This window comes from Carcharodon carcharias, chromosome 9 (assembly GCF_017639515.1).
Source record: "Carcharodon carcharias isolate sCarCar2 chromosome 9, sCarCar2.pri, whole genome shotgun sequence".
Taxonomy (NCBI): Eukaryota; Metazoa; Chordata; class Chondrichthyes; order Lamniformes; family Lamnidae; genus Carcharodon; species Carcharodon carcharias.
The window spans coordinates 152,285,761-152,357,849 of record NC_054475.1 but is presented as its reverse complement, the minus strand read 5'-3'; the positions used below and the strand labels follow the sequence as shown (position 1 = coordinate 152,357,849).

Below are 72,089 nucleotides of genomic sequence, written 5' to 3'. Positions count from 1 at the left end.
AACAGCCTTTGCAGTTAATATAGTTCACCATGTGTTGTGATGGAGATCTGAGCGCCATGTGAGAGCAGCCAATCGCACCCTGAACCTGTGGGAAACTCGAGATCTGGGCGAATCCAATCGCTCTTGCATCCTGACTGTCCAGGTCCTAGGCTAAATGCACAAAGTTGTGTGCCCTCGCAAAGATGGCATCTGTGACCTCATGGATGTATTTGTGGGTGGAAGCTTGCGATACCTCACAGGGGTCACTTGTGGAGCCCTGAAAGGAGCCACTGGCGTAGAAATTGAGCACAGCGGTCACTTTCACAGCCACTGGCAGTGGATGCCCTCCATGTCCCCATGGTGCCAAGTCCTGCAGTAAGTGGCAGATGTGACTGACCATTCCCTAGACATGCGCAGTCTTTGGTGACACTGGTTCTCAGTCATCTGCAGGAATGACAGGCAGTATCTATAGACCCTGAATGTCGCTAAGCGCCGACCAGCGATGTCTCGCTGTGGGTTCCTGAGGTTGCTGCTCCTCCCTCTGTGCAGCCAGGACCCTCAGTCACTCTCTCCTCCATCTTCTTTGCTCTCTGTGCGCCATGAGGCATACAGCTAGTTCACCAGGCTCCATGATCCTGATGTACTCCTCCTGCAGGATGAAAGAGAGAGAGGCACGTGCTTAGCATGGGTGTACTAAGGACCCGTCCAGGTTAAGTGTGAAGCCCCCTTAACACATCCCGGAGAGTGCTGGCCACCACCTTGATGGCCAGAGTTTAGTGCGCTGCATGGCTGCTTGAAACCCCACCCACCTCCGCCCCACTCCACCTGACCGATTGGCGGCAGCTTTGCCCATTGGACTGCATGAGCGCTTTCAGCTCAGGCGCAGGCATTCTCCTAACCCGCACTGCAAGGCTGCACTGTTAGTTTGAACATTGGGGGAGACTGGTCCGAACCGAGATATAATCATTGGGACTGTGAGCGCCTCCAGCAGTGACTGTTCCATGGCCAGCTTTAGCAAGGACATTGTACAATGTGTGCAGTCATCCAACTGTTCAGCAGCCCATTAAATGCTCACGACTCTTCAGTCTGTGCCCAAGGCGGGGGTTGGGGGGCAGGGTGCAGGATGGGGGTTGAAGAGGTGAAAAGCTTTGGAGCACTTGCTGGCACTTTGATGCCTCTGCTTTGCTTGAGTGGGCAGAGAAGCTAGAGGCCCGACTCCAATCATATCAATGTGGCTGTGCCTGAACTGTCTCAGTTGCAAAGGAATGGTCACATTATACAGGTTTTCCTAATGCATGGCCATTTCCCTTGCCCACCAACACCCCCCCACCCCACCCTTGCCAACAGGTTGCCTCAATGGCTCAGCTGCTCTTAACTCCGACCACCCAACACCCCTCAAGCTTAAAGTTCAGCAGGCGACCCTGGCGAGCGATGCACAATGTTACTGCTCACTCACCTCTGAATCCCCTTCAAAGTGCGGGCGCCATATTGTCCACTCATGCCACCGATCACGCCCGCGCCAGTGGGCATGGAAAATTCCACCCCTTGTGTTTAAATCCCTTTATGGCCTTGCTCCTCAATGTCACTGTAACAGCATTAACTCCCCAAACTCACAAAATGTGAGTCTGCATTCCTCCAACTCTCATTTCTTAATCATCCCACATTTCCTTCACATTGGTGGCCATGCCTTTTAGTCACTTTGGCCTGAAGTTTCCTTTACCTTCCTTGTTTTAAGACCTTTGATTCTTTTCTTATGATTGTGCACGTTTGAAGCTTTCTGTAGAGTTCGATACAGCAAAGACATTTTCCTGCTGTCGTAACTGAACTATTTACTTTATATCTAAGCTTCTGTTCAATAGTACAACTGTTTGCCATACTGTTTATCGCTGAAATTCCAGGTGCATACCATAATACAGAAGCATTTATTTTCCCCAATTCAAATGCTGCTGGCTCTGTTCATGCATTCTAGACTTGGGGTAGTTGCTAATGTATACAGGATAATGTGTGATCGCAAGGCTTTCCATTATGAGGGGAAGTGGAAGTGAAAGTTTGGCAGCTTTGTCTTCAATGCCGCTCTTAAATACAATACCTCACCCTGAATAACGCAAATTGCTCTTCATTATAAAACCAAAAAAGATTTGTACTGCAAAACATTATCAATGTCAAAAAGTGTAGAAGGAAGTGTGGAATGAATCAAAGGGTAATGCGCATGTGACACCAAGATTAGGCTTTAAAAGCCTGTAATCATTATCCATCTTCTTAATCTGAAATAAAATTGTTATTATATTGTTAGCTTGATCTCTGGGAGAATTTGTTTCATTGTTTCTGGTGAAGGGGAGGCAATTTATTACACCTAGGAGAGGTCCTGTGGGATTTTTTAAAGGATTTATTTTCTCTTGAAAATTATGAACAGGTTTTTTTTCCTGTCTAGAAGTGGATGAGTCCCCGAACTGGTCTCCTTGCCCAAGTGGCCATGATTCACTTGTGAGACTCAGGAGTGAGAGTGAAGAACTCCTTTTAAGTTCAGATATCCTTGCCCACCAAAGTGAGAGACTGTGAGCAGTTTAGAAGCAATTGCTTTTATTTTAAGTGCAGTCTATGCGTTGAGTCTGATTCAGTTCTGAGAGAAAGGGATGGCTGTAGCAATGCTGCCCTCTCCTGGTGTAACTCTATTGCCTCGTCTCCCCATCTCTCTGTTAAGCCAGCAGGTCTGGCAGCATCGGCGGAGAAGAAAAAAGTTAACGTTTCGAGTCCTCATGACCCTTCAGCAGAACTGAGTAAAATAAGGAGAGGGGTGAAATATAAGCTGGTTTAAGGTTGGGGGGTGGGGGTGGTTGGGGAGAGAAGTTGGGGGGTGTGTGGTTGTAGGGACAAGCAAGCAGTGATAGCAGCAAATAATCAAAAGATGTCACAGACAAAAGAACAAAGAGGTGTTGAAGGTGGTGATATTATCTAAACGAATGTGCTAATTAAGAATGGATGGCAGGACGCACAAGGTACAGCTCCAGTTGGGGGGGTGGGGGGGGGGCTGGAATAAGAATAACAGGACATAAAAGGTATAGATTTAAAAATAATGGAAATAGATGGGAAAAGAAAAATCTATATAAATTATTGGAAAAAACAAAAGGGAGGGGGAAGAAACAGAAAGGGGGTGGGGATGGAGGAGGGAGTTCAAGATCTAAAGTTGTTGAATTCAATATTCAGTCCGGAAGGCTGTAAAGTGCCTAGTCGGAAGATGAGGTGCTGTTCCTTCAGTTTGCGTTGAGCTTCACTGGAACAATGCAGCAAACCAAGGACGCCTTTTCCTCCCTCCCAGAAATATGATAGGGTGCCCCTTGTCCTCACTTATCACCCCACCAGCCCCTGCATTCAAAGGATCATCCTCCGCCATTTCCGCCAACTCCAGCATGATGCCACCACCAAACACATCTTCCCTTCACCCCCCTGTCGGCATTCCATAAGGATCGTTCCCTCCGGGACACCCTGGTCCACTCCTCCATCACCCCCTATGCCTCAACCCTCACCTACGGCACCTCCCCATGCAAACGCAAAAGATACAACACCTGCCCCTTCACTTCCTCTCTCCTCACCGTCCAAGGGCCCAAACACTCCTTTCAAGTAAAGCAGCCTTTCACTTGCATTTCCCCCAACTTAGTCTATTGCAATTGTTGCTCCCAATACAGTCTCCTCTACATTGGAGAGACCAAACGCAAACTGGGCGAACGCTTTGCAGAACACCTGTGGTCTATCCACAAGAATGACCCAAACCTCCCTGTCGCTTGCCATTTTAACACTCCACCCTGCTCTCTTGCCCACATGTCTGTACTTGGCTTGCTGCAACCTACAACCACACCAGCCCCCCACTTCTCTACCAACACCACCCCCCCCCTCCCCCCACCTTAAACCAGCTTATATTTCACCCCTCTCCTAATTTTATTCAGTTCTGTTGAAGGGTCATGAGGACTTGAAACGTCAACTCTTTTCTTCTCCGCCGATGCTGCCAGACCTGCTGAGTTTTTCCAGGTAATTCTGTTTTTGTCCCTGTTAAGCCTGTTGTTTCCCCTGTCGCTCGTTCGTCCTTGCCATCAGATTTTTTGATCCCGCCAGTCTGCCTCAATTGTTTGCGTTTCCTGTCCATCTCTGGTCCATGTCCCGTCTTTATCATTTCCCCTCGGGCGGCTCTGCTTACTTCTCCTCTCTGGTACAGAGAGCTCAACAGCAGCAACAATGACTTATATTTATATAGCTCCTTTAATGTAATAAAATACCCCATGGCACTTCACAGAGTCATTAGAAAACTAAATGTGACACTGAGCCACATAGTGGGGAGATAGTGGGGCATGTTCAAAGTCGGATAATATTCAGGTCCTGATGAATCAAGTGATTGTCAGATCTTGATGTGATGCATTTCCCTCTGCAAATCCTTCCCATTTAATATCCCTTTATCCCCCTCCTTCCTTTGACAGCAACAGCATCACTCCTATTTCAGTCACAGTGACACTTAGGAGGTAAGGTTTAGGAATTGCTTAAAGGAGAAAAGCAAGACAGAGAGGTGGAGAGGGAATTTCAAAGCTTAGGACCCAGGCAGCTGTAGTCACAGCCACCAATGCAGAGCAATTCAAATCGAGGGCACTCAAGAATTCGAATTAGAGGAGCGCAGATATCTCGGAGAGTTGTAAGGAAGGAGGAGATTATAAAGATAGGGAGGAGCAAGGCCGTGGAGGGATTTTAAAACAAGGATTTCAATTATAAAATCAAAGTGTTGCTTAGCCAGGAATCAGTGTAGGTCAGCGAGTATAGGGGTATTGGGTGAATAGGACTTGGTGCAAGCTAAGTCATGGGTACCAGAGTTTTTGATGACCTCAAGTTTATGAAGGATAAAATGTGTGAAGCTGGCCAGGAGTAGGCTAGAATAGTCAAGAGTTAGCAAAGACTTGGATGAAGCTTTCAGGCAGCAGAACAGCTTTGGCAGGGGCACTGTTGTGCAATGTTACGGAGGTGGAAATAGGCAGCCTTACTAACCCATAAAAACCCGAGGGGTATGTGTTTGGAGGCTCACCTCAGAGTCAAAGATGGAACCAAGTCTGGCTCAGCCCTGGACAATTGCCAAGGAGAGGGATGGGGTCAGTGATGAAGGAACTGAGTTTGTGGCTTGGTCTGAAGATAGTAGCTTTAATCTTCCCAATTATTAATTGAAGGAAGTTGGATGTTGAAAAAAATAGTCTGACAGTTTCGAGACAATGGAAAGATTAGAGAGGTGCTGATGAGGTAAAACTGGGTGTTGTCAGTGTACATGTAGAAATTGATGCCGTGTTTTAAAGTGATGTCACCAAGGGGCAGTATGTAGATGAGAAATAGGAAAGGACAAAGGATCGATCCTTGGGGAGTACTCAGTTGATAGTGCTACTCTCCTGAGATCATATGGTACGGATAACTCTGAGATCCCCTGATCCATTGCTTTCAATTGTTGTTGGTCCCAATGCTGTCAATATTCTGTGGCACTTAACAACAGCAATGTCACTAGGGAGACCCAAAAGTAGGTAGACAAAGTCTAACAGTGCTCCATGCAAGTGATGAATATAATAATATCCTATTTCAATATAAAACGGAGCAAGTTCATTGAAGAGAAAGTACTCACCCTAGGCTTTCCATTCCCTTTCATTTTTGATTTGTTCCTCCTCTCTTTAAAGCACTGACTAATACTGGGACATCATTGTAAAGTTCTATAGAAGTTGGACTTTCACATTAATCGCCCAGATTTGCCTTTAGATTATGTTGTGATGCCCTCTGGTGGTTAATAACACATCAAGCATTGACAGACTGAACTCGCAGCACCTGATGTTATAATGATTGCACAGCTTCAATCAAAATGATTAATATTTTGTACATCAAAAGAGGAAGGAAAAGGCACAGCCAGAAATGATGACAGGACTGGGTGGAAAGGTTGAACGAGGCTTGGAAAGCTGTAATTATACAATTGGTGCTGGGATGGAGGCTGGATAGAGAGGGTGAAGATGGACCTAAGGCTCAGGTTGTATGGGGGCTCCCAAGAGTGGGTTCCATTATTTTCAATAATCTGAGACCCAATTGCTTTTGAAATTTAAAGCTGTGTCATGAAATTCTTGTTGGAATGTCACCAGAATGACCCTGTAGTAGGTAAGTGTGATTGAGTAGGTCTCCATGCAGGTGAGAGATTTTATATTGCATTAAATGTGAATTAATTGAACAAAAATACCGCCCACCGACTTGCTCTCCCCTTTATTTTTCTTGTTTATTTCTCTAACCTCCTCTCTTCAAGGCATTGGTTCATATTGGCAAAGTTCTCTAGAGATGTAAATTTACACTGCACCAGGTTCTCCCCCCACCCCCACAACCCGGTGTAAATGTTGTGGAAAACCCACCCCCTTTCTGCCAGTTGCCCCACAACAATTTAACACCGGTTGGGCCGTTAAGCAGCTCAAGGTGTGACTTCAGCCCCCATCTAGGCAGTAAGTCCCACCCTGCTGCCGAGAGTTCGCAGGCAATCAAGTAGCTGGCCTTCTCTGGTCCCAGGAGCGCTACCGGGGCCAGTAGTCACTGTTGGGATTGCAACCAGTTCCCAATGGAGATCGTTGCTGGAGCCAGACACTAAGGTAGGCGTGGGGGAGGAGGTGGGGGTGGGGGGGGGGTTATTGGCAGACCCCGGCGAGATGGGTGGACATGTGGGGGGGTGGGGAGGGGACATGTGGGGGGGTGGGGAGGGGACATGTGGGGGGGTGGGGAGGGGAAATGTGGGGTGGCGGCAGAGTGGTTAGACCTTGGGGGGTCTCTCATGGGCCCGTGGGGTCTCCAACTTTGATTAATGTGGCAAAGGCAGATATATTGGGCTGGATTTTATGCTTACGTTGAAGGCACTTAAAATCCAATGGGTGGTCTACCCACCACCCACCCACCTGCTCTCAATCTGTCTGAATTTTTACAGGGGGCATTGGACCACTTAATAGCCACTTAAGGGTCTCACCTTGCTTCCACTGGTACTTAACCAACGGTGGGGGCTAGGACAAGGCAATGTAGGAAGCCTGTCAGCTTTATCTGCATGGGTTGGTGTCAGGCAAGGGAGAGGACCTTATTTTGGGGTCCCCAGGCCCATCGGGGGCATCCCACCCACCAAAGGTAACCTCCCTTCTTTAATGCACTCCCTGGCCTCTTGAACATGGCCCCTACCCCTGCCTAAGCCACTCGCCAAAGCTCTGGCCCTGGACTTACCTGTCAGCCTGTGCTTCTCAGCTCAGGGACTGCCTGTAGTGCCGGCAGTGGCCACCGATCCCAATGGCACTGCTGGGACGACAGTGCTGCCGGACAATTAAATTAGCCAGCGTTTCTCTAAGGCAGGACTTCAGCCCATGAAAGGGCTGCAAGTTTCACCTTAAAGCAATTAATGTTGCTCCCAGGGTTAAATTGCTGCAGGGAAGCCAACTGGATTGTGGGCAGGCAGCCCCCCCTGACTTTTTTGCTTGGCGTTTGGGTGGGGGGGGGGGGGGGTGTCAGGAAACGGGCACCACGACGAGTAAGCCGTTTAAAAATCCATTGACTTTGGTGGGAACGTAAAATCCCAACGGCCTAAAATTCACAGATCAGCTGTGATCTCATTGAATGGTGGGACAAGCTAGAAGGGCTGATTGGCCTAATCCTGTTCCAATGAAACACTATTTGTGGTGACCCCATTAGGTGATTTCTTTGAACTGTAAATGAACTATTAACAGGGTAAACATGTACTCAGATAAGACACCTGATTGAATCTAGAACTGGTTGCTTTTTTGGTGCAAATTTGAATATACCTCTGGTAAATGTAGCAGATGGAAGGTGCTCTAGCCTCTGTTTCACTAAGATTCCTCACCCTTGTTCAAACAGAGGGCATGAGTTTTCTCCTGCCCCAGTATAAGACAGGTGAACAAATTTCTCTGCATCCAACTTGGACTCTGCTGCACCCATGTAAACACTGTGGGTGAATGCTTAGATTTGGTGCTCAATCGTAGGGGCCAGCAAGTTGCGTGCAGGGCAGGAATTTCAGCAACCTGAGTGTAGCTCATTAAACAAGTATGACTAATTGAATATCTCTTTCAAACAGCCGCCACAAGCATGATGGGCCAAATGGCCCCCTTCTGCTGTATGATTCATAATTCTATAAAGACACATATCACATGAATTTATAAATCAGTATTAAGTGTTATCATAAAGAGTAGTGCCATTTCTATAATAAATCATGGCATATGTAATTGTTATTTTTTAGCGCTGAGTTATATATAATGCATCTTGGTGAATCTATGGAATTCATTGCCACAGAAGGCTGTGGAGGCCAGGTCATTGAGTGTATTTAAGACCAAGATAGTTGGGTTCTTGATTGGTAAGGGGATCAAAGGTTATGGGGTGAAGGCGGGAGAATGGGGTTGAGAAACTTATCAGCCATGATTGAATGGCGGAGCAGACTCGATGGGCCGAATAGCCTAATTTCTGCTCCTATGTCTTATAGTTTTTATGGAATAGATTGCCATTTCGCCCAATTCTCAACACTTAAAACATTCAGGTTTAAAATGGACAGGCCAGAAAGAGGAAAACTATTAGATATTTACATTAATTTCTAAGTTGTCTATTATAATGATTTAAGTGCATGGTTTATTTTAGGCAAAAGCAGCTGTCTTTATTCACTAGTTTCCACCTTGGTAAAATGCACTGAATGTAATAAAAGACTCTGGGAATCTTAACTAAAGTAAACATTCATTTCACCCTTTGAAATTACGGCTGACATAATTTTAAACAAATGATGGACATACTCATTGACCCAGTGACTGGTGCAGGCGAGCCAAAGGACGGGATTTTCCTGCCCTGCACCCCCCTCCAGAATCATATGGTCCCACCGAAAATGAATGGACCTTTTGGCTGGGCTGCCGAAATTCCCGCGGTGTGTCCCGCCACGACAAATCCCGGAAGATCCCAGCCAATATGTATTGGTATCAGTCCGCAGCCTGGACACATGGGAAAGACAAGCGGCAGGGAAGGTATCTGGCTGTTACACCACCCACGAAATCCAAAAATGATGGTTGATATGAAGGGTGACCAACCAGCATTGTGGTGACCCCATATAACATGGGCAAAGCCAAAAGAGGGATCAACAATGGGGCATACCCATTGTTCAAAGTTCAAGTCATTAAAAGTGATTGCATTTCACTGCTGTGTGTACAAATCAGTACTGGATGATCTCACAAAGACCCAGCATGAAACTACAGGGTACTGCACAGATTAAGATTTGATCAGTTGGTTATTCTTGCTTAAGATTTTCTATGGGAAATCCTTTAAGCACTACATTAGTAATTTATCATGCAGAATGGGTCATGCGTAAGATCAAATTTTATCTCGTTGCTCAGGAAAATGAATGGGTTCATCTCTGCCACGATTCTGTTTTTCACTGTAAGCCACAAAAATAATTCATTTGACTCTTGTCTATGACAGAGACAGATAGAAGGTGAAGCTAGCAAATGCGGACGTCAACAAATTGAAATGAGCTATTATTTAGTTAATACTGTCATGTCACACTGGCCATTGAGTATACCAGGCAAATTGCCTTTGCTTAAAAGCACCCTCTATAATTGCTGAGGCCAGAACACAGAGCAATATAACTATGTACAATCAATGGAACATTTCCCAGTAATCCACTGCAGAATAAATTCCTGTAATCTTTCATTGATAATGTTACAAATGGCTATCAAAAACTATCGGTGTTGGCCTCTGGGTTTTGCGGGGACTTACTGAGTTGCGTAATGAGACTCTCATGCCCAGTCTTCCCCTTTTCACTCTCCGCAGTTTGATATAGAATCATCAAGCGTATTAGTTTACAAATTATTTGAAGCCAAACCTTTTCTTTAACTTGTGCAAGATAATTTAAAAAGGATGAAAGCACATAATCTTGACTATAGTCAGTTAATCTTGACTACAACTGTACAGCCATTTGTCATTTTAGTACTCTTTTGATAGGCTAAGCACTGAGCCTCGGCATTTTTTGTGATCCTTTCATGACCATATCGTAATCAATAAGTGCTTACAACAATTTTTTTACAATTGAAGTAGTTTTTGCTGTTGCTTAACTTTCTGATTCTTTGGACCGCTGCGTTCATTCCATGAGATAATGTTCATTGTGTGTGATCTTCCCATGAATTTCACCCTGTCACACAATGGATTTCAGATTCCTATATACAAATTAGGAGAAACCCATTTTAGGATTACATAAGGACATAAGAAATAGGAACAGGAGTAGGCCATTCGGCCCCTCAAGCCTGCCCTACCATTCAATAAGAGCATGGCTGATTTGCCCCAGGCTCAACTCCTCTTTCGTGCCAGCTCCTCATAGTCCTCAGCTCTGTGATATTTAAAAAAATCTATCTACCTCCTTTTTAAATACTTTCAGTGATCTAGCCTCCATAACTGTCTGTGTTAGACAATTCTAGACATTAACTACCCTCTGAGAGAAGAAATTCCTTCACATCTCAGTTTTAATTGAATATCCCCTTATTCTGTAACTATGTCCCCTGGTTCAAGATTCTCCCATTAATAGAAACAGCTTCTCAACATTTACCCTGTCAAGCCCCCTCAGAATCTTTCAATAAGATCTAAACTCTAATGAACAAAGGCCTAACGTGTTTAGCTGTTCTTGATAAGTCAACCCCTTCATCCCAGGAATCAGTCTAGTGAGTATCTTTTGAACTGCCTCCAATGCCACTATATCCTTTCTTAAATATGGGGACCAAAACTATGCACAGTACTCCAGGTGCAGCCTCACCAACACCCTGTACAGTTGTAACAAGACTTCCCTATTTTTAAACTCCAACTCCCTAGCAATACAGGCCAAAATTCAATTTGCCTTCTTACTTACTTGCTGCACCTGCATGCTAACTTTTTGTGTTTCATGCACAAGAACACCCAGATCCCTCTGTGCTGCACTATTTTGGAGTCTCCCTCCATTTAAATAATAGTCTGCCTTTTGATTTTTCCTGCCAAAGTGCATGACCTCACACTTTCCTACATTAAACTCCATCTGCCAAGTTTTTTTCCTTATGTCCTCATCACAACATGCCCTCCCACCTATTTTGGTACCATCAGAAAATTTGGATAATTACACTCTGCCCCCTCCTCCAAGTCAATTGAGACTCCAGGACTGATCCTTGTGGCACTCCATTAGTTACGTCTTTCCAACCCGAAAAAGACCCATTAATCCCAACTCCCTTCCTTCTGTGTGTTTACCAATCCTCAATCTATGCTGATGCATTACCCCGAATATTGTGAGCTCTTATCTTGTGCATTTATATTTATGTGGCACCTTATCGAATGCCTTCTGGAAATCCAAATACACTGCATCTACTAGTTTCCTTTCATCAACTCTGCTTGTTATGTCCTTAAAGAACTCTAGCAAATTTGTCAAAGATGATTCCCCTTTCACAAAACCATGTTGACTCTGTTTGATTGTGTTAAGCTTTTCTAAATGTCCTGCTATTTCCTTCCTTAATAATGGACTCTAGCATTTTCCCAATTACAGACGTTAGACTGACTGGCCTATAGGGCTGAATCTTTGGCTCGGCGAGCGGGGGTGGGGCCTGCTCACCAAGGCTTGAAATGATGTGGGGGTGACATCGGGCATCATGAGTTATTTAGATTTTCAGTTTGGTGGGCGTGCAGCCATGTCGGCTGCGCACTCGCCGAACTGACAAAGGCCTGTTAAGACCATTAATTAACTAATTAAGGCTATTGAGAAAGCTGCCCATTCAACCTTAAGGTTGGTGGGGGGGGCAGGCAAAGAGCCCAGGCGGCCTTCACATTTTTCATGAAACCTCATCCATGGACGGGCTGAGGTTTCGTGAAGGGTTTATAAGATAAACAAATGTTTTCATTAAAGTTCATTGACATGTCACAGCTCATGTGACACTGTGACATGAGGGGACATGTGTTACTTTTTTTTTCTTTATTAACATTTTTAAAACTTAAAACTTATCTCCCTGAGGCACCTCTGAGCCTCAGGGAGATTTCTGTACTCTTTCACATGATAGCACGAAAGAGTGCACTCCCGACTCAAGGAACACTCCCCCCCCACACCCCACACCCCCCCCCCACCCCACCCCCACCCCACACGGCCCACACAGGGAGGTAACAGCGCTTCCGGGCACGGGTCACGCTGGGCGGGCCTTAACTGGCCCGCCCGCATAAAATGGCGGCACGGACCCGATCGGGGACGCCGATCAGTTCTGCACCCATCCCTGCACAACCCCTCCGACAGGGGGAAAATTCTCTCCATATTTTCCTGCTTTTTATCTCCTTTCCTTCATGAACAGGGGCGTCAAATTAGCGATTTTCCAATCCGCTGGGACCCTCCCAGAATCCAGTGAGTTCTGGAATATTTCGGCCAATGCCTCCACTATCTCTGCAGCCACTTCCTTTAAAGCCCTTGGATGCAGGCCATCAGGTCCTGGCAACTTGTCTGCCTTTCGTCCCATTAGTTTCTCAAATACTTTGTCCCTCATGCTGGAGACTGTTACAAGATCTTTCCTCCCATTAGCTCCTTGCTTATCTGATATCTTTGGAATGTTTAGTGTCCTCCACCATGAAGGCGGATGCAAAATATTGGTTTAAATTAATTGCCTTTCCCCTGTTCCCCATTATCAATTCTCCAGTCGCATCCTCCAAGGGTCCCATGCTCACTTTAGCTACTCTCATTTGTATATTGATACCCGTAGAAGCTCATGCTGTTTGTTTTTATATTTCTTGCCAATTTACTTTCATAATAAATTTTCTCCCTCTTTATTAGCTTCTTAGTCTCCGCTGCTGATTCCTAAAAAATCCCTATCCTCTGGCCTACCACTAGTTTTCACCGTTTTGTATGCCTTAGTTTTTGATTGGATACTCTCCTTGACCATCTTTGTTAACCATGGGTAGTTCATCCTTCTCACCGAGTCCTTCTTTTTGACCGGGATAAATTTTTGCTGAGCATTATGAAATATCTGTTTAAATGCCTGTCACTGCTCATCCACTGACCTTCACCTCAGCCTATTTCCCAAGGCCGTTTTAGACAACTTTTTCTTCATACTTCTGGAATTGCCCTTATTTAACTTGAGGACACTGGTTTGATACCCGAGTTGCTCACCCTCAAATTGAATTTGAAATTCTACCATGTTGTGATCGCTACCCCCTAGAGGATCCTTAACTAAGAAATCTCTTATTAATCTCACTTCATTACACATTACTAGATCTAAAAAAGCCTGTTCTTGGCTAGGTTCTGCAACGTATTGCTCTAAGAAACAATCCCTGATACATTCTACAAATTTGTCTTTCATGTTACACCTGCCAATCTGATTTGTCCAGTCAATGTGCAGATTAAAATCACCCATGACAATTGTAGCACCCTTCTTACACTCTTCCATTATTCCCTGATTTATATTTTGTCCTACACTGAGGCAACTCTTCAGGGTCCTATAGACGACTCCCATCTGTGACTTCTTCCCCTTGTTAGTCCTTATTTCCACCCAAACTGATGCCACATCATGATCTATTGCAGCTATATCAATTCTCATCACTGTACTAATACCTTCCTTTATTAACAAAGCTACCCCAACTCCTTTTCCTTTTTGCCTATTTTTCTGGAACGTCGAATACTCTTGAATATTGAATTCCCAGTCTTGGTCACCCTGCAACTGTGTTTCTTTAATAGCTATCAAGTCATATTCATTTATTTCTATTTGAGCCATCAACTCATCAATCTTGTTACAAGTGCTGCATGCATTCAGATAAAGATCCTTAAGCTTTGACTTTTTGCCATCATTACTCATTCTGGTTCTAATTTATGCTGCACTCTTCTGATTATATTTTCTGCCCCTTCCTGTCACACTTTGATTATCGTTCGCCTCTTCACTGCCTTGCACCTCTACTCTCTCAGTTATTTTTTGATTGTCCAAACTTCCCTTCAATTGAACCCTTCCCCAGGAATTCTGAAATTGGATATGATGCTCCGTTTTCAGCAACAATGTGACTGTCATTACCTTCCTCAGGGTCTAATGCTGGATGGGCAAGATTGGCCCTTTAAATATGCAAGTTGGAATCCTATGACGCACAAACCATCCCGATAGCAATTTGAGGACAGTACTGGATAAAGCGTGCACTGCACACACTTTCCAGCTCAAAGTCCAGCAAGGGGGAACCGAGGTGATCAGTTTGAATCTATTTTTGTGAGGCTATGAGAAGAAAAAGTAAAGCTGTAGCTTATTCCCAACACTGTGGGAAAGATTACCACCAACAGTGCTTATTTACTGGTGCCAGGTCATAACTGAAGAGCAGCTCAGCAGGACTTGTTTCTAGGAGTTGTAACCTATCTGTAGGTTACAGATAGAAAAAGCCATTTCATATTCTAATAATTTAAAGAGCCATGTTCTGGCTGTGAGATGAAGACATTGTGAAGGGCAAACACTGCAAACTCAATGTGAGGCTGTGGGAGTGTGTTACAGTTCACCCAGTATGTCCATGTTGCTATGGCAACATGTACTTTTAAACACATATTGTAGTCTGGAACTATGGATATTGATGGCAGAGGGTTAACATTCTTTCCAATATTTGGCTGGCCAGCAATCTCTCCTGCTATTACCACCTGCCATTGGGCACGTATTGGAAGAACTTGCAGGTTGATTCTCAGCCTGGGGCTATTTTATGAACGTATCTTCCTTGGCCACCAAGGAGTAGGCCTGGAACCCGGAGTTTCTGGCTCAGAGGCAGGGTTGCTACCAACTGTGCCACAAGTTTGAGGCTGCACTTCGTGTCAAAAGCACCATTCACATTGTTCTTTGTACCATCATTGGCAACCTCATGCATTAGCATATGATTCTAATCATAGGGACCTTGGCGTGTGTGTCCATAGATCTCTGAAGGCGGAGGGGCATGTTAGGGAGGTGGTGAAAAAGGCGTATGGGACATTTGCCTTTATCAATCGAGGTGTAGATTACAAAAGTAGGGAGGTCATGTTGGAGTTGTATAGAACCTTGGTGAGGCCACAGCTGTGTGCAGCTCTGGAAGCCACATTATTGGAAGGATGTGATTGCACTGGAGGGGGTGCAGAGGAGATTCACCAGGATGTTGCCTGGGATGAAACATTTAAGTTATGAAGAGAGATTGGATAGATTTGGGTTGTTTTCGTTGGAGCAGAGAAGACTGAGGGACGATCTGATCGAGGTGTACAAGATTATGAGGGGCATGGATAGGGTGGATAGGGAGCAGCTGCTCCCCTTAGTTAAGGGTCAGTTACGAGGGGACATAAGTTCAAGGTGAGGGGCAGGAGGTTAAGGGCGGATGTGAGGAAAAACTTTTTTATCCAGAGGGTGGTGATGGTCTGGAATGCACTGTCTGGGAGGGTGGAGGAGGCGGGTTGCCTCACATCCTTTAAAAAGTACCTGGATGAGCACTTGGCACATCATAACATTCAAGGCTATGGGCCAGTTGCTGATAAAAGGTAGGTAGGTCAGGTGTTTCTCACGTCTCGGTGCAGACTCGATGGGCCAAAGGGCCTCTTCTGCACTGTGTGATTCTGTGATTCTGTAATCAATGGCTCTTTAATAAGTCATCCAGGTGAGCTTTATTTGTGTGTCAGCCCTGACAGTGAGCAGTGTCAGGTCTTTTGATTATGGTGGTCAGAGCTCCAGACTTCAATGCACAATGCATTTTGGCTACTTTGCCCTTGCTTATAGTGCAGCCATGCTGAGGTCAATTCAAGATGCTCTCTTTCCATTCCTGCCAACATCCCCCCCTCCCATCCCTGCCTCACCCAACACCATTGTACTTACATTGGTTTAGTTCCTCCAGCCCCATGCGAGACAAAGGGCAGCAAGACTCCCCCACCAGGCAGAATCCACATCAAACAAGTCAAAAATCACTTTCAGCTTTTCTAATTGATCACTTATATTCAGTTGTGCTTTTAAAAAGAAGTAGGTCAGGAACATTTGCACCTGACGTTTAAGAATGATCAAAGCTGCCTATTTGGCAGGTTCCAAGAGAGCTGTCACTGTTTAATCCCTGTATTTACAGCGAGCAATGGTGGGGTTGGGTGATGAGCCTACTTGAACCATCAAAGTGAAAAAATAATGACAATTGAAGAAAATTGGCAAAGCAAAGGCTGCTTTTCTTTAAGTAATTTGTTCCTTTAAAGAATTTGGTCACAGTCTTCAATCAGCTCAAATATCCCATGCATCAGAAGTTGGTGTTTTTAATTAATTCAAATGTGCTACATTGCATGTATGAATGGAATTTATTTTGGCTCAAGATGCTTTGCCCTAATTGAATAAGAATTTAAACTTAATTTTCATGTTTATCATGGTGATTGAGACAAATGATTGTGTAACCATCCACTAATCACTGGGCCTCAATCCCTGACATGCAGCACACAGCAAGCACTCCTTCATAAATAATATTCTGCTTTGTGAAACAGACTCCCAGCAACAGCAGCTGCTGCAGTATGGAGTCATTCCATCAAAAGAGCTGTTTAAATATTAAGCTGGAAATTGGATTAGTTTAGCATTAAGATTAATGTTTGGGTCAGAAACCAAATTGTCAGGAGCAGAAACCACGATTGACAGTGCTGTTGGCACTGGATGTGGTCTTTGAACAGAAATATTTAACATTATGGCAAATGTTCAATGAGTGATATTCCCTGTTTCCAAGAATAATATACAATCCAAAGCCATTGAACTAGGCTAATTTTTACTATTTAAATAAAAAACCTTCTCCTTTCCCAAAGGTACTAAATTTTTCTGGTGACTGTGCAAACTGGGGCTTTCCATTACTTAAATCACATGGCATTTCTTCAAGTGTGGACCATTACAAAGGCAACTGGTGGCTATTCGAGCACAGAGGGCATCACAACCTAACTGGGCACCCTTCTTACCCGATATCTACAAGCGTCTACTGAGTTGTGGTTGCTGGATGATCAGGACTGGATACTGATCGGTGGTAACTGTGGTAGGTATAAATTGAGATGATCCAATTACTTCCAGGTGGCTTTACCTTGCTTTCATTAGTATCGTGATGGCGTCTGAATCAAAAGATTTTTGACTCAAGCCTCACTCCAGAACAAAATCTAGACGGATCTGTCAGTGCAGTACCGAGGGAATATTGAACTGTCAGAGGTACTGTCCTTTGGATGCACATCAGCCTGTCCAGGTTGGCAGGAAGGATCCCTCAGTATTACCTGAAGAGTAGAGATTGATGTTATTCTGATCAACATTTCCCCTCAAGCAAAACCAGATTAAGTAGTCCTTCATCTAACTGCTGCTTGTGTGTAAAACAACTGCCAACCTTGATGCATCACAACAGTGACTGCACTTTGCTGTATATATAAATATACATGCAAAGTTTTCAAGTCTCTGTGAAAGATGAAAGTTTTTTTGTCTTCTTTACAGGCTGAGTTAGAGAGGGTTTCATTCCACAACCTCTGGGAACATGTATGAAGAGCACTGAGGAAGTTCCTCAGGGTAGTGTCCTAGCCCAGCCGTCTTCAGCTGCTTCTTCAATGACCTTACTTCCATCATAAGATCAGATGTGGGGATGTTCGCTGATGATTGCGCAATGTTCAGTGACTGCTCAGTCAATGTCCAAATACAGCAAGACCTGGACAATATCCAGGCTTGGGCTGACAAGTGACAAGTAACATTCGCGCCACACAAGTGTCAAGCAATGACCATCTCCAACAAGATAAAATCTAACCATTGCCCCTTGACGTTCAATGGCATTACGATCACTGAATCCCCCACTATCAACATCCTGGGGATTACCATTGACCAGAAACTGAACTGGACTAGCCATATAAATACTATGGCTACAAGAGAAGGTTATAGGCTAGGAATCCTGTGACGAGTAACTCACCTCCTGACTCCTCAAAGCCTGTCCACCATCTACCAGGCACAAGTCAAGAGTGTGATGGCAAACTCTCCACTTGCCTGGATGAGTGCAGCTCCCACGATACTCAAGAAACTTGACACCATCCAGGACAAAGCAACCCGTTTGATTGGCACCACATCCACAAACACTCACTCTCTCCACCACCAACGCACAGTAGCAGTAGTGTGTATCATCAACAAGATGCAGTGCAGGAATTCACCAAAGCTCCTTGGACAGCACCTTCCAAACCCACGACCACTACCATCTAGAAGGACAAGGGCAGCAGATAGACGGGAACACCATCACCTGGAAGTTCCCTTCGAAATCACTCAACATCCTGACTTGGAAATATATCACTGTTCTTTCACTGTCACTGGGTCAAAATCCTGGAACTCCCTTCCTAACAGTACTGTGGGTGTACCTACACCACATGGGCTGCAGCAGTTCAAGAAGGCAGCTCATCACCACGATCTCAAGGGCAATTATGTATGGGCAATAAATGCTGGCTCAGCCCACGAAGCCCACATCCTGTGAATGAATAAAAAAAGGATGGGTAGAACATATCATAGAGTACAATGGTCTATGGAAGGATTTTGATGGAGCGAATAGCTTTTCTGCTCCAACCTTTCTAATGTCCTTACTGCACCAGGATGAGATTTATATTCCCCAATCCTTCTTGGATCTGTAAAATGGGATTGTCAATTTAGTACCAATTTATGTCAGACAATAGGAATTTCCAAATAGGACTCTCATTTCACGTAGGATTCTTAGAACCATTAAGGATAGCAGACAATGATTCTGTCATTCTGGTCTTGAGTCTAACTGTAATTCCAAAAGTGAAATTATGGACAAAGTTTTGTGTCTCGCGGGTGGGAGTGTGCCCAACCCAAATGGGAGTGAAATAGTGCGTGATGATGTCAGCCGAGCGTCCCGACATCATCGCGCACTCTTGGGATCTTTTGGCTGACGGGCGTGTGCAAGAGGTGGCAGTGCGCTCGCTGACAATCAAGAGGCCTATTAAGGCCCTTAAGCAATTAATTAAATTGCATTTTTCGCTGCCCACTCAAGCATTCGTTTGGCGGGCGGGCAAATAGGCCAGACGGCATTTGCATTTTTCATGAAACCTCATCCACGGATGGGATGAGGTTTCCAATGGTCACTAAAAAAAAAATAACGTTTTTTTAACATCCTTTTTTTTACACGTCCCTCTTTCTGTGTTTGAGTCACGTGTGCGGATATATTTATATTATTTATAAAATGTTTAATTTTGTATTTGAAATTCTTCAGCTCCCTAAAGCCTGTGCCTTCAGGAAGCTGTCAGCACGCGCTCCCCTGCACATGCGCACGCTTCAGCGTTCATGCTCCTCTCGGCCCCTACCCCAGCAGCACTGAGGGCCTTAGCGTGCCTTTCACGTTGGCTGGTCATTAATTGGCCAGCCAGCATGAACTTGTGGTCGGAGCCCGATCACGGGCAATAGTCGGTTTCATGGCCATTCCCAGGCCCACCCACTGCACCCGCCCGACGAGGGGGAAATCCTGCCCTCTAGCCTGAATAATTCTTAATAATTCCAAAATGAGCTTCAATTGCTGGAAGGAATTTCTTTGTTAACATTTATCAAATAAGTTTAATATCTTTGCAGTGCATGTTAAGGTTTTCCCCACCCTTACTCATTGTGAGCCTTGATTTTAAATAGTCATAGAATGGCTACAGCGCAGAAGGAGGCTATTCAGCCTGTCATGTACCTGCTGGCTCCCTGTAAGAGCATCTCTGCTAGTCTCACATGCTCCAACCTTTCCCAACAGCCCCATCATTACTTTCTCTTCTGGTTTTTATCCAATTCCTTTTGAAAGCCATGATTGAATCTGCCTTCACCTGAAGCTAAGGCTTCAGATCCATTCCAGATCCTAATCACTTGCTGCGTAAGAAAGTTTTCCCTCAGGTTGCCATTGCTTCTTTTGCCAATCATCTTAAATTTATAATTGATATATATCTTCATTATAAAGTAGCATATTCTTCAGCTGTTTTTTATTCACTAGTAAATAATGCCTTCAACAATTCTTCAAATCTGAGATGTGTTTGTGAGTCACAGGTGGAAGTCCAACTGAAAGATTCACTTGTACATAAAATAGGTAGAAATACTGGAATCTTGGTGCCTTGTTTACTCCCTTCAATGAAAACACATCAAGAGTAAGAAACACATGGATTCCAAAAACCCAAAGCTTCGCTTGGAGCTTGTGCCTGGTTTGTGCCCACTGATGACCTTCAGCCACAGCTTGTAATGTCAGTGGGAAGACATCAAATTAATCACGCCCACTGTGGGCACATCTTTGGTGTATAAAATAAGAGCAACCCCAAATTCCCATCATTTTCCTTCCTGACTCCATCGGCAGCTCAATTTCCCAGCGAAATGTAGAAAGCTGGAGAGATAGGAGAATAACAAAACAACACTATAGTTCAAGACTTGAAAAAGGTTTTTGACAGAAACAGTCAACAGGGCTTGGAGCTGTCACCTTGCCACCACCGATTCAATTCTTGTTAAATTTACCAGAAAGAATGAAACTTCATATTCAGGCTGTCAGGAAGACTAGAAAGCAATCACTTCTTACAAGTGAAAAAGAATGAACAATTGCAAGGGCAATTAAAGGAATTGTTTTCTGTTTAGATGAAGATTATCACAGAACAACTAAAGGCATTGCCTTTCCTTCTCAGAATCACAGAATCACAGGATGCCTGCAGTGCAGAAGGAGGCCATTTCACCCATTGGGTAGAATTGACCCAGATTTGCACTAAGTGCATTAGTGGGCGAGTAAAACAACATTTTACCTACCGGCCACAATGGTGGGTTTTCACACCATTTCGTCCCAATCCCACCACATTATTTATGCATTCCTGGGAAACACGCTATTTCCATGACGGGCGGGCTCTCATTTGCCCGCCACGCCGTCACCTCACCGCTTCATCACACCGGGCATCATATTTAAAGTCCATCATACATCTCAGTGCTTCCAGGTCATGACTACTGCAGGGAAGATATCCATGAAAGGCAAAAAGACTGCAGTCCCCAGGCTTAATGACGCGTCACTAGAACATCTTTTGGATGCAGTGGAGGCCCGCCACAATGTCCGCTATCCCCGCTCTGGCTGCACGATTGGCAGTGGCGTCACCAACCAGACTCGGGAGGCAGTGGTCAGCGCCAATGCCCTGCAAAAGAGGACAGCCACCCAGTGCCCCTACAGGATGAATGGTCTCATCTCTTCTGCCAGGTTAACTCACTCTTCTCATCGCTCTCAACTCACACACTCACAAACCCATCGCACATCCACATGGATCTCACACCTCCAAGAACAACACCACTAACTCTCACACGCAGCCTCACATACATTGGTTCACGGGGAGCTCTGCCAAGGGATCAACACCCTCAGTCAACCAGTCCCTCAGCTCCATCCATGTACTCATCTGCAGCCAAGAGGACTCCTCCTCCAGTGAAGAGGTGGAAATAAGCAGCCCAGAAGATCCATCACTATAGAGTGAAGAGGAGGAGATGCTTGCTGCCTTTCAGCGAATAAAGGTAGATAAATCCCCCGGACCTGACATGATATTCCCTCGGACCTTGAAGGAGACTAGTGTAGAAATTGCAGGGGCCCTGGCAGAAATATTTAAAATGTCCTTAGTCACGGCTGAGGTGCTGCAGGATTGGAGGGTAGCTCATGTTGTTCCATTGTTTAAAAAAGGCTCCAAAAGTAAACCAGGTAATTATAGGCCTGTGAGCCTGATGTCAGTAGTAGGTAAATTATTGGAAGGTGTTCTGAGCGATCGGATATATAATTATTTGGACAGCCAAGGACTGATTAAGGATAGTCAGCATGGCTTTGTGCGTGGTAGGTCGTGTTTAACGAACCTTGTAGAGTTTTTCGAGGAGGTTACCAAGGAAGTAGATGAAGGAAAGGCTGTGGATGTTGTCCACATGGACTTTAGTAAGGTCTTTGACAAGTCCCACATGGGAGGTTAGTTCAGAAGGTTCAGACACTTGGTATCCATGGAGAGGTTGTAAACTGGATTCGAAATTGGCAGTGTGGGAGTAGACAGTTCAACATCCCTGGATATGGAGTTTGCATGGCAGAGATGGTGGTGTGGGAGCCAGAGGTTTCAATTTATGGGGCACTGTAACCAATACAAGGGAAAGTGGGAGCTGTTCTATTGGAACTTACTCCACATAAACCAGGCTGGAACCAATGTACTGGGCAAACCAAATTAGCAAAAGTAGATTCTATGACAATCTCATGGAACGCATTTGACAGCTTTCTAGAACAATACATTGAGAAACAGACTATTTTAGATACAGTACAAGTGTAATAAGACAGAGTTAATGAGTAATCTTGTAGTAAAGGATTCTTTAGGGAGGAGAGTTTATATTATGATAGAATTTTATATTAAGTTTGAGACTGATGTGGTTAAACCTGAAACTAGGGTTTTAACTTTTAAGAAGGCTGATTACAGAACTGAGTCAGCTGAGATAAATTATGAAATTAAATTAAAAAGTATGAAAGTGCAAACATTTAAAGATGTAATTGATAATTCTCAACAAATATACATTCCCTTGACGAATTAAATCTCCACTAGAAAAGTGGAAAAAGCTTGGCTAATAAGAGAAGTTAAAGAGAATATCTGATTAAAAGGGACTTCTGATATCGCCAAGACAAGTAGCAACTCTGAGGATTGAGAGAGTTTTAAAAATCATCTAAGGAAGTCCAAGAAAGTGATAAAGAGAGATAAAATAGAATTGAAGAAAAAACTAACAAGATATCCACAGGTTGTAAAACTCATGTCCATATGACATGAAAGAGACCCTAAACTGTAAATTAAACTTTACTTTCTGCTTATTTAAAAACAGACTTTGCTGGACTAAAAACATGGGTCTACAGGCCACATGATTTGCAAGTTGGGTACAATTCTGGAAACTTCCAACAGTAATTACAGAACAAAGCTCAACCCTCGTCCTTGTGGAATCTCACACTTATCATTGTGTGGGCCAATTACAATCAATGAAACAAGGGAGCAACAGACAGTCTATCTCCCCAGCCTGGACTTAGAACCAAGAGAGAACCATCAAAACTAGTTATACCTGCAGAGGTGCTAATAGCCGCCAACCTAAGATGAACAATGGATTTGACCATAGACATAGGCCAGAAATTTATGTTGCAAGATCGGGCATATGGTTAACCCAACCTCATTTGAAATTGCATGAAAAAACATGGACTGGCAGAGTGTAACTGGTAGAGATCTGATGACAGGTCATGGATCTGGAACATTGGCCAGGATTTTCCGGTCCCAGTCCGGGACACGTTGCAGGCGGAATGAAAAATTCGGAGTGGCAGCCAAATGTCTATTGACTTTGGGTGGGAATTTCTGGTCCCACCAAAAATCCTGGCCATTAACTCTGTTTCTCTATCCATGGATGCTGCCAGACCTGCTGAGTATTTCCAGAATCTTCTGTTTTTATTTCAGATTTCCCGTATCTGCAGTATTTGTTTTTGTAGACTGGTTAAGTGATTGGGTAAGAATTAATGTGGCAGATGGAATAAATTGTATGGAATTATCCACTTTGGTGGGAAGGACGGCAAAGCAGAATTTTTTTTAAAGGTTGAGGGAATAGTGAATGTTGATATTCAGAGGAACCTGGGTTACCTTGTAGATGAATCACAGAAAGTCAACCTTTTGGTATAGTAAGCAATTATGAACAACGAATTAGGAGCAGGAGTCAGCCACTTGGCCCCTCAAGCCTGCTCTGCCATTCAATAAGATCATGACTGACCTGAATGTTACCACATTCCTGCCTACCCCGATAATCTTTTAGCCCCTTGTTGACCAAGGATCTGTCTAGCTCTGCCTTAAAAATACTCAAAGACCCTGCTTCCATTGCCTTTTCAAGAAGACAGTTCTAAAGACTCAAAACCTTCTGAGAGAAAAAAATTCTCCTCATCTCTGTTTTAAATGAACAACTCCTTATTTTTAAACAGCGACCCCTAGTTATAGATTCTCCCACAAGAGGAAATATCCTCTCCATATCCACCCTGTCAAGTCTCCTCAGGGTCTTAAAGGTTTCAATTAAGCCGTCTCTTACTCTTCTAAATTCCAGCCTAACCTGTCCAGCCTTTCTTCATAAGACAACCTACCCATTCCTGGCATTAGTCTAGCAAACCTTCTCTGAACTGCTTCTAATGCATTTACAACTTTCTTTAAATAAGGAGGTGAGTATTGTACACAGTACTCCAGATGTGGTCCCACCAGTGCTGCGTATAACTAAGCATAACCTCCCTATTTTGTAATCAATTCCCCTCACAGTAAATGATAACATTCTATTAGCTTTCCCAATTATTTGCTGTACCTGCATGCTAAACTTTTGTGATTCATGAACTAGGACACCCTGATCCCTCTGCATCTCAGAGCTCTGCAATCTCTCACCATTTAGATAATAAGCTTCCTTTTCATTCTTCCTGCCAAACTAAATGATTTCACATTTGTCCACGTTATACTCCATTTGCCAGATTTTTGCCCCTCACTTAACCTATCTAAATCACTTCTTACCCTCCTTACATCCTCTTCACAATTTACTTTCCTACCTATCTTGTGTTATCAGCAAATTTAGCAACCATTCCTTCGGTCCCTTCATCCAAGTCATTTATATGAATTGTAAAAATTTGAGGCCCCGGCACTGATCCCTCTGGCACACCATTCGTTACATCTTGCCAACTAGAAAAAGACCAATTTATGCCAACACCCTGCTTCCAGTTAGCTAACCAATCCTCTATCCATGCCAATATGTTATCCCCTACACTATGAGCTTTTAATTTCTGCAGTAACCTTTGATGTGCTACTTTAGCAAATGCCTTCTGGAAAACTAAGTATGGTACATCCACCGGTTCCCCTTTATCCACATCATATGTGACTCCTTCAAAGAACTCCAAATTGGTTAAACATGATTTCCCTCTTACAAAACCATGTTGACTCTGCTTGATAGCCTTGAATTTTTCTAAGTGCCCTGCTATAACATCTTTAAAAATAGCTTCTAATATTTTCCCAATGACAGATGTTAGGTTAACTAGCCTGTAGTTTCCTGCTTTCTGTCTCCCTCCCATTTTGAATAAAAGAGTTATATTTGCCATTTTCCAATCTAATGGGACCTTCCCCAAATCTAGGGAATGTTGGAAAATGAAAACCACTGCATCAATCACCTCACTAGCCACTTCTTTCAAGGCCTTAGTGTGAAGTCCATCTGCCGGCCCACAGCCCCAACAATTTGCTTAAAACCACTTCCCTGGTGATTGTAATTTTCCTCAGTTTCTCCCTCCCTTCCATTTCCTGATTTACAGCTATTTCGGGATCTTACCTGCGTCCTGTATAGTGAAGACCGAAGCAAAATACCTGTTTAATTCATCTGCCTTCACCCTACTTTCCATTATCAATCCCCCAGATGCACTCTGTATAGGACCAATGCTCACAGAATTGTAATGGCACAGAAGGAGGCCATTCAGCCCACCATGTCTGCACCAGCTCTCCAAATGAGCATCATGACCTAATGCCATTGTCCTGCGTTTTCCCTGTAACCTTGGACATTGTTTCTATTCAAATAATCATCTAATGCCCTCCTGAACGCCTCGATTGAACCTGCCACCACCACGCTTCCAGGCAGTGCATTCCAGACCCAAGCCACTTGATGTGTGAAAAAGTTTTTTCTCATGTCACATTTGCTTCTTTTGCAAATCACTTTAAATCTGTGCCCTCTCGTTCTTGATAAGCGGGAACAGCTTCTCCCTATCTACTCTGCCCAGACCCCTCATGGTTTTGAAGATCTCAATCAAATCTCCTCTTAGCCTTCTCCCCAAGGAGAACAATCCCAGCCTCTCCAATCTATCTCCGTAACTAAAGTTTCTCATCCCTGGAGCCATTCTTGAAAACCTCTTCTGCACTCTCTCCAATATGATCATCAGCAAACCTAACCACTATTCCTTCGGTCCCTTGTCATCCAAGTCATTTATATGAATTGTAAAAATTTGAGGCCCCCAGCCCTGATCCCTGTGGCACACCACTCGTCACATCCTGCCAACCAGGATAATAACTATTTATGCCAGCTCTCCGCTTCCAGTTAGTTAAACAATCTTCTATCCGTGCCAGGTTCCCTTATTTTTCACATCTTATTATTTCACTTTTAAATGCTTCAGCTCCCTGAGGCAGCTCCGTGCCTTCAGGAAGCTTTCAGTGAGCACACTCCCGTGCATGTGCAAACTTCAGCGCCCGCGCTCCTCCCGTCTCCCCCCACCCCCACCGCACCCCCCCCCCCCCCCCCCCCCCCCCCCCCCCCCCATCCCTGGCAGCGCTGAGGCCCTCAGCACATGTTTCATGCTGGTTGGCCCTTCATTGAAGTCACGGTTGGGTTGACCGTGGGCGACAGACCGTTTCACGGCCACTCCCGGGCCCACCCACCATGCCCGCCCGACGATGGGAAAATCCTCCCCCCAAGTCTTCACTCTTCGTCGGCTGCACTAAAGAGCCCTGAATTTATAGTAAACAGAACGGGGGCTATGGTAACTGGATTCAATCAGTTATCTAATTAACTACTCAGCTCCTACAGCTACAGTGTTTAAACTGCAAGAAAGAACGAACTTAGCCTGCTTACACTGTACTTTCCAGTTACTGCTACATATAGACTAGATTAGATTTTAAGAGCAAAATTTAAGAACAAAATTAACACTTAAAACTCTCCTCTCCACAAACTCCAAATCTTCACTCAGTTAGAAGGTTGGAATATAAAACCATGGAAGTCACACGGCAATTACATAATACTTCAGTGTGATCACATCTGGAGCACTGTCTACGGCTTTGGTCGCCTTAACTAAGGAAGGATATACCTGCCTTAGAGAGGGTGCGACAAATCCTAGCATGGCAGGAGAGATTGAATAGGCTCAACCTCTATTCTCTGGAGTTTAGAAGGATGAAATGTGATCTCATTGAAATATATAAAATTCTTAGACAGCTTTACAGGATAGATGCTGATCCCCAGCTGGAGAGTCTAAAACTAAGGTGTAGCCTTGGGATAAGGTGTCGAGCATTTGGGACCGAAACAAGGAGAAATTTCTTCACTCGAGGGTGGTGAATCTCTGGAATCTCTACTTCAGAGGTCTGCGGTACCTTTTCTTTGCCATATATGGTCTATCTCTCTTCTTCAAAATGGCTTAATGATTAAAGTGGGATTTCCTTTGTCCCATGGGCTCCATCCTGCAGAATAATCACGCAGTAAACAGCTTCTCTAAGCTTCCATGCAATATTTCATGGTGCAAGTGGCTAATGTTGTTTGAAACCTCAGAATAATTAATCCTGTACCTCTTGGATGTCCCATGTGCGTTTATTATCATGCAGGTTACATAAGAGACAATTCAAACAATAAAACAGCAGATTCGGGGCCATGCTTAACCACACCAGAAGCTCAAGCAACCATCAGTTAACCCTTTCTTAGCTCAAATATATTTGGAGCGCTAATTTCTTACAAAGACTAAAACTAAGCTTGTAATTCCTTCCTTGTCTAAAACATTGGTTGGTTATCTTCATTTGAGATGGACAAATAAAGTCCTAGCTGGAATTCCGACCCAAACTTACCTCAACACTTTACCGCGACTTGTGAGTTGAAAATAGCACTCGCAGCCAACGTGCTTGCAGAAGGGGAGATTCCCGCAAATAAACCTCCTTGATCTTTTTTGAGGAAGTAGCCTTCGAAGTGGATATTGGAGGACACTGAGTGCCTGGACTTCCAGTAAACCTTACCACAAACATGAAAGGCTATACATGAGGCCATGGGTACCTTAGTTAATCATGTGCTTCCCCACAGATTTGTGCTAGGGCCTTCACTGTTTCAAATTTACCTAAAAGGCATTGATTCAAAAACACATGTGTTGGTCAAATTTTCAGGTTTGGAAGGCAGACTATCATTAAGGAAGGATGAGTTGGATGGGTTGATTGGCCTCCCTTGTTCTTTTCCAGTCTTTCGTCCTCAAAATAAATCAAAGATGATTATTTTTGAAATGTAGACTTTGATCACTTTTTAAACAGATGTTTTGAAAATATTTCTAACGGCAGAAGTGAAAATATTGAAAATGAAAAGTAAATGTTTCACTTTCTCCCTCTGCATACTAAATTATGACAAAAAGGAACAAATCTCTTCTAAAGATTATGAACTACAAGACTTAAATACAAGGTCCAGAAATAAAACCGAACATTATTCCTAGGATTAAACAACAGATTCCTGTACACAAGTTGTTAATATGCATGCTTTCTGCCAGTTTGTACATGTCGCCATGGAGGCAGGGACACACTTAGTAATAAAATAATTTGACTAATTTGTGCACTCAGTCATGCAGTCTAATCTGAGCCAATAACTTCCATGTGTGTATATATATATATATCTTTTGACAAAGTAAAATGACCACTTCACAGAACACGATGCAAAGCTTTATAAGAATACATTTGGACTATTTATATATATATATATTATATATATATGCTGTTTATCTGACTGCTTGAGGAGAACTGCTGTGATTCAATGCAATGAAAAATATGCTTGCAACACCCAATATAGAATGGCAGCAAGACACACTGGTCCAACGAACAGAAGACATATTTTCGCCAGATTACGGGAATATTTTCTGAGCTAGATAGCAATTTAGGGATCTTTTCAACCTTTCAGCCAGTTTCCCATAATCTCCTGGGAAATTGGGTCATTCTTAAATGTTCATCAGCTTTAATTGTCCATATCCCTCATTAAAAGGGGTACAATAGGGCAGTGGTTATATCACTGCAATCCAGGGGCCTAGATAAATAATGAGCTCAAATTTGGGAATTTCAATTCAGTTTCTAAAAGAAATGGAATTACTGTAAGAAGCTGGTTTCAGTAAAACAATGTCCATGAAGTTGTTCGATTGTCAGAAAATCCCAACTGACTAACTGCTGTCGTTTAGGGAAAGTAACCTCCTGTCTTTTACCACGTCTGACCTCAGAAGTGGCTTAGCAAGCCATAGTGGCATCACACCGCCATTGTGGCCCATCACCACTTTCTTGGGAAAAGCTAGCGATGACTAATAAATACCAACCTAGCCAGCGATGCTCATATCCCAAGGATGAATTTTTAAAAATTGGGAAACCCTGGGCATATTTTGATTATAGACTTGTGGCAGCTAGAATGACCTCCCTTTCCAGTTTAGCTTACAGTCACAATAGGTTCAACAATGGAAATATCAGTCCTTGCAGAGTTGGTGTTAAATCTCAGGTTTTGAGCTTGATTGATTCTCTTGTGGCTCCTGCCTTCAATCCATGCCTGTCTGTAGGGAGGGGATGCATAGGGAAGGGGCTGTGCATGGGTGGCTCTTCTCCTTTTGCAGATATCCAACAAGGATTTGAGTTCGGCTCGGAAGTTTGCATTAAGCCAGCAGTAGATGAAGGGATTGTAGCAAGTGCTGCTCATGGCAAACCAATGGAAAGCAAAGTATATGGCATTGTTGGTGTTGATGGCCTTGCTGGAGATAAGCACCACATAGCAGTTCAGAGGAAACCAACAGACGGCAAACACCACAACCACTAGCATCAGCATCTTCAGCGTCATTTTCTTCTTGCGTCTGTGAGCGAAGTACTGCTCCACGGTGATGTCTCCGATGGCATTCCGTAGCCACAGCTTCTTTGCCACCATTGTGTAGGCCACAGTTATGATGAAAAGTGGCAAAACGTATAGGAGAATGAAAGTAGACAGGTCCATGTATTTCCAGTACAGATCTGCTGGCTGTGGGAAGTTGTGGAGACATAAACTTCGCACTTTTTCTTTCCTGAAACACAGAGTAGATAAGTAGATAAGCAATCTCTTTAGTTGATGGGCACACGCGGAAGTAGGTAATAGTGCAACCCGGGCGGTATTGCATTGGCCACCCATTCTACACCCAACCCACTCATCAGTCCCATTGACCTCAACAGAAATTGAATATCTAGCAGGGTATAACAAGCAGCCATACCACCTGTTTTGAGTTACTGCCCACAAATCTCTTTACTTCAAATCTCTTTACTTACAGGGTGACAAGAGGATACTACCGAATAGGAATGAGAGTCTGGATCACCAACTATTTTTTCAGTTCTCATTCTAATTTTTTTTCAATTAGCTACTCTCTGATGCTCCACATAAGATTGTTCAGTTAGTGTCAATTAGTGCCTTGCGTCACCCTTGGCTCAGTGGTAGCATGCTCGCCTCTCAGTTAGAGGCTGTGGGTCTAAGCCCCAGTCCAGGGAATTAAGCACATATTCTAGACTAGCATTTCAGTTCAGCCCCGAGGGAGTGCTGCATGGTTAGAGGTGTTTTCTTTTGGTTGAGATGTTAAATGGAGACTATCTGCTATCGTGGTACTATTCGAAGAGCAGTGCAGTTCCCCTAATATTTTGTCTGTTTATCCCTCAATGTTGGCCAAACCCTTACACCTAAAATAGGTGACCTGGTAACTTATTTCATTGCTGTTTGTGGGAACTTGCTTGTGCATAAATTGGCTGCATGCTTTTTACAACAGTGACAATATTTCAGAAGCACATAATTAGCTGTAAACCACTTTGAAATGTCCAGAGGTTGTAAGAGGTGCTATACAACTGCAAGCATTTTCTTTGTGTCAAATTCGGAGCACCTGTTTTTATACAATCCAATTGTACCCTCTCTGCTGTTCAGCTGAAGGTATCGATTGCTTGCTGGGGTACATGTCCCGGGGAAGTAGGCATCCACATGTTTTTATGTGTGAGCCCAGGTCACAAGAGCTTTAGGGGGTATTTATCCAAACCTAAATCTGTCCTTACATGTGCATATGTATACTTTCCAAGGAATGGTTCCAATATGGCTAAAACACTGGCATCTAGCTGGAAATGTGGAAAATTGCCCAGGTGTCTTCTGTCAACAAAAAGCAGAACAAATCCAATCTGGCCAATTACTGCCCCATCACTGCACTCGCATCCATCAGCAAAGTGACAGATGTGCTGTCAACAGTGTCATCAAGCCACAATTTCACAGCAATCACATGATCATCAATGCTCAGGTTAGGTTCCACTCAGCCCCAGGCTTCATTAGCAAACATGGACAAAAAAGCTGAATTCAAGAGGAGAGGTGAGAGTGACTGCCCTTGACAACAAGGCAGCATGAATGTGGCATTAAGGAGCTCTAGCAAAATTGAAGTCAATAGGAATCAGGGGAAAATTCTTCACTAGTTGGAGTCATACCTAACACAATAAAGGAAGATGGCTGTGGTTGTTGGAGGTCAATCATCCCAGCCCCAGGACATCACTAAGGTGATTCCTCAGGGTAGAGTCTTAAGCCCAAGAATCTTCAGCTGCTTCATCAATGACATTCCCTCCAACATATGTGGAGATGTTCACTGATGATTGCACAGTGTTCAGTCCGATTCACGGCTCCTCAGAAACTGAAGCAGTCCATTCCCTCACAAGCAAGACCTGAATAACCTTCAAGCTTGTGCTGACAAATAGCATCATATTTGTGCCAGACAAGTGCCAGGCAATGATCATCTACAACAAGACAGAATCCAATCCTCTCCCCTTGACATAAAACAGCATTTTCATTGGTGAGTCCCCCACTGTCATCATCTTGGGGATTACTATTGACCAAAAGCTTAACTGGACTGGCCATATAAACACAATGGTTGAAGAGCAGGTCAGAGGTAGGGAATTCTGTATTGAGTTATTCACCTCCTGACACCCAAAATCTGTCCACCATGTACAATGCACAAGTGTGATGGAATACTCTCCACTTACATGGATAAGTGCAGTTCCAACAACACTCAAGAAGCTCAACATCATCCAGGACAAAGCAGCCCACTTGACTGGCACCTCATCCACTACTTTAAGTAATAATTCCACCACCAACACATATTAACAGTAGTGTGTACCATCTACAAGATGTACTGCAGCAACTTGTTAAGCCTCTTTCGACAGTACCTTCCAAACCTGCAACCTATACCACCTAGAAGGACAAGTGCGGTGAATGCATGGGAACACCACCACCTGCAAACTCCCCTCCAAGCTAGACACTATCCCAACATCAACCATATTGACATTCCTTCACTGTCGCTGGTTCAAAATCCAGGAACGCCCTATCTAACAGCACTGTGGGTTTCCCTACACCACATGGACTGCAGCAGTTCTGGAAGTTGGCTCACCATCACCTTCTCAAGGGCAATTATAGATGCTCACGTCCTATAAGCAAATAAAAAAAAAACAAATATAGGGATCACCTCCACAGCCTGAACCAAATACAGCTCTGAATGTCGTAGCCGGTTCTTCCTCCCTGTCCCAATTACTGATTTCCTCTGCTGATAGCCACCCCAGCCCTCTCAATTTCCCACCACCAGCCCCCACAACCACCCCTAACATAGCTGCTTCCCCTTTCTCACAAAGGGTCACTGCTAGTGACACAGCAAGTCAGAATTACAATCCTTTCCATCGGTACACAGCCTGGGAATACCCAGCTACTATCTAGGGCTCATTAATCGCTAAATTCAGGAAGGCTTTGAGCCTATCTGGAGCATAGGACATTCCTTGCACTTAGTTCTTGTGGGCAGGTTGCCTTTATTCACTTTCTAAGCACACATAACCATCATACATTACACTAGGATGTTAGTAAAAACCTGTAAAATAACCTCAATGACTAATCCTTACAATAGCATGATAGTTGTGATGTAAAGACCATTTAATGACTACCTGATTGGCTAATTGACCATTGACTCCTATCTCCCATTATTAACTTCAGTGTTGTGGCTGGAGGACCTTCCTCCATCAGATACCTGCTGCCAGCATCAAACATTCTCAGGTCAGAAAAGTCTTTTGTAGATTAAAGGCACTACAGCAATGCAGTTGTACCATTGTGGTAGTGATCAGTTAACACAGCCCAGGCTGCAAATGAAGTCATAAGCATTCAAGAGCTTATTTAATAATTTGACGAGACAACAGCGAAACTGTTGCTGCTCTGGGCCCACATCCATTAGAAACTGGTTTGAGACTGCCCAAGTTCATTTCGGACTGGGCATTTTTTCATCTAGCAAGGAAAGGAGGGCTTTCAGCCCAATACATTGCTGGATTTGAACTTCCAACCTACATGTGCGCAGATGGAAAAAAAAACACTGTTTAACTGCATTGCACCGACAACTCCAACAGTATAGTCATTAATGTCTGTAGCACTGGATACAACTGAAGCTTTTGTGTCACTTTTTAGTGGGGACAAAGGATAACCTATACAGCTTTAGAGGGAGGTGGTGGTGTAATGGCAACGTTCCTGGCCTAGTAACCCAGAGGGTGAGCCTAAAGCTATGGCCTCAAATCCCACCACAGCAGCTGATGTAATTTAAATTCAATGAATAAAATTTGGAAATGAAGGCTACATTCAGTAATGATGACTATGGGGCTACTGTCAGGAAAAATCCATCATCTTTTTTAGGGAAGAGAGATGCCATCCTTACCTGGCCTGGCCTACAAGTGACTCCAGATCCACATTAATATGGTTCCCTCTGAAATGACCTAGTAAACCACTCGGTTCGTGGGCAATTAGGGATGAGCTATAAATGCTGGCTTGCCAGCCCACTCCCATGAAAGAATAAATATTTTAAAAATTTACTTACTATGAACCCTTTGCTATTAGCTCTGAGAAAGTAAAGCTTAGTTCAAAGCAGAATCACATTATTAGTTGGATTATCATCAGTAAAGGTGCTGTAGATTACTGCATCATTCTGCATAACTTGGAAATGCATGGGGGCTTAATTCCTCAACCTTATCTGCTCTGAAAGAGGAGGTAAAAAGAACATAGCCTCCATCGCCAGATCATGAGGAATCTGCACAAGAGAGAGATGTGGCTCAGGGTAACATTTAACCAGTAGATATGAATAGTAACTCCTATACAACAGTTTTCAATAAATGTAACACAAAAAACAAATACAGGAGCCTTTCTCTCCTCATCATCTCCTTTCAGTTTCTCAATATTACATAATTCTTCAAGGATCACTCAGGCTCCAAAGTTGCATACCACCAGTTAAACAACCTGTATACTCATAGTTCCAAACAGATCTCTATTTTACTATTGAATTCCTATAGACTCCAACTACTTTTTACCACCATGTCTACCTTTGATAACTATCACCTGGCTAATTCTAGCCCGTAATTTTCTAGCTATGTGGTGTTACGTGGCAGAAGGTTGAGAAACAAATGGCTGAACAATTCGATTGAAACCTTCAGGAACTTAGGTCACTCATGTCTCAGTGGTGCTAATGTCTTGAAGGACCTACTTCCAGTTCCTTTTGTACTATAACTGTAAGGGGAATAGGCCCCAAACTGAAGCACCCTCATCTTCCAAATCTGTGATCTCTACCATCTAGAAGGATAAGGGCAGTAGATGCATGAGAACACTGTCACTAGGTCAAATCCTGGTACTCCCTCCCTAGCAGCACTGTGGAAGAACCTACAGCACATAGACTGCAACGTTCAAGAAGGCAGCTCACGACCAGGGGCAATTAGGGATGGGCAATAAAATTGCTGGCCTAACCAGAATGAAAAAAACAGTAAAAACTGGGAAATAAGAATACTGGTCCAAACTGGTCTTGTATATCTTGGGAAAAATTGTCCCTCTGTTGGCGGGGGTGGGGGGGGGAAGTTCAGGAGCGGGCGCGCCTCCAATCGGCCATTTTATGTAGTCGGGCCGATTAAGGCCCACCCAACGTGACATCCATCAGAAAGCGCTATGCGCTCCCTGTGCGGGCGGGGGATTCCCTAAGCCGGGAGTGCGCTCTTTTGCGCATGCGCACGATACAGCACTCTCACCTCCCTAAGGCTAAGTGCTACCTCAGGGAGATCGGCACCAAATTCAAAAATGGTCAATGCACAAAAATAAAATTTCCCTGACATGTCCCCTCATGTGACACTGTCAAATGAATTGAGACATGTCGATCACTTTTATTCAAATTTTTATTAAATTTTTTAAAACTTACATGAGACCTCATCCCGCCCTTGGAAGAGGTTTCATGCTTTCTCTGAAGCCCGCCAGGGCTCCCGGCCTGCCCACCAACCCTAAGGTTGGACGGGCAGGTCTATTAACTACATGAATTAGTTCTTAAATGGTCTCAATTGGCCATTGACAGGTCGGCGGGCGCACAGCTGATTCGCTGCGCCCCCACCTTCCTGAAAATTGAAATGAGGCGGGGTGACGTCGGGAGTTCTGCCTGATGTCATCCCGCCTCAGTTTACATGTCGGCAAGTGAGCCCCGTCCCCCTGCTCGCTGACCTCAATATCCTGCCCCTTAAAATGGAACACCAGTAAAAACTGGGAAATAAGAGTACTGGTCTGAACTGTTTTTTTCCTTCTAGGTATAGTGAAACAATTTTTATAAAACGTGTTAACACTGGGAGGCAGATGGGGAGGGGGGAGGTGAGGAGGTGTTAGTCTCATTGTCACTATCTTGCAATACTTCCTGCATAGGTCACAGATGCAGGTCGCAGACTCCTATAATTTATCCACTATCTCTGCCATAGGTGTGAACATTATCCATCACCTGTACACAAGATTAATATCTGTGTTATGGCCTTTTGAAAACTGGATTCCTGAAACTTGGGTTCCGAGTATGCTCAGCAAATAAATCATTCCTCTACTTATTATTCAACAATGGTTTATCCCAACTCCCTTACTCGGCACCCACCCACCACCATCCCCCTCAATCCAGTTGATTCCATGCTCAGGGCCTTTCGCTCACTAGGACTATCTAGTGATATTTCTCTCTAACTAACTACCTCCTCCCATGTGATGTATTTAGACTGGTGCTTGACTACATAAGATTTCATGGTGAGGCTGGAGAAAGACTTGTTCAGCTTGACTTACCAAGCTGTTCTCTGAATGTACATCTTCTTGATTACAAAAATAGGATAAAGAAAATAAAATAATTTTAGAGGGTCAACGTTCTGGATTTTCTTTATAGGTGTTGCAAATCAGTAGCAGACTAGCTACAATCTTGGAGCAAAAGCAAAATACTGGAAATCTGAAGCAAAAACAGAAAATGCTAGAAAAACACAGCAGATCTGGCAGCATCTGTTTCAGGCTGAAATTTTAACTTTGTTTCTCCCTCCTTAGATGCTGCCAGCTCTAACATGTAGTTCTAACATTTTTTCTGTTTTTGTTTGTTATTATAAACTTTGAACATCTGACAACGACGTGCTGTGCTGGACTGTGCCCAGCCTTTACTAACTTCTTCTTGGCAGCTCACTTCCTTATTCCTGCAGTTCCCATTGTTTCTCCTCTGTGGCTCCGAAGGATTTGGTAGTGCCTCTTCATGGGCTTAGAGTGCTCCTGTTGAGACTGTTCCTACTTCTGTGGCAAGGTTTTTCTTTCCAAGGACAAAATGCATGGAGAAAGAACTTGATTGCACTACACATGCTTTCACACACCTGCATCTATAACATAGTGATATTGCTTTCAAGTGAAGGCCAGCACTAATAACCTCTTCCTTGAGGCAACCACCGCTAACCCTTGAGTCAGGCCATAACCATAATGATATGGTGGGAGAAAAACGCCTCCACGATTCTTGACATTTCTTTCAAATATTAAAGTTTTACATTCACCCAATCATTTTGTCATGACCATGGATCCTATACCTCAATTACTTATGGACATACTGAACTTATAAGTAAGACATGTGTTTTTTTTTAAAGGGGCATATAAGCAAAATCTGGCTTAGGCTGTAAGATAACCACTTGTTGGAAAATTCCTATGTCAAGTACTTAACCAATTAGTTCAGAGGCAATGGACTGTCACACCTAAAAGGTGTGACAGGGCCTACTTCAGCAGAGGCACTTGAAAGGAAAAGATACAATGTACACTGAACTGTAATCTCCTGTGGTTGCAGAGGTAATGGAAAATGATTACTATCTCAGCCGAAACCACCTCCTGTTGAGTTATATCCCAGAATGTGAACACAAACTGAGTTGAAAAAAAAACAGATCTGGGTGAAAGATATGTTTGTTTTTCTCTTCCAGGAATACTCAAGGAAAGGGGTTTAAAAAGCCAACTGCAATTTTATTTCTGTGTGCTAGTATGGTTCTGTTCTGGTGTGTGTGTGCTGTGAGGGTCACAGCTGAAGAACACTAACTGGGCTTGCAAGGAAAAAAGACTTTCTCTCTGATTGTTGGAAGCAAATCACAAGTCAGTAAAGCCCCAGTCAAAAAGGAAACAGAACAACTCCTTTCAGCTAACCTGCAGAACCAAGAATCTCCAACCAAATTGCTGAACTGCCAAAGCCAGTGCTACCGGAAGCACCCCAACTCAATGGCCACAATGTTTCACCATCTACTCCCCATGGACAAGCCAAAGGACCGATTTGTATATCTATTTTTTTTACTTTTATTTTGGAATTCAATTTCTCATTTCTAATCTGTGTGTTGCATTTGTATTATTTTTCCTTGTGTTTAGTAACTAATAAGCTGACTATTTCTTTGACTCAGGACAGCCTGGTTAATTGACTTCTTTTAAAACAAATGGGCTGGGAAAAGACATCCACGAGGGAAGGTAAAAGCAAAATACTGCAGATGCTGGAAATCTGAAATAAAAACACAAATACCTAGAAAAACTCAGCAGGTCTGACAGCATATGCAGAGAGGAATATAGTTAACATTTCGAGTCCGTATGACTCTTCATCAGAACTAAGAAATAAAGAAATGAGGTGGAATATAAGCTGGTTGAAGGGGGTGGGACAGGTAGAGCTGGATAGAGGGCCAGTGATAGGTGGAGGCAAAGAAGAGATTGCCAAAGATGTCATAGACAAAAGGACAAAAGGGTGTTGACGGTGATGATATTAGCTGAGGAATGTGCCAATGGTGACATTAAGGGTAGAAAGCAGGACGAGCAAGTGACAGATAGCCCTAGTGGGGGTGGGGTGGGGGGAAGGGATCGAAGTAGGCTAAAAGGTAGAGATGAAACAATGGGTGGAAATACATTTAAAAATAATGGAAATAGGTGGGAAAAGTAAAATATATATTAAATATATATATATATATATAAAATTATAAATGATTGGAAAAAGGGGGATCAGAAAGGGGTGGGGATGGAGGAAAGAGTTCATGATCTAGAGTTTTTAAACTCAATATTCAGTCCGGAAGGCTGTAAAGTGCCTAGTTGGAAGATGAGGTGCTGTTCCTCCAGTTTGCGTTGAGCTTCACTGGAACATTGCAGCAGGCCAAGGACGGACATGTGGGCATGATAGCAGGTTGGTGTGTTAAAATGGCAAGCGACAGGGAGGTCTGGGTCATGCTTGTGGACAGACCGAAGGTGTTTGGTCTCGTCAATGTACAGGAGGCCGCATTGGGAGCAGCAAATGCAGTAGACTAAATTGAGGGAAGTGCAAGTGAAATGCTGCTTCACTTGAAAGGAGTGTTTGGGCCCTTGGACGGTGAGGAGGGAGGAAGTAAAGGGGCATGTGTTGCACCTTCTTTGGTTGCATGGGAAGGTGCCATGGGAGGGGTTGAGGTGTAGGGGGTGATGAAGGAGTGGACATGAGGGAAGGGATCCTTTTTAAATTAACCTTGCTGTGCCCAACTGAGAGGGTTGAATAAAGAAGGGGAGCCAGTTCATCCCTCCTCACCCACAAGCATAACAATTTGAGGTAACTCATCTGGGATCATAACTAATTTGGAGAACCTCACCCAGGATCCAGTCATAGCAGTTTATACTGCAAGGGTAGGTAGGTAATGAGATACGTTATGTCCATATCATCCTCACTTGTGCATGGGGACTTGTGCCATCATTTACTATGACCAACTTCATGGGTAATTAAGGCTCTTCAGCACTATGTGACAGTATGTGCAGCGGTGCAGATGGCACTACTGCTTCTGCCATCTCCTTCCATAGCACCTGCCATATTGACTTATGGACCTCCTCCCTCAGTTCCTTCTTGACCTTACTTCTGTTAGCAGCATGTCCACTGATGTTTCGGAAAACCTGGGAGGTCCTCCTGAGGTCGGACTTCACCCCTCCTCCCCTAGCCTCATGTCAATGTTTGCAGTGTTTTCACCTGGTTCAGTGTGCTTCCAAAATGTGCAAGCTCCCCTGAGATGCAACCTGAAACACAACTAGAATGTGACTGTGGGCTTTTTTTAGATTGCCGAGGGAGTTATTATTATATTGTGCCTTTACCTGAGCGTGACCATTGAAGCTGTAATGTGTCACAGATACATTGAAGGTTTTATATTGAATTAGGAGAGTTGATTTGGTTGCTATGAGTTTCCAAATTTCTAATCTTGCAATTGAATTGGGTTGAGAGCAACTGAGCAGTGCATTCCCACTAGTCTGCTATTTTTCCTTAAAACCTTCTTTGGCATTGTGAAGCAAAGCCCCAGTCGCATAGGTTTCCCGTACTTATTTGTTGGCCGGGTCCCTGTACTAACACTTACTTTTTGCACAGTTCAGCTTCTGTGCCATGAGAATAGCTGGACCCTGCTAACAGTAACATTTATTCCCTACATTTCTCCCCATCTCTCCTAGAGGCGCCAACTCCAGCTAAATTTAGCAGAGAGTGGAACCTAACGCCGATACAAACCAAAGACTGACTGGTAATGTGCTTCTTTATACATTAGACCTCAGTAAGTCCTTTAAAATCAACTTCTTTGGTCTGGTGATCACCAGTCATTGTTTGAACATAAACAAAAATAAACATAAGGATGATTATGGCCTGGATTTTCTGGTCATCAGTCAATCGACGCTGTTCACCATTAACCTTGAAGAAAGTTGCCCACAACAAGCTAGTGATCTCTGTGATGTGGAATTTCCTTTCTCGACGATAGTTTATTTCATGCAGCAAAACAGGAGGATCAGAGCAGGTGTCCAGTAACAGTGATACCATCAAGCAGGGCAAGCATTGAAGAATTCTCACAGACAGCAAACCAGGAATGAAATGCATTAATTACCCTACAATTTAAATAAAATTTACATTGAGCAAAATAAAGGTTGGAATATAGACATTGGAAGCTGAAGTATCATAAACAAACTTACAAAAAAATGATTATAAAAAAATAACAATGGAATGTTTACCATGATGTAAAGTTTGACATTGCACAAATATAAAATTAGTTTTCCACGGCCAGAAAGGTTGTTCAGCAGCAGTTATGAAATAGCACACTGTTAAAAACCCAGTTACAATGTATTTACAAAATGTAGCTTTTCCAGGTTATTTCATAGCGATATTACAACTTAAAAGATGTTCTTGTCAGTTCAGTGATTTCTAAAAATTTCCATCTGCGGGGACTTCAAAAATGCACCTGGTAGAGAAGCAGAGAATTTCTAGCAGCTATTTCTGGAGTCTATTTATGTGCAGATACCTTCCCCTCCAAGCCACTCACAATCCTGACTTGGAAATATATCGCCGTTCCTTCACTGTCGCCGGGTCAAAATCCTGGCACTCCTTCCCTAACAGCACTGTGGGGGTACCTACACCACATGGACTGCAGCAGTTCAACAAGGCAGCTCATCACCACCTTCTCAAGGGCAATTAGGGATAGGCGATAAATGCTGGCCCAGCCAGTGATGCCCATATCACATGAATGAATGAAAGAAAGTTTCTGTCAATTTCATAGGGTAATGATGGCGAATTCACTACAACCTCAAAATCCAGTTAAGTGCACCTATGTGAAATGGAATATAATAAAAGGAGGTGAATATTCCCTGACTGGCTTTGCTTGCTGCTCACCTGTATTCAACTCTGAATAGCTTCTGGTAGATTGCATGCGGAAGGGAGAAGCAGGTTGCCATGATCCAAATGACGATGATACAGATGACTCCTTTAACCGTCGACATCCTGGGTTTCAGTGGGTGCATGATAACCTGTGCAAAGCAAAGCAGAAGGGAATCAAACCTCTTCAATGGGTGTCCCATGCATCCTGGAGTATACAAGCAATGTATGGCCCACGTGCAAAGCTTCCAGGTGCAAAGAAATGACCTTTTCTCCCCTCGATTTTCTCCTCCATCCGCTAAAGACATCAAGTCATGCAAGGGCACTGTTCCACAGATTCCAACTACCTATGGGAGCGCTCACCCAAGCAGCTATTTCTCATGTGTCTGGGAAACAAGCAGCAGCAGACATTTTGACCAGATAGGACTTCAGAGCCAATACAGTCATTAGCAAATATCCACATGCAGGAATAGACAAATTTTCTAGCTGGCGTGATGAACAGTGAGATATGGCTGTGGTTTTCCCTATATCACAGGCTCTGAAATCATTTGTTAATGACTTCCAAAAGGCTGTTAAGTAGCAAGTAATCAGGGAATCACTGCAGAAAAGGGAAGTGTCAGAAGGTACTTCAGCAGCTCTGCCAGGACAAAAATCCCCTGTTCTTTTGTCCACAGTTACAAAGCGAAGTGATCCAGTTAGTTTTGTCTCTCATTGCAGAAGGGGAAATAATTTAGAAATTGTGTTACCAATAGGGCGGATTTGTTCTTCCTTTCAATTTGTAGAGGCTGCTAGATTTGCTCTGAATTTCCTGCTCAACCACTCAACATGGAATGCATAATATGCTTCAATAGGGTTTCAAGATCATTTCTAACATAAAAGGATATTGCTTGAATTACTGATCTAGCTAAGCTGTCCAGTTATTCAGATCCCACTTCGAAGAGTATCCATATTGAGCCCCATCAATGACACTGTGTGCAGGAAAAACAAAAAAAAAATATGATAGAGACACTCAGCAGGTCAGGCAGCATTTTCAAAGCGATCAGATTTGGGGTGTCGGGCTGAACTTTCCTGGCCCCATGCAGTTGGGTTTGGAGATGGAGGGAGGTCGGGAAAGCAGACGGAAGCGGCGTCAGGATGGTTCACCTGGTGTCGTTCCACGTCCGGGGGAATTTCCCAGGGTGGGCTGGGAGCAAAGTTAATAGGCCGCTTCAAGGAGGCCGGCAGCCAATTAGGACAATTAAGGTCCCAGGTAGGCGCAATTTTCCAAAGGTGGTGGCCAAGTACAGAACCTGGAAGCTCCTTTGAGGTGGCCTCCCTATGGCAGGCCAAGGGGCCATTGGAGCCAGAGACTCTAAGCCCCAATGAAAGAGCTTTCAGGATGAAAGGATTGCCGTGCCCTAACCAATCCTGTGGAGGGGTTTCTCCCTCCACATCTATGTCCCAACCATTCATGGGCCTCTTCGTTCTCAGGTTTGCAGAAGACATCCAAGGGTGCCTCCATGTTGAGGCTCCCTCAAGATTGCCTTTCTACTTCAGCAGTGCCCACTTCTCTTGTTGGGACTGCCAGCCATTGTGTGCTGAAGGCCCTCTGATTGGGCCTCCCATATCAGGACCCACGGAGGCGGCCAATCAGGAGGTCACTGGTCAAAATTTTGTGCTGGTGGACACAATGACGGCATGCACAGACTGGGGACCCTGATATAGTTTCTCAGCCCTTTGCTTCAGGTCAATGATCTCTCTGATAAGTTTTTAATCATTCACGGGATGTGGGTGTCGCTGGCTAGGCCAGCATTTATTGCCCCTCCCTGATTACCCTTGTTCAGAGGGCATTTAAGAGTCAACCACATTGCTGGAGGGTCTGGAGTCACATGTAGGCTGGACCAGGTAAGGACGGCAGGTTTCCCACGAGTGAAACTTAACAGTTCATATTTCGATTATTCGTGGCCTAAGCAAATTTTTCAAACTGGGCTACATAGAAAATATAGCAGTCAGAATGCCCATTCGGTGCAAATTGTAATAGCTGAAGCAAAATACTGAAGATGTCGTGAATCTGAAAGAAGAACAGGTCAGATTGGATCTAGATAGAAGCAGGGTTAACCTTTCAGGTCTGTAGCCTTCTGTCTGAACAGAGCTCCATCCTGAGGATTTCACCAAATTCAGTCTTTACTGTGGGTGGGCATCAGTAAAGACACTATTAATTAGGCTCTGTTGGAACTGTATGTGGGTGGGCATTAATAATGGTGCAATCAGGCTCTGCTTCAATGCCAAACAACTTTAATCACTGTATCTTCACAGAAATCCACAAAATGTGGAGTTCAGCCAAGATGATAAAATGTAAGCGTTCAATTTTAAAATGCTATTTATGCTGGGACAATCTCAGCTCTGTTCCTAGCACATGTCAGCAGACAACCCTCAGGAGAGCAAGGGAAGGCCAGGGAAAATTTGTTGGTGAAAATTTACAGCAAAACTCGTCCTTGCCCAATGCCACCTTGGAGCTCCCAGTTCTCCTGGGCTGGTGGCCTGCTCAGGGTGGAGTCATTCTTCCATTCCCAGGCTGCTGTGACCACTGCTGGAAAACTGCGAATGAATTCCATCCACAAAATGTCAAAAGTGGCTGAAATGTTGAACCAAAAAAATCCAGCTTAATTTTTGGAGCCGCGTCAAAGGCTTGCGAACGAGCGCAATTAGCAGAAACTCCCAATGGTGATTAATTCAGCCCGGGCGAGTGGCTACGTTTTGTGAGAGGGGCAATGTGCTTAAAACTAGCCCAAATGATTGAGGAAACCCAAATTGCACTGAACACAATTTGTGCTTAAAATTCCGTGATTCTTTTTGCAGCAGTTATGCCAATGTTGTCAGAATTGCACTGAAGTGACCGGTATGGTCGAGGAGAACCTTTGGGGTGATACCTCTATTTTGCAGTGGTCACTGGATAGCAACAAGGGGCAGGATGTTTGGGTCGCGGGCGGGCGCGATCGGCAGGTCTGGGGTTGGCCTGAGGAACGGACTGCTGATCGCAATCGGCCCCGACCGCGAGTTTATGCTGGCTGGCCAATTAACAGCCAGCCGGTGTGAAGGACGCGCTGAAATGTTCAGGCAGTGCTGCCAGGGTGAGGGCGGGTGGAGGGCAGGGGCTGACTAAGGACTTTAAAACAGTTAAATAAAGTTTGGGAAAAAAAATGTGCAAACATCACAATCAGTCACCTGAATATAAGCTTGATAAAAATGCTGTCCATAGTTTTTGATTTTTTTAAAAAAAATTTAGTAATGGAAACCTCATCCCCCCCCTTGGATGAGGTTTCATGATAAAACGCAAAGTCCGCCTGGCCGATTTGCCCGTCCGCCAAACGTAAGGTCGGACGGACCACAAAAAAATCGGAGACAATTACAACTTTAATGACCTTAATTGGCCACTTAATTGTCGGTGGCCACACTTCCAACTTACACGCGCGCCCGCTGACTGGAATATCGTGCGAGTGCAGGATGACATCGGGACGCTCACCCGACGTCACCTCATGCGATTTCACATCTGATCGGGTCAGGAGCGCCCCCACACGCCGACCTAAAAATTCTGCCCCGCCTGACTGATTTTCCCCTCTGTCAGAATCAATTCCAGTGCCTCAAGCCGCTCCACGGAGTAATCACTGGCAAACTGGTAATATGAATTAAATCTAGACTACCGGCTTTAAACAGTCCTTATTGATCTTGGTCAATCAAGGCTCAATTCCTAGCAAATATGAGCCTGGAGGTAAAACCTTGTTAGGTTGTCGACCCACACTAATTGTCAATCTCATTCAGATAAGTCAGAAGGAGAGCTTACCAGGGAACGAAGAGGTTGCAGTTATGTGAACAAAATGCTTTTCCAACTGTTTTTTTAAAGAAACTCACAGGAACTTTTGATGTTGACACTAGTTGGCCAAATGTGCAAAATTATTTAATTTACCCACCTTTGAGATCTTTTACCTTGATGAAAGGAAAGAACTTGTAAAAAGGTAAACTAAAAACAGAAAAAAAAAATACCGTATTACTCTAGCCTGGCACACGGTTGGGAAATGTAGAGAATAACATGACCTGAACTGTATTGAGTTATGCAATTGCTTGAGTTATTGATGATAACTGTCAAACTTTTCCACATTTCTCAGCTTTCTATAAAGCCCCTGGGTAGACAGAAAAAAAATCTTGCTGCACGACAGTCTTTCTTCTGATTTGTCAGGTTGTCCTGATTTGAGGTCGTCGGGTGCGTGCGATCGGCGGGTCCGGGAGTGGCTGGGAAATGGACCCCCAACCGCGATCAGTCCCGATCAGAATTTCGCACTGACTGGCCAATTAACAGGCAGCCACCGTCAAACACGCGCTAAAAAGCTCAGCGCTGCCAAGGTGGGGGCGTGAAGAGGGGGTGGGGGGGGCGGACAATGACACCATCCCACGGGCGCGGGTGAGCGCTGCGAGAGAGCTCCCTGAAGGCAGAAAGCTGCCTCAGGGAGCTGCAGACTGCCAAATCATTAAATGAAGCTGTAAAAAGGCTGCAAAAAAAAAAAACCGTCCATGCATCACAATCAAGCACCTGAAAGCACACCTCACAAAAATGCTGTCCACAGATATTTATTTTTTATTTTATTTCCTAGGAGAGATTTCATCCTGCCCTTGGAGGGGGTTTGATGAAAAATGTAAAGGCCGCCTGGCTGATTCACCTTTCCGCCAACCTTAAGGTTGGATGGGCCACAAAACAATCGCAGACAATTGCGCCATTAATGGGCTTAATTGGTTGCTTAATTGTCGGCAGGCGCGCTTCCAAATTTTGCGTGCACCCACTGAGCGAAATATTGTGAGAGACGCTCAACCGACATCATCTCGTGCAGTTTTACGCCGGATCAGGTCGGGCGAGCGCCACCCGTGGGATGTAAAATTCTGCCCCTAATTTTCACATTGCATCTTTGAACTCTACTATCTGGTTTTCCCTAAGTTCCAAAAACACCATCTTATTTGCTTTTCCAACCACCATACTGAAATTGAGACTCATTGCACCCTATCTTAATGTGTCTTTTCCCAGGATCCCAAAACAGCAGAACTCCTTGCCTCTCTCAAGTGTTCTCATTCTTAAACAATCTGTAGGATTTAAAAACCAAGTCTGTAGTCTCTTAACCAGTTCTTATTTTGACCTTTTGTTAAACTTGGTGATTTCCCACATTATAAGTCTTAGTCCTTCAGTTACAGCATTTGCTTAAAGATCATTAATTAAATACATTTCTCCTTATAAGTTCCAGCTAATATATGCACTCTGACTTATGAATTTCTATCAATATTGTCTTTATTACAATTGTTATACTGTGGACTCATCACCCAGTGATATGTATTTTTAAACATGGAATCTGGTTCAAATTCTTCCCAATATGTAAAGGTTAGTTTTGGTAATCTCAGTATTAGTGGCCTTATCAGTCTAAGGCTTTCTCACTTTTAAACTGTTACCACTGTGCTGGAATGTGTGAATTACTGCTCTCTTTTGGTAAGAATTGCACTTTCCTAGCACTGTGCCTATGAAAGAAAGATAAGCATTTCCCTCATGAGTGGCCTTTGATATAATGAAGAATTCCACAATCGTACACTGCCAACAGAGAGTCATGTTTGCAGAGAACACAGGCCAAAGAATTGAAACAGGTTGAACAATGCGAACAATGTCATATCCTACCATACTCCCTCTCCACTGGCACTGCAATAACCCTAGAATCTTTACACCTACATTTGGGAATAAATTTTCAGTGAATGCGGTTTAGACATGAGTGAGGAAATCACTGACACTAGCGCACCCACAGTTCTATCATTTCCAATTGGTTTGCGAGACATGGGGTCTTATGAAATTTACAATTTGTAGTCAGTACCTTTCGCTGAATTTATCCTACATACATAGTCCTTGGGTTTTGTCAGATGACTAAAGTGTCAGTTATACCATGAAGGGATGCATTTAATATAACACTTTTATGAACAATATGACTGCACCAAATAAAAATACATCAACACAGAATTATTTGATTTTTAGTTAATCAACAAACTATTAAGTGCTCCTCCTGAGGACATCACAAAAGAAATAAAGCAAAATGGTAGCTTATGAAAGTTGTGATGAAAGGTCACAGACCCGAAATGTTACTTCTTTCTTTACCCGCAGATGCTGTTGGTCCTGTTGAGTATTTCCAGCGTTTTCTATTTTTATTTGAGATTGCTGATGTTAATTGGGGAACTGCTTTGTGACACTTACCAATAGCGGGTTTGTGCATGTGGTGAAGGAAGAACTGCCATCGGGTATCATGGCCCCATGGTCAAACTGCTTGTCAGATTTCATTGCCTATGCTCATTCCTGAAGAATGGTCCTTTTGATAGCAGGAGAATGGAGGAAGCATGACATCATGATGTGGGACTGGCAGGGAGAAAAAATAGGGCACCGGGGTAGGTTATTATGATGCCTGCTTTGTATCACAGATAAGACTTCTGTTATGCCTCTCTACACTGTGGAAAAGGAATTTTCAGCATTTTACACTTCCCGATTTTTAAACCTGCCACCAGAGTGGGAAAATTCCCCGGATTCCTATCCAATGGTAGAAGTTTGCTCTTTATTAATTTCAGAATTTTGGAGGCTATGCAGTACCTGATGTCGGTCCAAAGCAATAGCAGTGAGGGTCAGTACAGACACGTGCACAGAGCAGTACTGTGCAAATCGACTGACATGACACATCAGCTTCCCGAACACCCAGTTACTATTTACAAACCGAACCTGCAAAAGAAACAAGAAATTATCATACTGCAATATTTATTCACTCTTCTATGGATAATTCATCCTTCAATGCCAAGAATAAATAAATATAAAACGGTTAAGCAGTAAATGCCTCACCTCACAAGATAAAAGCAAAATACTGTGGATGCTGGAAATCTGAAATAAAAACAGAAAATGCTGGAAAAACTCAGCAGGCCTGACAGTATCTTTGGAGAGAGAAACAACGTTTTGAGTCTGTATGAATCTTCTTCAAGTGCCCTGAAGAAGTCATATGGACTCGAAACTCATAGACTTATAGGTGTCTATAGGACAGAAGGAGGCCATTTGGCCCATCGTGTCTGCTCCGGTCAACAAAGAACAAATATCAAAGAAGACTAACCCCATTTTCCAGCGCTTGGCCCATTGGCCTGGAGGCAAAGACAATGCAAGTGAATATCTAAATACTTCTTAAATTTTTACAAGAGTTTCTGACTCAACCACCCTTTCCGGCAGTGAGTTCCAGACTCCCACCACCCTCTTGGTGAAAAATTTCTCCTCAACTCCTCTCTTAGCCTTCTACCTCTTACCTTAAATCTATGTCCCCTGGTTATTTTCCACGAATGGAAGAAGTGCCTTCCTATCCATCCTATCTATGCCCCTTATAATCTTATACACCTCTATCAGGTCCTCTCTCAACCTTCATTGCTCCAAGGAAAACAACCCCAGCCTATCCAATCTTTCCTCATAGCTCAGACCCTCCAGCCCAGGCAGCATCCTAATAAATCTCCTCTGCACCCTCTCCAGTGCAATCACATCCTTCCTATAATGTGGTGACCAGAACTGCATGCAGTACTCCAGTTGTGGCCTAACCAGTGTTTTATACTGTTCCAGCATAACCTCCCAGCTCTTGTATTCTATGCCTCGGCTATTAAAGGCAAGGATCCCATATGTTTTCTTAACCACCTTATCCACCAGCTACCTTCAGGGATCTGTAGGTATGCACACCCAGGTCCCTCTGATCTTAGGTGTTTTCCAGGGTCCCACCATTCATACTGTAATCCCTTGCCTTGTTAGTCCTCTCCAAGTGCATTACTTCAGACTTTTCCAGGTTGAATTCCATTTGCCATTGCTCTGCCCACCTCACCAATCCATTGACATCCTCCTGCAGTTTATGGCTATCCTCCTCACTATTAACCACCCTACCAATTTTAGTGTCATCCATGAACTTCTTGATCATACCCCCTACATTTGAGTCCAAATCATTTATGTACACCACAAACAGCAAGGGCCCCAGCACCAAGCCCTCCAGAACCCCACTGGAAACAGACTTCAAGTCACAGAAACATCCCTCTACCATCATCCTCTGCTTCCTGGCTCTCAGCCAATTTTGGATCCAACGTGCCTCTTTGCCTTGGATCCAATGGGCTCTTACTTTCTTGACCAGTCTGCCATGAGGGACCTTATCAGAAGCCTTGCTAAAGTCCATGTAAACCACATCAAATGCATTACCCTCATCAATACTCCTGGTTACCTGCTCAAAAAATTGGATCAAATTTGCAAACACAATCTTCCCTTAACAAATCCATGCTGACTAACCCTGATTAATCCACCTATCTCCAAGTACAGATATATGCTGTCCCTCAGAATTCTCTCTAGTAACTTCCCCACCACTGAGGTTGGACTGACTGGCCTGTAATTTCCTGGTCTATCCCTTCCTCCCTTTTATAATAATGGGACAACATTAGCAGTCCTCCAGTCTTCTGACACCTCACCTGCGGCCAGAGAGCATTTTTTGTTTTTACCTCACCTCACAACTTTACCTGCTCCTTTCTTGGAAGCACAGACTTGGGGTATGGCTCTACTCCAGAGAAGTCAAAAAGCTACTGGTATTTCACACAAGTTGCCATTGTTAACATGTGAATATCAGCAGTTTATTCAATCATGAGCCAGATTCTAACTTTACTCAACATCTACACACATGCACATCCAGAAGGAGATACTGGTTAAAAAAGCAAGAGCAGGAACCCTGTCCAATATTTCTTTCTTTGGATCAGGAACACAACAGCAAATAGTATCAACTCAGGTGACAGCCAAAACCAAGGATAAAAATTCAGACCTTTGGGATCTGTATTACTTACTACCACACTCAATGGTGCATTTATCAACTGTGCTGTTGGAGAAGTCCTTAGTGTTTATTTTTTTAAAAAGAAAGCCAAGCAGAGTTAATGTGGTGGTGCAGCATATTAACAGATCTGAAGGCCCATGTCTTAAAGGACCATAGATTGCAGACCTCAAGAGAAAGGAGGGATTGAAGACAAATGGCCTGAAGTAATATGCTGTAGACTAAGTATTCGGAAACAATAAGATAAAAGAAAAATACTGTGGATGCTGGAAAAACTCAGCAGGTCTGGCAGCATCCATAGAGAGAGAAACGGAGTTAACATTTTGAGTCTGTATGACTCTTCTTCAGAGCTAAAGAGAAGTAGAAATATGATGGATTTTTCACTGTTTGAAGGCGATGGAGCAGGTGGAGCAAAATAGAAGGTCAGAGATAGGTGGGAGCTCAGGAGAGATTGACAAAGATGTCATGGAAACAATACAAAGAGAGTGTTAATGGTAATGTTAAAGACTAAAGAAGGTGCTGATAGGGGCATGAAGCTGAATGTGTTAATAGCAGAACAAGGGATAGCGCTTTGTGAAAGCACAACATTTCTGCCAACTCCAGCATGATCCAACATTTTTTCCAGAATTTTTTGTTTTTCATCTGAAACAATGCTTTGAGTGAGCCACAACTTGATGATGAGAGGATGTTACCCTTTATGGGAGAGACTAGAACCAGGGGACACAGTTTAAAAATAAAGGTGTTTCACATTTAAGACAGAGATGGGAGATAGATTTTCGCTCAGAGGGTCATTAGTCTGTGGAATTCACTTCAGTGGAGGCTGGATCATTGAATATTTTTAAGGCTGAGTTAGATTCATGATTGATGAGGCAGTCAAAGATTATAGGGGCAGACAGGAAAGTGGAGTTGAGGCCACAATCAGATCAACAATGATCTTATGAAATGGTTGAGCAGGCTCGAGAGGCTGAAGGGCCTACTCCTGCTCCTAATTCATATGTTCGTATATAACAATGGTATGACTGTACACTTAAGTGCAGACAGATATATCGGGTGAGCTCAATCAATTGAAATAATGAAAGAAAAATCAGGCCGACAAATTCAATACACAGCACTGAATAACATAGATTATAAACCAAAATCAACCTTGGGAAGCCAGCTAGTGACTTCATATGAACATCATACAGACATATGAATTAGGAGCAGGAGTAGGCTACTTGGCCTCTTGAGCCTGCTCTGCCATTCAATAAGATCATGGCTGATCTGATTGTAACCTCAACCCCACATTCCTGCCTATCCCCGATAATCTTTCACCCCCTTAATCAAGAATCTGTCTAGCCCTGCCTTAAAAATATACAAAGAGTCTGCTTCCATCGCCTTTTGAGGAAGAGAGTTCCAAAGACTCACTACCCTCTGAGAGAAAAAATATTCTCCTCACCTCTGTCTTAAATGAGCAACCCTTTATTTTAAAACAGTGACCCCCTAGTTCTCCCACAAGAGGAAACATCATAAGACCATAAGAGCATAAGACATAGGAGCAGAAATTAGGCCATTCGGCCCATCGAGTCTGCTCCGCCATTCAATCATGGCTGATAAGTTTCTCAATTCCATTCTCCCGCCTTCTCCCTGTAACCTTTGATCCCCTTACCAATCAAGAACCTATCTATCTCGGTCTTAAATACACTCAATGACCTGGCCTCCACAGCCTTCTGTGGCAATGAATTCCATAGATTCACCACTCTCTGGCTAAAGAAGTTTCTCCTCATCTCTGTTCTAAAAGGTCTTCCCTTTACTCTGAGGCTGTGCCCTCGGGTCCTAGTCTCTCCTACTAATGGGAACATCTTCCCCACGTCCACTCTATCCAGGCCTTTCAGTATTTTGTAAGTTTCAGTCAGATCCCCCCTCATCCTTCTAAACTCCATCAAGTATAGAACCAGAGTCCTCAAACGTACCTCATATGTTAAGCCTTTCATTCCTGGGATCATCTTCATATCCACCCTGTCAAGACCCCTCAGGATCTTAAAGGTTTCAATCAAGTCGCCTCTTATTCTGCTAAACTCCAGCGGATACATGCTTAACCTGTCCAGCCTTTCCTCATTCCCACCCATTCCTGGTATCAGTCCAGCAAACCTTCTCTGAACTGCTTCTAATACATTTACATTTTTCGTTAGCTAAGGATACCAGTAGAACCATAGAAAAATTACAGCACAGGAAGGAGGCCATTCAGCCCATCTTGTCCATGCCAGCCCAAGGACACCCAGGTGCCCTTTCTAATCCCACCTTCCTGCAACTGGCCCATAGCCCTGCAACTTACAGCACTTAAGGTACAGATCCAGGTACTTTTTAAAAGAGTTTAAAGTTTCTGCCTATACCACCAACTTGGGCAGCGAATTCCAGACACCCACTACCCTCTGCGTAAAAACGTTCTTCCTCATGTCCCCCCTACACTTCCTGCCATTTATCTTGAATCTATGTCCCCTGGTTCTAGAATTCTCCACCAAGGGAAGCAATTTTATCCTGTCCACTCTATTCCCCTCATAATTTTGTACACCTCAATCAAGTCACCTCTCAGCCTTCTTTGTTCCAAGGAAAATAACCCCAACCTATCCAATCTCTCCTCGTAGCTACACTTTTCTAACCCTGGCAACATTCCTGTAAAACTCCTCTGCACTCTCTCCAGAGCTATTATGTCTTTCCTGTAATGTGGTGACCAGAACTGCACACAATACTCCAGTTGTGGCCTCACCAGTGTTTTATACAATTCAAACATTATATCCTTACTTTTATATTCTATACCTCTGCCAATGAAGGAGAGCATTCCATATGCCTTCTTTACAACCCTGTCTACTTGAACTGCTGCCTTCAGGGACCTGTGTACTTAATGCCAAGATCTCTCACTTCATCTACCCCTCTTGGTATATTCCCATTTATTTTGTAATCCCTGTAACTGTTTGACCTCCCTAAATGTATGACCTCACACTTCTCTATGTTAAAATCCATCTGCCACTTTACCGTCCACTCCACCAACCTAACTATATCATTTTGGAGATTATGGCTATCCTTTACACCATCCACTACTCGGCCAATCTTTGTGTCATCTGCAAATTTCCCAATTGTGCCCCCCACATTCACATCCAAATCGTTAATACATAACACAAACAGCAAGGGCCCCAACATCGAGCCCTGTGGAACATCACTTGAGAAAAATTTCCATTCGCAAGGGCATCCATCGACCATTACCCTTTGTTTCCTGTTACAAAGCCAATCCTTTATCCAGTTTTCCACATTATCCTGAATCCCATGGCCTTTTACTTTCCTGACCAATCTGCCATGTGGGACCTTGTCAAATGCCTTGCTAAAATCCATGTACACAAAATCCACAGCACTACCTTCATCAACCCTTCTTGTTACTTCCTCAAAGAATTCAATTAAATTTGTGAGGCAAGACCTTCCTTTAACAAATCCATGCTGACCATCCCTGACTAGTCCATGCCTTTCCACGTGACAGTTAATCCTACCTCTCAGGATTGATTCTCCTAATTTGCTCACCACCGATGTAAGATTATCTGGCCTATAATTGTTTACACAGTACTCCAGTCTCACCAATGCCCTGTACAACTGAAACATAACCTCCCTACTGTTGTAATCAATTCCCAGCACAATAAATGATAACATTCTATTAGCCTTCATAATTACTTGTTGTACCAGCATACTAGCCTTTTGCAATTCGTGCACTAGGACACCCAGATCCCTCTGAATCTCAGAGCTCTGCATTCTCTCACCATTTAGATAATAAGTTTCTTTTTATTCTTCCTGCCAAAATGAACAATTTCACATTTCCCCACATTATACGCCATTTTCCAGATCTTTGCCCACTCACTTAACCTTTGTAGCCTCCTTATGTCCTCTTCTCAATTTACTTTCCTTCCTATCTTCATGTCATCAGCAAATTTAGTTCCTTTTGTCCCTTCATCCAAGTCATTTAGGTAAATTGTAAAAATTTGAGGCCGCAGCACTGAGCCCTGTTGCACACCACTCATCACATCTTGACAACCAGAAAAAGACCCATTTATGCCAACTACCTTCAATAATTGGTGAAATCTCATATATAATTGACAAAGCTGTTTTTAAGTTTCTTTTTGCCATAAAATAAATCATTAAAAAAAATAATCAATCTTTTCAGGTAATATTGCTCTTGACTAATTTGAGATCTGCAGCATAATTGTAATCTTGAACCGCTAAACCGGTCCTGTCAATATCAGGACTGGGCGCTCCCAGTGAGGAAGTGGTTGTGAAAGACACTCCGAGTTCAATTAAAGGTTAATTATCAATCAGTGATATCAGTTAATGTAATTGAAAGTCTCAGTTTAAGACAATGTTAAAAGCTGTCAGACCCAGCACATGCCCTTTGGAGCATGCTGAGGAATATCCAGGAGAACAAGGCTGTTTTCAGCAGCAATGTACTCTTTAAAATCAAGAGGGTCTAGACTGCAGCAAGATGCACGATCTGTTTGGATTATTCCCTGGACCCCTGGTAACTTAAACCCTTAGATTTTAATGTTCAGATTCTCCCTGACAATAATGTCACTTTTCGCTGCTGCATTTCATATGCTCAGATGGGAAGAATTCTTGGAGATCCGACTGGGGCTCTGGATAGAGGTGAAATGATAATTAAGAAAGGTAATATAATGTCCCTGAGGAGCACGGCAATATAAAACCATTACATATCAAAAATATTTGGAAAGGGTCTTTTGCTAAAATCCTGGGTACCCGCCGGATGTAAAAGTGGCATGTAGAATTGAACCTTGATATATATGGAGATACATGATGGAGGTACCTTGTACCTAACAGGGTGAATTCAAAAATCATTCAGTCGAAAGAGAACGTGCTTCGGGGAATCAGTGCTGCAGCCCTACCTCTAACCCACTGTCCCCTTGAGCCCAGCTCCCTAACATGAGCTTGGACATCACTGATTAATCCCTAAGAGTAATAATAACACCCGGCTCTCCATACTCTCAAAGTGCTGTACTCACTCCCCAAAACACTGCCAGGCAGCAAGACTTAAATGTTTCAGGGGCCACTACACTTCTCATCAAGCTTCATAACAGTTAGCAGAGTTATGCAATTAATATTTAACAAAATGCCTATGTCCTCTTCTTTGAGAATTCACAGTGACATCCCAAATGTACCGGGTGACTCATTATCAATTAAAATAATTCCTCATTTGCATTTACTTTTTGAAAAATAGCCTAGTGCCAAGATATTTTAAGTGAGCAGTGGCTTCATTTAAAACCAGGATTAATTAGCATTTTTTTTTACAATTACCATTATAAAACACAGGCGACTTGAAACATTTCTGCCTGTCAATGTACCAGGGACAGGAAATCTCCCGTTTTTTTTCTCTATCCCGCAGCCAAATTAAAGGTTAGCTAACCACTTTCTCATGAAGTGTCAACAATCAACTGCTTGCAACCTGAGCTCCCAATAATCCTGGAGACCTCAAGAGTGCCTCCAGTTTGGCGTTAAGGCAACAGGCAGGTCTTACCAAGGTGAAGGGGGTGTTGAGAAGTGTGATCATGATATCTGCTACGGCCAGGTTGACAATGAAGAGGCTGGTTGCAGAATGCACCCTCTTGTTTTTGATCACCACCTGACAGACCAGGACATTCCCGAACAGCGAGATGACGATGATGACAGAATAAGCAACGATCAGCAAAGCTTTGACAGTCGGGTTCTGGGACTCGGCTTCATACTTGGTGTGGTTGCTGAAGACGCCCCAGTCCTCGATGGTCAGGTTGCGCCAGCTGAAGAAGGAAGAGGCGTTGGAAAGACCATACAGCGCCGAGAAAAAGTCACTGCTATTGCCCTCCTCCGCGTTCTTTCGGAAGGAGCTGGTAACGTAGGGCAGGGGCAGCCACGGATAGCGACCCATTGCGTTCATTTAACAACAGTTTCAGCAACTTGGAGGCATCTGGGTCTCAGCGATCAGATCAACAGCTTGGTCACTGTGTCAATGCAATAAATAACTGCACCACCCTCCCCCCACCCCCCACTCCCCCGCCCCTCACACTGACAATGTTCTGCTCTCCTGCAAAGGGGTGAAACATGTCCTTCTCCCAGATTTTATCCTCTCTCTCTCGAACATTGCGGCTTTGAATCGTGAGCATCATTTATACAGAGGTTGAAAAGCAATGAAGAGGCGGGGCTTCCGGAGCAGCCAATCGCATCGCCTCCTTGCAGCCAATCAGCCAATCCAACGGTCTCATCCGCCGCTGGATTGTCTCATTTTACCACGAAAGCTGGTCCTAATGGGGCAGAACTTTCATCACATCCCAATCACCTCCCCCCCGCACCGCCACCCCCACCCCCACCACCACCACTCCATCCCCTTCATGTACCAGCCGGAAAGTTGCTTTCAAACGAATTCAGTTCAAACTACTGGCTAATAGCCCATTTTCTCATGGTAGTCCCAAGAGGTAACTATAAAGCAGTCACATATATATGTTATAAAACACAAGTCCCATTTCAGACAAACAATTCACAAGTGAATGAACATTCTTTACAAATGGTGTATAAAAAGAGAAAATAAAGAAGGACAGTGATTTCTGGTTGTTCCCCCACCCGGGCTGAGCTCTATGAAGTTTATATATAGGGACCCGCCAGCAGCTAATCTCTGGTGAAACAATACTTTAACCTTTGACTTCAACTCAAAAAATGCTTCTTACATCATTTCCCCATCGCAATTATCTCTGCGATGATGCTGAGATGAGGGAGAACATTAGCAGCTAAAGGCCTCACATTACTCGAGCAATGTCACCAACTGAGATTAGAAAGGACTTTATATATAATAATGTCAAGCTTCATATCTATTTCTGCTGCTCTTTTTAACTTGAAAAGAGAGCATGGGCAGTGGTAAGTGGAATGGTGAGAGGTTTCATCTTTGTACATCTGCTGATCAGGTGTGAGGTGCCACCACTAGGGTAGTAGGGCAGCCCTAAGTATTTTTTATATGCACAGGTTAGAAGAAAATTTTCATTGAAGGCAGAAAAGGCACCAGGTGGGCATCATACAATTCCACAAAAGAACAAAAAAACCTTTCAAATTGCCTTTATGACTCACTAGGCAATTATTGTTTTTTTAATTGGTCATAGACACTGGAAAATGCCCAGGTCTGTGCTGCATTGGCTGATTTTAGCTAGGATGTAGGAAGGAGTATGCAATTTGCTGATGTGGCCCTGGAGAAGGAACTTTCTAAACATATTGAAAGGTTTTGATAGGCTAGATGCGGAGAAACTATTTCCCATCATGTGGAAGTTAAGGTCAGGTTAAGATCATAAAATTGGTTGTTTAGGAGGGAAATTGGGAAGCACATTTGAACACAAGGGATCATCAAAGCCTAGAGTTCTCAGCCCCAAAGGCTGTGGATGCTGGAGAACTGGGAGCTCGCAAGATTGATATCCATAGATTTTTGTTGGGTAATAAGGGATGTGAAGCTAGACAGGTAAATGGAGTTGAGGTACAGGCCAGCTATTGTCTAACTGAATGGAGGAGCAAGTTCAAGGGGCTGAATGGCCTAGTTCTGTTCCTATGTTCCCAAGGAGCAAAAGAAACCAAGGCTCTCACTCCTGACCAATGATTCCTGCTAGGGAGTGGATTTCAAGTAAAGACAGAATTGAACGGAGCTATAGCATTTTCCCATTCCCCCAATGAATAGTTTCCGGAGCTTAACAGGCTGAAATTTGAAGAATGATCACTTACGACCCAAAGGCTTATTTTGTAATCTTACCACCAACAGAAGTCAGTGTGTTCAGGAAAAAGAAAGAAAATGCTCCAAAAAGGGCTTATGGAGCTTAATTATTTCACTTAGAATAAAACAGCTCCCTCTTTCTCATTCTTATTTGTTTATGGTTCATGGGTTAAATGATAAAATGTGTGGCATAAGAGATTGAGTTTAAGTGAAGTATGATTTTGGAACCGGCAATAGATTTTGAGTGCATGTTGTATAAAGCAATACGCAAGCAAGAGGAGGCTGTGCAGTAAGGAGCAATTGATCTAAAATCAGTCAGCCCGAAGAGAAATTATAACACTATACTAATTTTAAACAGGTTCATTTTGATTGTGCTAAAAATGTGGCTATGCTGGCCAATTTTATAATGCTATCTTGTGTTAGTTGCTTAATGTTTAGCATTGCAAACCATCTGTTAATTCATGTTTTGCATAAATATTTCCTGGTGCGCATATGAGTGGCTCATATGCACCCTGACAGTCACAATGATATATAAGCATATGAAAGCAAGGAATTGGACAAAGTCATATGGACCATCAATCCTGTATCTTACTCAAACCATTTAATTCTCTGGTGAAAGGTTCTGCAAAATTATTGCCTGCTGTCCAAAAGTCAATCAAGCAGATGAACAGAATACTAATCCAAACAGATAGCCTATGTAATATACTCTTGCCAGTTCCTTCCTTATATGCCATATTCTGTATTCCACTGTATCTGCCTATACTTAGCCATATACCCTTCAATCCTATTCCAAACTGCACATTTACCAAGTTTTTATTTAGGTTGTTCATTGACACATCTGATCCTTGGAATTTTTGCTTATTTTTCTTACTTTTCTTTGATCCTACAGCCTGATCTCATAAGAAAATGTTATAATATTATGGCAAAATGTAACCTCATCCACATAACTTATGAACAGCAAACAAGACCCAGAAAGGACTGTATGGAGCTCTACTCATCATTGCAACCCATAAGCAATGCACTTTCCATTTTACATGACCTTCTCTTTTCAATTATTATTATAATTTTTTAAATTTTCATTTCGATTTGATACCACTCCTCTCCTGTAGGTGCAATTTTAGGCTAGTATGCAATTCCATGGAGCTTGGACATACAAAAGTATCAAACATCCATTGGATACTATTGCAAACAGTAACTTCCTGGCTCTAAACACTTGAAACGTATTCATTGCTATTTAACCAAACTTGTTTTAAAGGTGAATTTTGTGCTCATCAAGACAAAAAGTAGTTTTCCATTGTTGGACAACCTGTGTCAGCATCAGACCATCCTGAGCCAGGAATGGCTGAAGCCAGGTGCTCAAAATGGAACTGTCTTCAATTCTGGTTGCAAATTGTGGTATCAGATGATAACAGAATTGAGAGATCCCGAATATCAGGAAAGATTGAACAGCCTCGGGCTCTTTTCTTGAGAAAAGAGAAGGCTGAGGAGTGACCAAATAGAAGTCTTTAAAATCATGATGTGGTTTGATAGGGTAAGCGTAAAGAAAACATTCCCACCTGTAAGGGAATCCAAAATCAGGGATTATAAATAAAAGATAGTCACCAATGAATCCAATAAGGAATTCTAGAGCAGCCTCTTTACCCAGGGGCTGGTTAGAATTTGGAACTTTGTTATCACATGGAGTCATTGAGATGAATCTGCACAGGTGCATTAAATGGGATTAATACCTGAGAGAGAAAGGGATAAAAGGTTATGATGATAGGATTATATGAGGTGGGTTGGGAGGAGGCTCTTGTGCAACATAAGAACAAGCATGGACCAGTGGACCTAGTTCTCTTTTTCTTTGCTGTAAATTCCTTGTAATTCCATGTTATCAGTTCTGCCCTCATATGAGCACTCCTTTTCTGGGTGACATCTTTCCACTTTCAATAACAGCTGTATCTGAATGAGATTGCCAATAAGTGCCAAGTTAGGAAAACTCCTATCCTTTAGCCCCATATCCAACATCTATAAATAAATTAGTAAAATTATAATCAGAAAAATGTCTTACAATAATAGGCCAGTACAAAATCCGATATTACAACTTTATTTGCAACTGGATAACACTGAGTATCTTACCTGAAGAATTCTAATCAGGCAGAAAGTTATTGCGCAGCAAGTTATTTCCAAATGATTTGATGTTTCAATCTACCTCTGTTGAACTCCCATAAATAGAGAGCTGGGACTGACTCATATAATTTCACATTCTAAATCAAAGAGCAGGTGTGACAGCAAATATTTGGCAGATTAGACAGTTGAGGGGAATAAGAATGTTTTGTTTTCCCTTTAAGTTTTCTCATCTCCTTTCCTGAAAATGATGACTCATGCTGGGGTACAGCTCCACAGGTGCAAGTTGCCTTCGAATACAACACCCGCGTGGGCATTCTTCCTGTGTGAGGCTTGACAGACATTGGCAGGACTATGAGAGATTCACAGCAGAACACAATCCTAACCAGAACAAAAGCCTTCTTACATACAATTTTCAGCTGGTTATCAAGACTGAAAGTGCTGCTGAGTTTAGATTTGCTCATTAAAATGGAGAATGTTAACGTTGGGCAGTGGAACAATTTCCATTCCGGGTGCTTGGGACTGGACCATTTTATGCCAGATGGGGCGAGTGCTGGGGCGGGTGGGCATGGCATTTCAGACCGTTTGCCCTTATGCCAGTTTGCCAGAGCCATTTTTCCAGAGGCAGGATTGAAGATGGCAGGGCTACCTGCCCACATGGGATATGAATAGCCTCATAACAATTGTTGAAAGCCAGCCAAGGTCTATTGTCAGAGGCTGACTGAAATGTTCCAGTTGGCCTCCAGGGTGCCCAAGGCTTCAGGGACTAGACTAATTGCCTGGAGGCAGCCTCTGGATGGAAACCAGGCCATCAGGGTTGCTTTGAGGCCCTTCCCAGCTGCTAGGCCTCAGCTGTAGCTGCAGGTCGCCGTGATGATACCAGCCCAATGCTGTGGGGACTTTTAAATTTAAAAGTTAAAATAGTTGGAGAGAGCATCTTCATTTTGAGGCACTCCCTCTATCTCTTACAATATTTATTTACATGGTGCCTTCAAAGTAATGAAGCTTTCTAAGGCACTTCACCCGAACATTGCAAAACAAAGTGTGACATGCAGACAAATAAGTAGATATCAGGCTGGATTTAATGTGGGTGATGAGGATCGTGCCCACTGATTGCAGAATCGGTGGGAGACCGGTGCTGCTTCTGTGGGGGGAGGACCAATCAAATTAAATGCCTCTCAGACACTCAACTCAGGCACTCAGGCCTTTCCTGGAATTTTGGACCCCAGTGGTCCTTTCCACCCACTGAGAGCTGCTGGCCAATCAGAGGCTGGCAGCTCTCCATTGCTGGCAAGCCCACCGAGGGCAGTATCTGCTGCCGGTAATGCTTTGAGGACTTCACCAGGGATTGTCGTAAGGTCCCGGAACACAGGTAGGCAAGGGAGGGATGGGGGAATTATGTGGAGGGGCTCACAGGGGCGGGGGCTGGGGGGTTGGAGGCAAGGGCAAGGTGGTGGTTTTCAGCCACGCCACCCCCCAACCCTACCCCCCTCCTCACCATTCCCGATGCCAGACCTCTCGTTTGTGCATAGAGTGCCTGACAGCAAGCAACATCCCCGCAAGATTACTGGCAAACCCAATAGGGTTTGCTGGGTGGCCTTTGGGAGCCATGAGAAAGCCATGCAACTCCCATTTAATCCCTGAGCTAGCATTAAATTCCAGTAAACTCAGAGAGAACTAATGAACCTAATTGACATCCTACTACAAATGGGCAAGGCTTTCCGCATTGGCTCCTTCCTGCCTCCAAAACAAATGAAAGAGGTTTTCCCACTGCTGGCAGACCAAAAGATTGGCCTCTCCTGGGAATAAGTGGGAGCAGCCACCATGTTTCCCACTGTGGCGGGCTGTGTTAATTCCACTCAGTAGGTCAGATTACCAAAAGTTTGGTGGAAGAGGTATGTTTTCAGAAGTGTCTTAAAGGAAGAAGGTGAGAAAGTGAGACTGTGATGTGCAGAAAGGAAATTCCAGAGCTTGGGGTCTAAGCAATTAAAAGCACAGCCAACAATGGTAGAGCAGAGCAATTATAATTTGGAATGCACAAAGGTCCAGATTTCAAGGAGCATAGATATTTCAGAAGGTTTTGGATTGGAGCAAATTACAAAGATAGAGAGCTGGATTCTCATGGCAAGTGTGCAAAATGTAAGTTGGGCCCTTTTCCCAATTTCCAAAATGCACATGGTGACTCAGGACTGACTTTGGCCAGGATTTTTTTTCACGCAGGGCTTGGGGTCATGATACAGTTTGCGAGCCTTGATGGAGTGTGGAGGCTGCTGGGTAGAAGGCCCTTGGTTTTTGGAGGCAGTAGCCCAGCTCCCAACATCATTTAAAGGCCCCTCGAAAGCTGTACCCATCCATGCCCCTTCAGATGTCCCATGCCACCCCATTTCCTCTTGTTGCCTTCATAGCCACTCACCCAGTATTCACAAGGTATAATCCTCAGAAGCCAAGCTATAACAATGGGAATCCATTTAAATGCAGGTGTAAAAAAATTAAACCTGTGACAATCTAGTAAAGCTCTCATTCAAAAAATTGTCATTCATGCTGCAAAGAAAAATCTGTATTCCTATAGAAAAAAATCTCTTAAACAAACAACCATGTAGTCAGAAACCACATCAATGGCAGATTATGATATTACAATACCTTAACACTGTCAATCGTTCCCCTGAGCAGCTGTCTCAATAGAACATCTGCTGAGCTCAGGCCATTATCAGATATTGTAACCCAGCAAAGCATTCATAATGGCTACAGCTGCCTAAACATCAACTTGCAGCTCTAAGAAACAAATTCAAATAACAGGTGGTGTCACATTTCTGTCTCAAAGCAAATTGCCTGTCAATCAATGGAGGGGAGCTGGTACTTAGATTTTGTTTAACTTTCAACAGCAGGGATTTTTTTTTCAAACTCAGAGCTGTGTGTGCATTTAAATCACTGCAGCAAATATTAAAGGAGTGTTTAACAACACATTTTTCTACATTTTTGAACACATTATGGCACTTTTGTCAATAGATAAAGTACTGTCATGCATGTCAACACTTCCACAATGCTGGTCAATGTAATTGTCAACTTACCTTTGCAGGATAGAGCCCTATGATGAATCACTGAATTAAAAACACATTTGCATTACAATACAGCATCTAATAGTGACATTTGAAGATATCAAATAATTTTACACTTACCTGGCAGAATATTCCCAACTCCTCAGTAGGCTTCCCCCAGTGGTCATCAACTCACCAAGGAGGCACATTTTTTAGGGCTTCCAAAACCTGTACCAGCACACAAGTTTATGTGTGGGAGGAAATGCAATTTCCCTGTGGTCTTTACAATAGTTACCATGAGCTCGGAAGAGGTGCGTGTGCGCTTTTCACCCAACGCCTTTCCCAACCCATGAAAAGACTGCATAAAAATGGCACAGAGTCGGGAAGGCATAGGAAAATGGCTTCTTCTGCCAAAAAATTCAATGTTCTACATCTTGTGAGCCTATTCCTGCTTCCATGAGGTGACAAAAATCCAACCCAACAAGGGGGAAGGCCATGAAGGGATTTGCAAACAAGGATGAGAATTTTAAAATCAAATGCTGCTTGATCATGAGTCAATGTAGGACAGCAGGATGTTCGGAGAACGGGACTTTCTACGAGTTAAGACGTGGGCAGCAGAGTTTTGGATGACCTCAAGTTTACCGAGGGTAGAATGTGGGAGGCCAGCTAGGAGTGTGTTTGAACAGTCAAGTCTAGAGGAATTTAAAGCATGAATGAGGGATTCAGCAACAGATGATATGAGTCAGGGTTGAACACTGATGTAATGGAGACAGAAAGAGGCCACCTTAATGATGGTGTGTGAATATGAATTTGGAAACTCATCTCAGGATCAAATGTGACACCAAGGTTGTGAAAAGTCTAACTTAATCTCAGACTGTTAAACAAGAAGAGAGGTGAAGTCCATATGTAGGGAATGGAATTTTGAGTGGGGATTGAAAACAACAGCTTCCGCCTTCCCAGTATTTAATTGGAGGAAATTTCTGTTCACCCAGTAGTGGCAAGATGAGCTTCAGCTTTTCAGGCCTGGAGGGCATCCTGCTGGCTCTCAGTTTCAAGAGGTTCCCACCATCATGAATTGGAAAGTGTGTCTGCCCTTTGGGGAAAAACTCTCCTGGATGGCTGTTTTCCATACAGTGCAGACATCTAGCCCCAATTTGAGGTCCAAATGTCGAGGTCCCGAAGCCTACGGGAAAAATCCTGCCCTTGGTATCAGTGACAAGTAGATCCAAACCAGGCCAAATTGAAATGCCTTAAGTATCCCTTAAGTATCATAGCTAAAATCAGCAAATTCAGCGCAGGTTGGTGATGACCAGAAAGTGGTGAATTGCTCTGGTTGCTATGTGCTTTGACACTGTAATTGTGTTTAGTAAGATTTCTTTTGGGGGGATATTTCTAGCAAAATTGTAAATGTCTTCCAAAAGTGCAAAATTTCACGAGAAACGCATACCAGAGAGAATCCTCATTCTTTTGTATTGTTTTGACCTGGAGTAACCCTTCACCCACCAAACCCCCTTGGTCTGTGTGACATAGGTCCATTTAAGTCATGGTGAAGGCAGTGAAACTGTATGGGGGAATTGTGAGCCAAATAAAGCTTGATGAATAATGCAGCTTTACCTTGAAAGAAAACAGGAGTACATGTAAAACAAATATGCCCTGGTTAATTTTTCATGTTACATGTTTCAGGCCCACAATGGACATTATGTCAGGTTCACTGATGCCTCATAATCCTTTGCATCCTCTAGGATCAGGAATTTGCCGTTGTTCGCAATATCCTGTAATAAAAAAGATTACACTGGAAATACTTAACAGGTTTGGATGCATCAACAGAGTTAACATATCAAGGCTCCAATGAAAGTTCATCAACCTGAAGTGTTGTGCCAGTAGGCTGTGTTTACTTTCAGATTGGCACACACACCGCATCACAACACGAGCAGTGTTCAGGTGAAAACATTGCACTTTAAGGCAGCCACCATACAAGTCAACACTGCAAAGTAATGAAGCAAGCTGGCTGCAACCACAAAGGAACAAATGGCTAATAAAAACAAAAAAACTGCGGATGCTGGAAATCCAAAACAAAAACAAAAACAGAATTACCTGGAAAAACTCAGCAGGTCTGGCAGCATCGGCAGAGAAGAAAAGAGTTGACGTTTCAAGTCCTCATGACCCTTCGTCTGTTCTGTCGAAGGGTCATGAGGACTCGAAACATCAACTCTTTTCTTCTCCGCCGATGCTGCCAGACCTGCTGAGTTTTTCCAAGGAACAAATGGCTCCCAGCCACCAGAGGGCGACAACCTATAGTGCTTTGACCTTTTTCTTTCTCTCTCTCCAACTGTACACCACATACCCAACTTGTGCTAACTAATGATGCCCAAAATAAACACCCAATATGAATACACATAAACAATGCTCTGGCACCAAAATGCATTTGCAAGTGAATGAATGTGGCCAAAGGATGCAACATCACAAACGTAAGAAACAAAAATGTCTTTGTGAAAGGTAGCCCAAGCAGATGCTTAGGAATCACAACAAATGGTGTTCATACTGGGCACACAAACACATTTCACAGGGTGAACTACCCTGTAGACACTGGGTTTATTTAGCAACTGAATTCCAGCATCTGTACAGAAGTATGAAATCTGTTAGATGGTCTGGGGGATCTCTCTGACGAGTGGAATGTCTTACAACAGACGTCAAGGGAACAGAGCTAGTGGTACCCGAGGACTGCTGACCAGGTGTGCTACAAACCCATGCTATAGGATCAGGATCATAAGCTGAAGGCTGCTAGACTGAATAGACAACGAAGACCATGGTCCTGGATTAGGTACCATTGTCTCTACATAGTGGGTAACTCATGGGTATGTCCCAAATGCAGTGATGGAGACAGGACCATGGGATCCATCCTAGGAGTTTGTGCAGTGGACCCAACAGCTGACATTTCTGACACCACTGAAGCTGTGGACAGCATATGTAGCTCAGCTAGTATGTCAGGGTTTGCAAGCACAGAGTTGACCAGCCACCCGGGTTCACCATGGGTGTTAAGATCATGGCCGGAAGTGGAGTAGGTCGCCGAGCTAATGCAGAAGTAAGGGATCCTTGTTGCATTCAGGTCTCTTAACTCGATAAGTTGTGATACGGAGCTGGGAACCAGTGAATTTGCGAATATTGCACCAGTTGTTACTGACGAGTTGAACAAGTAGCTTTGGTGGGCCCTGTGGCTTAGTGTGATCAGTGCGAAGGTAGATCGGATGACCAATATCAACTGAGGTGCATGTCGGTTGCACCCCCAGGGGGGCATTGGACTTCTGACTGTTGGGTGATTGATCTGGCGGAACCGATGTTAAGAGTCAGTAATCCTTTCATTGGACAGGAGAACCTGCACATTGGTTAACTGGTCTCTCTGTGTCTGTAATAACCTAGCAGAAAGGACCTGAGTTGAGTCGTGCAGTGGTGATGGACAGGGCTAATGATGTGATAGGGCCTCCATGTGGTTCGTGGCATAGGAGCACATCCTCCAATTAATGTGCTGCCTTCTTTGTTACCTGGTTCTTTTTAGGGTTCTTCACTCTCCCGAACTCAGTAGCAATGTGGTGTTCCTGGAGCAGCTTGTCACCTAACAGGGCGGAAAACCCAGGGGCAGAATGAGTCCACCTGACAGCGAGGGTGCCATCCGTTGGACGTAGCCCATTGCACAAGCCGAAAGCATCCCTCAAGATGTGTTGTTTATTGGCAATGCTGCAAGTGACAGTGTAAGAAGTGGCAGACTCTCATGTCGCTCATGCTTAATAACATCAGCAGCAAGTGAGACACTAACCATTTCTGGGGGATGACCGTGCGGGGGGTGGTCTGGAGGGCAGTGCCAGCATGGCAGCTAGCTGGAACCTATTCAATGGAGGCATCCATATTGGGCAAACAGAAGTATCGTTGGGTGACCAGTTTGAGCTCATGACATGACTGTGACCAAGACGTAGGTGGTGATGAGGCCTTCCAGGAACATCACACGGAATGATAGTGCATTCCCTGAAGGGGATCAAGGGTTCATCGCACCAACTGATAAGGAAACCATCTCGTGCAGTGGAGTGCGCTGCTCAGTGGAGGTACTGTTTGACATTGCAAATGCTGGTAAGCTTCTTTGAAATGATGGTGGGCATGCATGCGACGGAGGAGGGGCCAGGTAGACTGGTTAGCTAGCCATGCTGGTCTGCTGATAAAAGCTGGTCTAATGGAGCCTAACACAATGTCATCAATAAATATTTGATGGATGATGGAACCTGAGGTTTGCTGTATGAGGGAATTGACTTAGCACATGGGGCCCTCACAGTCAGGTGCTTTGCAGCTTGCAAAACCCAAAAGGCTATTCACAGATCCAGCAAGTTGTCTGACAGAGTTGTAGTTGCAACTACCTGTGGAAAGGAAGGTAGTGACACAGGGACTGGCAGAAAATTCTCCTCTGCACAGTTTCTCAGAGGCCCGCTGTCTGTGGGGACACAAGGACCGTGCTTGGCCTGCACAATATATGGGCTGAAGTGCTTGACAGAAGCTGTGATGCAGAGAGCTTCAATTCCTCAAGGCAACCAGGTGATCTGATGACCACACACAGGTTAGCACTGAAAATACCGGTACATTTGAGGCTGTTGCCACAGGTCACATACCAGGTGGATGCAATTCCGTGCTTTATAACAGCGCCATCGGTGATAACTCAGAGCCTGGACCGGGAAGGGTAATGGGTTTTAGTAGATGAAAGAGCAGATTGTGCCACTGAAAGCTTATGTGAGATCATCTGTCCACCTGATCCTTTCATTGGACTGGCAACTGGTGGTAACGGCAGTCAAGGGGGCTGTGTAAGGGGAACACGGAGGAAGGACTCATGAAAGGACCTTGTTGAAAAATCTCATGTCAGAAATCTTCTCCGGTGGAGTGTAGCTAGAGAGGGTGGCCAGGCAGTGTGGGCTAGCCTCCAAGGTGCTCTGGGACCAAACTCATCCCAGAATAGTCACAGTCTTAGGGCAGATGACAGTTTTAGGGGCTGTTAGGCGCAGGTGTTTTTTAACATTGTAACAGAGCATTTTTACACATTGTGAGTTGTGAAGAAGCTCTTTAGGACTGCTACCACACAGCAGAAGCTCATCAGCAAGTTTGATGCCTAAGCCCTCCACTAGAAAATCACACAAGACATGGCATGTCAATTCATTCAGGCAGTTTCAGATCCAGGCATGTGCATGGCAGATTGAGTGTATACACGAACACCTGTTGTAGGATCTTGTGGATCCTTGTTGCGTGCCTGTTGCAAGTGGTGGCCGAGTTGGTATTATAGATACTGACAAGTAATTTACAAATTCAGTCTTCCTGGGGGATTCCTTAGGCATGTAGAATGTCTCATCTCTACATCTTCAGATGTTTTGTTAGGAAACTCCTTTTCTGGAGTTGTCTGAACATCAGGTGTTTCAGCAGGCACCTGCAGATCTATATCCTCAACTCTTGCAGGTCCATCAGACATGTCGGTACTGAGCTGGGTTATCTCATCGGGAAACATTAACCTGGTCATGAACACTGGTGGAATCAATTCTTGGTGATTTATTTCTCTCTTCCTTAGATGATCTACATGTCTCCATATGACTTGGCCTTGCATCTTCAGATAGAGGTTCAGTCACGGCACTTATTTCGCCCGGTAACCACTTTGGTCATTCTCCAAAGTTCTTCACGTACACCGCCTCCCTCATGGTCAATTTCCCCTCCATTAATGGCAGCACTTTGACGTAGCTTCTCAATTGTAGCACGTTGGTGACTTCACCTTATATATGTCCACTTATTTTGAATGGACATCAATTAAAATTGGCTCCCTTCCCTTTGGAGGAACTATCTCTCATGCTGCCCACAATAAGGTGCCATCCTGGCTGGTTATTTCATGTCTTCTGTTAAAGTATGGTTTTATTACATCAGATACAGGCTCTTGTGACCAACCATGAAGCACTTGTTCTTGTAGTTGAGATAGGATGGGGTCCCTACTTGTCCAGTCTCTGATCTGTCCAGCATATACCAGCGAGGAGTCTAAGAAATATAACAATAAAACAAGCTCTTGTGGAACTGGGACATTGCAATTAGATTTCCAGGCCTATGTACAGAAGTGTACTCATATGTTGCCAGGATTAAAGCCTTGTTTGTGTTTTTATGTCTTCTTTCTACGTGTCTTCTTCTTTCTAGCACTGACTTTAAACTCAGCCTTCTCTTCGACTTCAATATTGGCCAGACTACTCACAGGTGTAAGCCCCACTTGAATGAACTTCATGGTCGGGTCTCCCAAAATTTCATCATCTGTCTGCTTCTTAGAATATTCTGCAACTTTTGCCTCTAAAGTCTTGTTAGTTTCATTTATCTGACTCTTCAGCTCTTCCATCTCTCTTTTGTATTTGTTTGCTGTCTTCTGGAAAATTGAGCATTGTTGTGTCTTCTCTGCTGAAACATCCTTCAGTTTATTCAGAGAAATGCTGAATTCTTTCTGTTTCTTTTCATACTTTTCCAGTGGTACAAACTTTGACCTGAGGGAATCTTGTAGTGTATGAAGGTCTTTCAGCTGGTTTTCTTTTAGCTTTCAAAGGTTGCTCACCTCATCTCGAACTCTGTCATCAAGCATGGTCTCCTAGAGCTCCTTCTGCTGTTCTACCGTGATTTGGCTAAAGATAGCCTGCTACTTTCTCAGGTTGTTGAGCCCTCGCACATACTTTTTCAAAAACAGGAATGTTTCCAGCTTCCTTTCAGAACCTCAGTGGTCAATCAAGGTTGATTTCGCTTAGCCAGTTTCGCCCTAGAAGGCTTGGTCCTCTGCCTCTCAATACCAACACTGGCAGCTTTACCAATTGGCTTCCATAATGGGCAGTTACTCTGCTTATGCCTTTGACCTGAACGTTTTCACCCGTGTATGTTTACAGTTTGGCATCAGTTTCTTCTAAATTTAATTGGTGTTCACCATAATTCAGATACCTGAAGATATGTTCCCTAATTACTGTTGTGGAATCTCCTGTGTCCACTTCCATTCTAACAGGTCGGCCATTTACTTTCACTGTTACGTATATTGGTTCTGTCTTTCTAACCTTCAAATTAAACAATAAATAAATATCTGAACTTGTTGCTTCAGGCTCTTCTACATTGTAGATCTCATGGGGTTTTTCTTTTGTTTGAAAGTCTGCCTGATTCTTTCCTTGTACTGTCTCACGTTGTGTCCATTTCTCTGACAGCAAAAGCATTCAATTTTTTTAAAATGCCAATCATTAAAAGACTGCTTGTTTCGACCTCTATTGAAATCATTCTTTGTTTTCGCTGCTAAGTCATTCCTTATCAATTTCCTGCTAGCGGGGGCCGTTTCCCGCTTCTCAGCAGAGTCTTGCATTTTCGCACCCTTTCTGACTGGGGCTTCCTGCCCAAAGTGGAGGACAGCACCATTTTGCACTCCCTGTATGGCTTTTGAATCCCTTACTGTGCTTTCCATGGCCCATGCAATCTCTAGCGCCTTCTTAAAATCCAAATCTGTTTCAGACAATAATCTCTTCTGGATCGTGTCCTCATTCATACTGCACACTAATCGATCTCTGAGCATGTCGTTTAGAGATGTACCAAACTTACAATATTCTGTTAACTGCTTCAAACTTGCCACATAACGCACATCTGGCTCCCCCAGGCCTGAATTCTCGAGTTAAATTTGAACTGTTGCGTCGTTACTGAGAGCTTTGGCTGATAATGACCCTTCACGAGGTCCACCAATTCATCACAATTTTTCAAATCTGGGGCACTAGGTGCTGTCAAACTTTGAATCAAACCATAAGGTTTATTCCCACACGTGGATAAAAGGATCGCTTGACTCTTCTCTTCTCCTGTAATCTTGCTCATTATATAATGAGACCAATCGTCCATCGCTGGATGGAAAGGATCAATTCTTCTGAATTGCTGCATTCTGTGAGGAAGTTGTTTTGTCGACCTGAACAGAAGTTATACTTACAATTACTCTGGGAGGTACAGACTGATTTCATTCTTGTTGATTTCTTCCGTTAACTTATTTTACTCCCATCGCCAGTTTGTTTAGTCTTATGGATCCGTGTCACACACTTGTTGTAAGCGGTGGCTGAGTTGGTGTTATAGATAGAGATGATCAGCAGATGCTTCTGTTGTGGAAAACATTATATTTATTTACAAAGGTACTCAGCAGCAACTCACGTGTGCTTCACTCAAACCCCTATCTCTACACTACTGACTACTCACTACAGAGGTAGCCCATGCTACTCTTCTGTCGGTTACTCAAGATCATGTGATCTTCCTTTATAACATTCTTCTTAAAAGTATATCATACATCAGATAAAACCATAATTACTGCACCTGTGTAGTACTTCATGGAAGATGGTGCCAATGGAACCTAGTAAAAGGCATTGGTTAAATTTGTTGCAAGGATGTGATCCCACTGGATACTCTTGCATAGAACCATTGTCCTCTTACTGGTTTGCACACAAATACACACCATGGGGCTCTAGGTTTCTGGCCACTGGTCTTCACCAGTGAGTGTTTAGTTCGCCAACGGCCAGAACAAGATGGCAGGCTGGCATCCAGCTTTATCTAAGAAGACAAAAATCTCCCTTTCAAACAACTGAGGGCATGAGAAATTCAAGGCAGGATCCTTTTACCTTTAAATGAGAATATTTCAAGATTTAAGTAGCTATATCCAGTTTCTTTCTTAGTCATGTGTTCAATTGTTTAATGCAGCTGAATTATTATTTAGCAACCAATCCTTCTTATGCATCCAAAGACGTTTTAAAGATGAAGATGGATTTCTCATTAAAGACTGCAATATCTTTTGAAGGCATTTGTTTGAGACAAGAGGGCACAATGGGAGTTAGCTTAGTGTGTTTCAAGAATGCAGACTCTTTGATTTTAACTCCTGAAATGTAGCATACTTAATATTTCCTTGATAAATGGATTGTAGGAGAACAACAAACTTGTAGCTCTGATTGGAAAGCAAGGTCAATTAATGCACTATACATGATGAAAATTAAGGATTGATACAGTATTGACATTTTCGAAACATATCTAAAGCTGAACTACACCTAAGTAAGTTTACTCAGTAAGATTGTTATCAGCAGTTACTGGGGTTCTGGGTCCCCATTGCATTCTGCCAGATGTTAAAAGTCTGCTGTGCATGTCTAGGATGTAAGATGTTTTCCTGCTTACATTTTGGCTTGCAAATGGGAAGCTTCTAAAGTTTGGATCCTGTCCACAAGCAATGGGTTGTTTCAACTTCCTGTGATATTGTAAACATGGGCAATATCAAGCTGCCCATTATATTCTTCTCCTTCAGGTACCATGCCCTAAGAGGGCATTGGCAACTATGAACTTCCATTGGATTGGTCCATGATTAAGCTTGGTAAAGTACTGCAGTGCTTTGCTGTTGTCTTCTGCCAGGAAATTCTCCTGCTCTCACTACCTGCCAACAGGTGTATTGGAAGGATTTACAGGCTAGTAATTGGCCTATATAGCCACATTGTGCACGCATCTTCCACGGCCTTCAAGTCCTGAAGTGGGATTTGAACCCAATGCTTTTGGTGCAGAGTTAGGAGCACTACGACTGCGCCTCAAGACCACCCTTTGTCTGTTATATACCTCTCCCAAAACTAGAACCTGAAG

General features: G+C 43.6%; 1 protein-coding gene across 1 annotated transcript; it reads right to left on the bottom strand.

The window, feature by feature from the left end:
• Positions 1-29,156: 29,156 nt before the first annotated feature.
• On the bottom strand, positions 29,157-55,540 carry LOC121282531 (probable G-protein coupled receptor 83). The gene is made up of 4 exons (XM_041196262.1): positions 55,087-55,540; positions 47,318-47,443; positions 40,699-40,832; positions 29,157-29,775 (listed from the first exon to the last, which is right to left on the bottom strand). The coding sequence occupies exons 1-4, from the start codon at positions 55,480-55,482 to the stop codon at positions 29,157-29,159; spliced, it is 1,275 nt and encodes a 424-aa protein (XP_041052196.1). The 5' UTR covers positions 55,483-55,540.
• Positions 55,541-72,089: the final 16,549 nt, after the last annotated feature.

Excerpts from the sequence above, each read along its gene's own strand:
- LOC121282531 (XM_041196262.1), bottom strand. The coding sequence starts at position 55,482 with ATGAACGCAATGGGTCGCTATCCGTGGCTGCCCCTGCCCTACGTTACC. Across the intron at positions 47,444-55,086 it reads TCAACACCCCCTTCACCTTG|GTTCGGTTTGTAAATAGTAA; the intron begins GTAAGACCTGCC and ends TTTCTTTTGCAG. Across the intron at positions 40,833-47,317 it reads TTGCTTTGGACCGACATCAG|GTTATCATGCACCCACTGAA; the intron begins GTACTGCATAGC and ends TGCTTTGCACAG.